Raw genomic sequence first — 72,089 nt, 5'->3', positions numbered from 1 at the left:
TCCTCAGACAACGGTTCGTACTGTATTATATCTCACGAAAAGTTATTCCTCATTTTTCATGCGTTCTCCCACGAATGTCCAGCACTTTACATGCATACAGTCTTTTCAAAATAAACTTCCGTCTTCATAGGAAACTTCTTGGTGAGGTTTAGGAAAAAGAACTAGGAGAACTCCGTCTTGAAACAATTCCAGCTTCAATGATGCATTCATGTACTGGACGTGATGCAGAAGACCAAAGCCAACAGATATTTGATCCTGAGTTTAGTATCACTGTGTTGGACATCATTGTTGACTGTCTTCATTAGCCATTTTTTTATTCAAACAATGTTACCTGATGAATCCTCTCAGGCTAACGGTGCTGCTAACAGATCCATGACCAGGACAGAAATCTCATCAACTATAAAGAGAACAACCTGCCTTATCTCAGCTATTGTTGGCCACGTCTCCCTTAACACGCTATAATTAGACTGCGAGTGGTGAAAGGTTGTTTTTTTAAATGCCATTTACTGAAGTAATTGTGTAAAATGCAGTATATACTGCATATTCAATGCTGTCACGTTAGCTTCTGATGAAAAGCACCATGAAACATTTAAACCTCAGCATATGATTTCAAAGATGCGGTTGCCAAATCTAAAAATAGCAGTTTAACCTAATTTCCGGAATTGATTCGTAAAGATGTGTTTTTTCATCTGACAGCTGTAATATGGATGCTGATGATTCAAGTATATGAGATAATGAGGTGATTTTCAAGCCTGTGTATTGTCCTGTTTGTATAATTGGTATCACGCCGTGCTGCTTTTGAACAATTGTCTCTCTGCGGTTTCTTTTATACCCGAGGGGTTTCCCTCATGAAACGCTAGAGATGTAACGTTAGCCGAGAGGATAAAGAAGTAAGCTTTGGACTGGGAGGTTGCAGGTTTGAATCTGGATAAGATGATCCTACTGGGAGGAATCCCCCCCACCTTAAAGCTCTGTCATGGAGTTGCTCAAAGCACACGCTAGAAGACTGTGGTTGTACAAATGAAAAAAAGTAAAAGTAAGTTAAAGTGTGAATCTCTGTGAAAATATTATGTTTGAGAAAAAGAGCGGTCCTCCCCGGCGAAAGTGATAAAATGACAGCGTGACACTAAAATCCTCCACAGAAACAAATTCTTTGAAACAGCATTTGCGGCTCGTGCCTCTAAAACTCTTCTTCGAAAGCTAAAGTCATGAAATTCTGTCAGAAGTATAGGAGCTCTTCTGGTGCAGCGGTTGTCACTCACTTGCTCTCACTGTCTCTTTTTCCCCTTTCTATTCAATTTCTCTTGTCACTTTTTAGAATACATGATCTAATAAAAACAGACACCACAATATAATATTAATCTCACCATGTCTTTTATATTATACTTCTAAGAGTAGGAAAAACCTTTGATGTAGTGTAATTGTCCTTCCCACATTCTCTGCACTTTGAAATATTACGTGGACTTAAAATAGCACCATCCCTTCATAATTCATAATATTCACAGGTAATTTAATGAGCCATATGTACTTAGATGTTTTACAATAATGATTACATGTGTTAGGGCGTATTCACACCTGCCTTGTTTGGTTGGGTTGAATGGAACCCTGGAGCGTTTAACCTCTCGGTCTGGTTTGTTTGGGGAGGTGTGAACACAGCAATCGCTCTCTGGTGCAGCACCAAAACAAACAAACCAAGACCTCCTTGACGGGGTGGTCGCGGTTTGCATCCAAACGAACTGCGGTACGGTTCGGTACGCTTTGTTTGTGGTGAGAACATGATCCGACCTCGATCCGGCCCAACTGGAGAAAGCATTGCGCTTTGTTTTGGATGAAACCAGCTCCGGTAGCGAGCTGCGTTGTACACGTCAACACCAGACAATATTACTACAAAAGAGCCTGCGCTCGCCCTCGCTATTCACATCAGTACTAAACAGGTGTAACGTCAGGTTGTGTTGAAAACCACGGGCATACCTGACGGATCTTCAGAAATGTTTTCGTCCGATGAGTACGTCACAGTTTAGGAGGGTTAATGCACGCCTCCTCCTCCGTCCTCCGTACGTCTTGATATGCTCCTTCGGCGACTCCAGTGCATCAATACATTGTTTTCCAGTTGCAGCCGCGCCTCATTTTCAAACTTTATCGTTTGCCTTGAGTGAAAAATTGTTATGAGATAAAAAAACAGATGCCCAGGGCCATGATCAAGCCGCGTAGTTGTCCATCCATTGTGGCGTTCTTGAAGTCTGCTCTTCTTTGTTGACTTCTGGGAGTTTTATAGCATGGAAAATCTGACCAATTAGAGAGCAGTTTTTTTGCGCACCAAAATGTTGGTCCACTTGCAAATGTTTAGTGGTTTTGTTGCCTAATCCTAACCAAGTTGTTTCCTATGAAGACGGAAATTCAATTTGAAAAGACTGCAGCGGAAATAGACGCTGGATATTTGTTGGAAAAATGAGGAATACTTTTTGGTAAGATATCATATGAACCGTTGTATGAGAACACGTTGTTGTGGGTGGAATCTTCAGACGTGAATCACCAACACTTCTGGCTGGGACTCTTTCAGAAGCCGGTGGCGGAGGGCAAGCAGCAGAAGCAGCAAACACATTTTCTTCAGGAAATGCAAAAAATATTCTTGTTCATTTTGGACTTGATAAATTTGTATTTGCAATGAGAGATGCATGGCCACTGTGCTATAAGCTCCATTTCTGCAGGATGATTACAGATTTTACTGTACCCTTTTACTTATATACTCGCAGGACGCACATCTTTCGGGATTTCCTTCAGGAACAAAAAGACCTTCTCGCTACTCAATAGTAAGTCTTGGCTCTGCCCTCCATGGTGCAAAGCACTCGCCTTTCTGTGCCTCCATTCCTGCCTAGGGGAGGATTTCTGCCCCTGTGCTTTCAGACCTCTTTATAATCAGCTCAACCTTGAAAACGCCGGGCATGATGGATTGAGACATGAGCGATGCCTGCGTTTTCGCGACTGGTTTTTAACAATTTAACTCTCCAAACAAACCAAAGTGTTAGTCACTCCAGACTTCGCATTCCCGTGAAATATATTTCAAGAGGATCATAATGGAATATGTAATGGCTACAGATGCATTGAGATTTAGGTATCTAGAGTCAATGTACAATTAATAATTCATTCCCGCTTTAGACGGATGTAGTGCAAATTGTTTAACTTGTCATTATAGGATCCTTACAGACACACACAAGCCAATTTGTGGCCATAGTATAAAGCATTTCTGAATGTGTTCTAGTGAATCAGCATACTGACTGGCAGCTACTACAGTGCAACTAGACCTGCAGGGTTCAGCACAGCAGAACAGCCTAGAGATCAACAGTAAGTGGGGCCGTTGTGAAGCATTTCCAAATCACATGAGCTGTTTTTTTTTTCTTCTCCCTTTCAGGGTGAGAAGGGTAAATGAAAGAAGGAAAGAAATATAATTGAAATATATAAGGGAGAGCAGATGACAGCAAAATAATGGAGAGAAATGGGAGGAGAGAAGTGGAAAGGGAGAGGAAGGGTGAAGAAAATGGGAGCTTGACAGATTGAGGCACAAAGGAGGAAAATGGGAAAAGAAATAAATGAGGTTGTCACAGTTTTATTGTATTCATGACAACCACTTGATTGGTAGATTGACAAAAAACGTTGTAATCCTTAAGAAACTACCGGAAATCCTCCATCAACCCGACTAAGCAGATTCTCGGGTTACGTTTTGATTTATGCAAAAGTGTTGTTGTGGTTGGGCCTCGAACATAAAGGCCACGCCGCTGCTTGTCTACCAAATGTGCATCAGCTTGAGGGCTCTTTCATGTCAGTCCAGCAGTTGCTGACTTCACACAGGCTGCTGGAACTAGATAGATATTCCCTTTAAATGTGACCCTGCATGCTTCAGTATATGCAGGAGTTTCTGAATGGTTGTGCAGGCAGCTGAATTTGTGACACGCGCTAGACTTTTTGACATGACTTGCAAATATTCAAAGCCTGATGCACTAATTTTTATGGCATAAAGTTAAAAACCCCAAGTGACTGTGGGTAACTGTAAAACACTGATTAGAGAACACATATCTTACAAGTTTGCAATTAATTTTACAACCTCAAGCATTTAATATTAGAAGTGATTCTGGCAGGTTTATCGTGCCCACAGTTTGTTACAGTTTGTTATATTACAAAGTTGGCTCTGGCTTGGCTAACAAACTTTACAAATGCCAATCAAATGTATTAAGTTAAAGTAAATATAATGGTTGACAGCGATGTAGAAGGTGTTTGTAACATAATGGACATATGGATAAGTGAAGGTCCGTCTTTATTATGACTCATATTTACATTTATTGTTAGGCGTTGACCTCTAGTGGCCGTAATGATTATGACGAGAGAAAATCAGGTGACTTGGTATAAAGAGTGACCGAGTCGGTGAAATGGGCCAAGCAAACACAGGACTTTGACCCAGCAGACCGCCGTTCGTGTCCAGTGTGAAACGAAAAGTCAACCTTGAGTTGTAAATTAACTTACTTACCTTACATCACGTACATAACGTACTTAATTTTCATCACATGTAATGTAGTTTAAGTTACATAACAAACTTACTTATTTGTACCCAAACCATGATCGTCTCCTAAACCTAACCAAGTAGTTTTTTTTTTTGCCTAAACCTAAACATACTGCGAGCCTTTCACAATATTACCACGTGTTTAAAACTATGACCGTTACGTTAAGATATGAGGACGCGTTGATCTCCTGCCACCAGTAGGGGTTGCTAATTTAGGAAGGGGGTTGGAACAAACCACCTATGTGGTCGTATGTGTAGGAGGACTTGTTGTAACTAAGAGACTGTGGAAACCCAACCCGATCTCATGGGAAGGCGTATAAATGGCACGACATTTTAAGGACATTTATACACCATGGGGTTGCTGTGAAGTGGTTGCAGTTATGTTTAGGTAACAAAACCACTTGGTTAGGTTTATGGAAACTAAGTATAATATTTATGGAAGCGAACGAACACCGGTCTCCTGGTTGAAAGTCCTGCGTTTGTTGGCGGCACTTCGCCGCAGAATCAAACGGCTGCAGCTCGCTGAGCTTGGGCGTGGCCGTCCAGCTTTTCGTAGACATTGCATGGCAGCTCGCCGCAAGCCACTGCTCTGGTGTGAATTTGGTGTGAGCGTAGCATATTCACGCAGATGTGTTTGCATTGCAGTCAGTACAGACTACATGGCGTACACATGACACCCCAAAAGCAACAACATTGAGTTGGCCTTGTTTATTCATATTTCTCCCCTCCCATCTCTCAGGTGCAGCCAGATGCATTAACCAGCCACTCAATGAGACAGCAGCACTTCTTTTAACAATGCTTATCTCATTGTTTTTATTACTAGTTTTGTTTTGATGCTAAATGTCTGTTTATCCTGAAGAAATCTGAAACTAAAAGGAAACATCGATGTGTAATGTAATCACAGCTCTGGTCCCTTCAGTCTGAGAATAAAGTACAAAGAGAAGGCTACACAAGGAGAACTGAATTATTTAGCTTTAAGGGATATTTGGCCATTCTGAATGACAAACTATGTTTTGTAGATGTAACTTGCAGATGCCTGCAGGTAGAACTGAGGACTTCTAACAACGCTGTTTTAATCAAACTATTTCATCCCTTTTTGTTTTGCATGAAAGTATCAAAAGCAGCAGCAGCTAAGATACAATCCATTAACTGAAATAGACCAAGGCAGAGGAGAGAAAGGGGGAGGATGGAACAGGAAGCAGCAGTTAAAGCCATTCAGGATCCCTCTTTAATGCCAGTGGAAGTCAGACCCTCCTGTTAGACGAGTCCTCAGAGTACAGCATGTGAAAAGCACAGAGAACATTTTGTACTGTAACCACTGCGAGCCGCCTTCTATCAGCATAATGCGTTATTTCCTAACTCGGCTCCCTCTGATGTGTAACTTACCGGCCAAACAGAAAGAGCGTCTATGGGGTGTTTTCCACACACAAAGGACTCATCCATAACCGGCTGACTTTCTACTACTATGTGGAAGTGTGAAGTAGATCTAAGAGGCACATTTCTGCGGTGACACATCCATTCTTCAGCTTGTATGAAGACCTGTCATTACAGCTGCTGAGTTACAGGACAACAATACAAATAGGCATCATTATAACAGCTGATTCTTCTGCTGCTCTGTTAACAAGCGGCCTAGCCCTTTGTTGGATATGTGGCGATAAACAAGATGTGTCCAAACTAACATAATCCTACGGAGGTGCAGGTATAGCAGCGATGGATGCGTATCAACAAACTTTAACAACACAACAGAGCTCTTTCATCTGTTGGAATATTTATTTTGAAATATTGAGAGAGCACTCAGGCAAACTAGAAGAAATGTTTTCCCCCATTTCAACATGTACTCACCTGTACATCTCTGCAAGCTAGAATAACTTCAGCTTCACTGGCTTTGTTCAGGTGATCAAAAACACCAAACAAATCAGAAATTTACCCAAACTCCAACTGCCCCTCTAATGTTCCCCAAAGCTCTATGTAGCATCTACACACCTGGCCAGCAACACAAACGGGTTTCCCTTTATTTGTTAATTTGTGTGAGATAAACCAGGAAATATAAAGAGCAGCAAACGCCACACAGGGAGGAGGTCGGGGTGGATGGGTGGGTCAAAGAATACCAGACTTTCAGGAGACCGGCGTTCAAGACCCGTGTGAAAGCATAAGTCAACGTTGATTTATTTGTCATTTAAATTAAAAACACCACTTCCAGGGTTATTTTAAGCCAAACCACAGTCTTTTCCTAAACCTAAAGAAGTTGTTTCCTGTGAAGACAAAAGTTTATTTTGAAAAGACGATGCAAGTAACGAGTAGGGATGCACCGATCCAACTTTTTCTGTCCCGATAGCGATACCTGGGCTTTGGGTATCTGCCTATGCCGAGTACCGATCCGATACCAGTGTTTAATTAATAAGCTGTATGCCTCTTAAGCAGGAATCAAAAAAAAGAAGAAGAAACTTAAGCAGGAATTAAAATTTCAATATATAATGTATACGGTATATAAGCATAGAATTGAATAGATCTACCCCATAGTCACCGATACCCAATCCACCTATTTTAATTAGTATCGGCCTGATATCCGATCCAGTATCGGTATCGGTGCATCCCTAGGAACGAACGGAAATTGACACCTGTTGCTGGACATTCGTATGAAAACAGAACGGTAAAAGAAGAAATAACTTTTTCATGAAATATTATATGAACTGTTGTTGTTCAGTTGCAGGTTTGTCTCTGCTCTCCTCTGATTGGACAGCAGAAAAGAAAGACACAATGGTTTAAAGTGTTTACCTGCACAAGGTTGATTTTTTTATTTATTTATTTTTTCAACTCAAGGAGCTCAGATTGCACATTAGTGGACGGATAAAATGGCAACCAAGACCAACCAAGGCAACCAGAGAGTATGAGTAATATAATATAATAAATATTTCAAACCCATTGACATTAAACCTGAAACCTTGACTGCTATAGTGCGTACAGTGTGACTGCCATCAGGCTTTTATGTCTCATGAAAAGCACTTTGAATTGCCTTTGTGATGAAATATACTACATAAAGTCAAAGAAAACCTTGCCTTCCCTTACTGCGGGACACGGAATAGATAGAGAGACAAGGGGCCAATCATAAAAGACGGCAGTATTTCATTATTATTTTAGAATTAAATGAAGACTGGATGGAGGGGGTGGGTTAAAGAGAGGCAGAGAGACATGTATTGAGACTTAATGTGGAGAGGAAGGGAGGTACAAATACAGACACAGTTTCTCCCTCTGCCCATCATCTAACTCCCTGCTTGAGTAGATAATCAACTTCAATTTAATCCCAATGTGTGTGTGTGTGTGTGTGTGTGTGTGCGTGCGTGTGTGCGTGCGTGTGCAAACCAGTGTAGAACTGCAGAGGCCATGGGGAGATAAGGAGGTCTACAAGCGCAAGAGAGGCTAGGAGAGGAGACGGAGACGGAGAGTGAGAGTTCAAGAGAGCCAGGACGGAGGGAGAGATAAGAGAGAAGGGAAGGATGAAGTGATGGAGGGAGAGAGAGGGCACAGGAAGGGTAAGGAAGGAAGGAAGGAGGGAGAGGAGAAGAAGGGAATGAAGAGGGGAGAAGGTGCCAGGAAGGGATGAAACTGAGAAAACGAGGACGGGCAGACAGGAAGAAGAGTGAGGAACCTTGTTTTCACTGATAAGCACATATCAAAGCTGTCTTGGCTGTCAGATCAAAGACTCGGCATCACCACGGAGTCGACCTTTTTAGGTATCGCATGTCCATTTTGGGCCACTGGGATCAGCAATCAGTGATAAGGGATGAGCTAAACCGACTCGGGTGTAACACCGAGTTCTTTTGGCCTCTCTGGGATCCCCGAGATACGGGAGGACGGGTCAGGAGCTGATAAATGATGTTGATGCAGTACGACATGTTTTTTGCTCCTTTTCTAACCTCTTAAGTAACCGAACCATTACAGGAACATCCCATGTGAAAACCCACATGTACTCAGAGCTCATACTGGTTCTCATTTAAACTTCTTTGCATTTTAATTACATGTCATGCTGGGCAGTTTTCTCCTCAGGTGTGAAAATGTCACCTCATGTGTGTTGTGTTGTTTGCTCTACCTCACATATGTTGACATTTACTCTACATCTAAACATTTTAATTAATATGAAACCCAACATGTGTCCAAAAAATCATCTGTGCTTTGAATTTTAATGGATGCTGGCTAAATATATAATTATAAAGACCTACAGTTTTTCCATGAAAATGTCTGTATTTCTTTGCATTTCAATTGTTAAACCATCATTTACGGAGCTGTAGCTGTTTACACTTTTCAGCAATAACTTACACTGTTGTTTAAGATGTAAGATATTGTAAGTGGTGCTCCTTTCTTGATCTGTTCAATAACGTTGGGTGTTGCTGCTAACAATCAACGAATCAATCAGTTCATTAGTCAATCAATAAACCAATGCCTGAGGGCAACAGCCTCATTCTCCAATACCCAATAACTGATTTGATGGAAATACAAAATGAATTAGATTGATTTAAATGATTAATGTCATTGATCAACATTTCGACTGACTTCAAATTAGGTGTTAGGATCATTTGTGTGAGTGAGTGAGAGAGAAAGAGAGAAAGAGAGAGAGAGACAGAGAGAGAGAGAAGAAATGAAAGAGGCCTCTAACCAAACCCCAGCTATGTGATGCTTTAGAAATGTTGTCAGAGTGATTAGCAAAAACACTTCTCTGCCCGTCTGAAGCTTGTCTTTGGATGTGATGGGAGGATTTAACTACAAAAGACCAGCGGACGGGACCAGTTAAAAGAGCGGTCCTCGGCTCAAATAAGCCGCTTTCACACGACACCACATTTATTACATTTCTAAAATAAACTGAACTAGAAATGGAGCTCAGATGGTGTTATTGGAAATGATAGAGGTCAGAAAGAGAAATGGAAGGCAAGGCGGAGAAACTCTGGTGGAGAAGGATTTAAAGAAATAAACGGTAGCTCTCCATGTTTCATAAGGGAGGAGGAGACTGAAATGATGTTCTCATCATCATGGAAAATACTGAGAACCGTTTTTTGGTTAAAGTCCAGTGACATCTCAATCGGACATGAGGTTGGGTTCAAGGTTTTAAACCATCATAGACAGTTCCAAATGGTTTACATTTCCTGTTCAGCCAGACGGTGTCAGGGCCACCAGGCGAGTCCAGTGACCATCAGGTAGCAATAACAGTAATGGACCATGATAATATGGACAAATTACGTCAGTGGCAGTCAACAACAAGATTTTTTACAGCTTCAGGTGAAGGGACGGTGAAAGCAGCAGGGATAGTAGGATAGGAACAAAGTAATCCCATAAGAATGAGCAGTGAAGTGTACTCAAAATAAAAACAACCACATCTCTGATAACCCATCAATCCACCAAACACTCAGGGTTTCTGGATCCACTCAGGGTTGAACCCACTGACAGACAAGCACCCCATGGTATTGTTTAAAGCCCCTGTTTCTATAGAATTATGTGATTACATTTATTCAGATTTAAAACATTCTGTCTGCTGTAACATCTTTTTGTTTGAGGTCCGAAATGTTCAAATTCTTCTGAAGATATTTCCTTCTGGTGGTTTTGCATAAATGGTGTGGCAAGTTGCAATACCCCCTCTCATCAAATAGTTTTTTAAGAGGAAATAACCAACAACTGCCGGTTTAGTTCGTTATGAATAAATGGAAATTAGGACTACTAATTTTAACTGTTGCCAACTTGGTCAAATTACACTTAGGAAGAAGTTTCATGCTGCTTTAATAAGACAAATAGTTATTAAACTTTGCTAACTGATGGTAAATGCTGTGAATCAATTAGACTGAATTTAAAGCGATCAGAAAAGTATTGCATTAGAACTCACCCCAGTAATGGAAGCCACTATTCATTCAATATCACTGTTGGTAGGTTCACCTAATCTTTCAAATAAAAGTACTGCCGATAGCTTCAAAGCTGTGAATTGCTGAAATCGTGTTCATTAATCACTCAGTAGGAAAACAAGGTAGCATAGAAATGTGACAAGACGGCTGTGAAATGTTGAACAGCAGCCGACTTTTCTTGGCTGACGTTAACCTTGGTGTGTTTAGCGTCCAGACATTGAGAGGGTTTCTCAGTTAGCCCAGTTACACAGGAATGAATTGACCTTGACTGACTTGTTGATTGTGTTGCTCACAGTATGAAAATAACTATACAGGCTCTGTCTGTTCTGTAGAGCGAATGCATCCTGTAACCGTGCTGTATGCTTTTAAAGGAACAGTGTGTCAGGCGGTGTATAGCGGTGAGGTTGCAGATTACAATTTATCCCGTGTGCCAAGCGTGTAGGATTGCTTTGGTGGCCGACACAAAACTGTGAATGGGTCTATCTAGAGCCAGTTGTTGTAGCGTGTGTGTGTAGGAGGGAAGTGAGTGGTGAAGCAAGAAAGAGAGAGCAGTGGCGACGCGAGTTATTAACGTTATCGACTTCGGCCTAGAGTTTGGTTTGTCCGTTCTGGGCTACTGTAGAAACATGACGGCCGGCTGCGTGAAGAGGACCTGCTCCCTATGTGGATACATATGAAGGTAGCTAAAACACAAGGACTATTTTCAGGTGATTATACACAAAGGAAAACATACAGATTAATATTAATTCCATTTCCGCCAATAAATCCCCTTAAATGTTACACATTAGTACTTTTAAGGCAGCTGAACAGACTTGTTTAGGTCAGACTTTCTCAAAGAGTGATCTTGAAGTAGATTTAGTAACATATCATATATCTGATTTACAAATCAAATAAGATTTTTCTCAAACTGTGTGCAAGCCAGTTGCGAGTAGCAATAAAACCAACTTGTATGTAAATTCAAATTCATTCTTATTGAAATCGTCTCTTTTGCTGTGTTGTCGGATTTCAGTGTTTTGCGACACTACCTGGATTTACGTCAACAATGATCAGTGTGACATTTGAAAGGAAATATGTAATAAAGCATACGGTTAGTAGCCTCTTTTCCAAACTTGTTGGTCTGAAAACAAAGACGCACAACCAGATCAATGTGGACTAAAACTCTCCAGTTTAGAAACAAACTTTTGCTTTGCAAAAGCATCACTATTCTACCCGTTAAGATGTCAACAGAGACAATGAGTGAGTAAGCTAGGGCTGTACCTACCCAACGTCATTGTTTTACATTTAAAGAGGTTTTTGAATTAAGCTTATAATGTATGTTAACACAGGTACAAGCCTCCCTTTGTGTGTGGCAAGAAGGAGAGCAAACAGTTTTTTGACCACAGTAAAAATGTTGTTTTTTGAAAAAGCTAAATGCCAACAAATATGGATTGAAGCAGAATATTTTCGTTAGATACCAACATGAAGAACTGCAGAAAAATAACATGCAGAAATAATGGAAGCCAAAAAAACAGTATGGCCCCAGTAGAGGGAGCGTGATTGTGAATGATCAAGTGATGGGGAGCAACAGCCGCTGAATAGAAATGGTAATTGCCTCAGGACCCTTTACAATATTAATCTTCTAATAATCTGACTATACAATGACCGATCTCTTGACAATTACAGTACGGCGTGTGAATCATTATTATAAGATGAAACCAATTTTAGCATTTAGATTGAGTTTTTGAGAAAAACTACCACAGTGGAGCTCGTTTTTCAGCTGGGGATTTGTGTAAGTCAGTGGATCAGATGCTGCTGCCTGCAGGTCTGGTGTAGGTCAGCTGTGCAGAGGAGCAGTCACAGGGCTGCTGGGAATCCAGTGTTTTGCTTAAGGATACTTCAGTAGTGTGACAAGATTGAAGTACCATCTCCCTGTTGACTAGAACATAAGAGCTGTGCCCTTCTGTTGTGCATCTTGTTAAAACAGATTTGAAGCTTCAAATCTGTTTTAAAGAACACGACTGATGCTTCTATGTAGCACTGCCAGTGAATAAGAAAGCGAGCCAGAGGGCAAGACAATGTATGTGTGTGTGAAAGATAGAAACATGGCCAAATGTTATGTGTATGAGTAAGCCAACTGATTTAAAGAGAGGGCACGACGGGGCCACATCCATAAATGAGTGAAATGGAGAGGCATAAACAACGAATACAAGACAATGTGGCTCTGTCTTTAAGTGTGTGTATGTGTGTGTGTTTCTGCCTGTATAAAAGTGATGTGTGAAAGCATGTGTGTAAATGGTAAAATTGGGGAACATAAACAACACAACGTGGCTCTGTGTGTGTGGCTGTGTGTGTGTAAATCATCAATTCAGGGTAGTGAAAGTCTGTTTATTCATGCAGTGACCCACATATGCTCCCCAGAAAGGCCTCATCAAAAGCCTCATTGTCCTCCTCCTCTCGTTCCCTTCACCTCCTTCTCCCCGTCCCTCTGTCCTCCCTCCCCTCTTTCTCTCTTTCCCTCCCTCGCTCAATCACTCTCTCCGTCTCTCTCGGGGTCTTTTTATAAGCCGGTCTTGACAGTCTCAGACAGTCCCCCCCCCCTTTCTCGACTTCCTGAACCCCATGGTAAAATGAAACCCTCGCTCCGACACATGCACAGTAACGCACAGCAGCAGCAGGAAAGTGAGAGCTTGACGTCTACGGTCACTCAGCATAGGGACTCTACTCCATCTTAATCAACCTGCTCAGACCCGAGAGGTCCCTCTAGAGCCGTGGTTCAGGAACAGTTCGCTATGTTTTACTTACAAACTAACGGTGTGAAAACTAACCAACTAACCGTGGCTTGTATTATTGTCTGTTTTCAAATTTGGAACTCGAGCATTGTCGCAGAATGCTTTACAAACATATTGGTCCATTCATACAAATTGGGAACATTTAACAAGGCAATGTACAATTATGATCTATAACAATATAACCAGGGCAGATTTATGTACCTCCAATATTGACAACATTCTGCACCAGACACCAACTAAGTGGATCAATAACGCATTGATTTGATTTGGAGGTCAAACGATGTTTAGATCAGGCAGCAACCTCCGGTTCTGAAAAGTGAAGCCAAGCCTGGCCAGCAGGGGGCGACTCCTCTGGTTGCTAAAAGAAGTCTACGAGAAAATGAGCCTACTTCTCTCTTGATTTATTACATCAGTAAACATTGTAAACATGAGTTTATGGTCTCAATCGCTAGTTTCAAGTCTTCTTCAATACAGCATGATGTTCATTTAGTAAATGATGGTCCCATTTAGAGTCAGATAGACCATAAAGCAGGGGATGCTTTAGGGCGGGGCTACCTTGTGATTGGCAGGTCGCTACCACGGCGTTGTCCGGTCTGGGAGTTGTCCGTGTTTTCTTCTTAGAACGTTAACCCTTTCAAAGTGTGTTTTCACTTCAGGAAAGTTAATTGTGACATTTTGGTCCCCTAATAGTGTCTTATTCAGCGTTCGGTTGTACTTAGCTCCACCCTCGTGTGTCACTTCTGATTCCAAAAACGAAGATGGTGACGGCCAAAATGCCAAACTCGAGGCTTCAAAACCAAGCTATACTTAGCATGGACCGAAGTTTGCAGGGTTTATCCTGTCATACTGGTAGTCAAACGGTTTCATTATGTATAGTTCCCTAATTAGATTGCCATGGTGAAATGAGTCTGAAAGAACTCAGAATTAATATGGATTTCTTTTGACTCTATCTAGCTTCCTCACAAATATGTCAATTTCAAAAGAAGAAAACAAAAAACAAGTTTGGAACATTTGTCTGCCTGATGTGATATATTATTTCCTCACTTGATTATGTTGCCAAGGAAACTTGGCCAAAGCCACCGGGTCAGCTCGATCAAAAGGTCTGATGTATTAATACAAAATAATAAAAGGCCCCTTCAGTGCCAATAGTCTGCTTCCTGGCTGTGATCGTATTTGTTGCTGAGCAACATCTGGTTTGAAAAGTTGTGAAAATTACAAATGTCAGTGACAAACTGGGCTCTGGGATAAATCTGGCATCTATGTGAGTCTAAGTATGTAGAATTTCCAAAATATGAATCATACTCAATACGTTGAATACATAAGCTGCAGTGAATGGAACAGCGTTGACAGGACGGATGCCGGCCTGAGGATTTTTCTGTTTTTTGGGGCCTCCATCGTCTTCAGTTGCTCTACACTTTGAGACGAAGGGTTAACCCGACCCGCTCTACGACTCGCTACCTGACAATATGGGATTGTCTCGGTTTCCAGTTTTCCCTAATGGAAGTCAGCTGTGGGGGTTTTTCCTGTCAGGAGCGCCATCAGAATGTTGTCCCACCGGGAAGCAGTCCAGGGAAAACAGAATGACAGAGTGAGCTGGGGAGGGATGGAAAAAGAGAAAGAGGAGGAAGGAGAAGCAGAGGGAGAAATTATGAAGATGGAGTCCAACAGAAATACTGCAGAATTCCTGAGAAGTGAAGGGAGGGAGGAGAGACACACGGGTCATTCTCAGGACTTCTGACTGTTGAAAGAAAATACTTGGCTTTGCTTTTCATGAATAACATTCTCAGCTTCATGTGAGCACTTCTTTTCTTTTCTTTTGTTTTTTTAGTTTTCCATTTCAAGCAACCCGATAACACAACCCGATTCATTCATATTCGTTTTTGGTAATTTTACAGATCAGAATCAACAGACCATTAATATTCTGTGACAACCATGCTCAGTATTATGAAGGAACATTAGAAATCTGGGATAAGATAAATAAACAATCATTTTGAAAATCACCACTAAAACATGACAGCAGTGTGATCTTGTGAGGAACTCTATTAATTCACTGGGTGGTGGGTCATATTATATTTTGTGCTTTTGTAGCTACACACCTAATAAAAGGAGAAAATTAAGGCACTCTGAGCTTCAAAATCCATACATTAGAAGTGAAATTAATCATTGAACTGTAATTTTTCAGTAGGAGAAAAATGACTATTTCATTTATCAACTTCAGTGCAGTCTGAGTTTTTATGGAGTCAGCATCTAGCTGCCATTAGAGGAACTGTATCTCCAGCTCGTTCTCATTCCCAGGGGGTAAAAGACCGCCGCTTTGTCACAGCCCTCAGCGTGTGACACCAATGCACAAGGCAACCTTTACGTCTGTTTGTGACGCACCTGGCTTTCAATAAACTACAATGTAAACCCATATTAAACACTCAGAGAGTGTGTCCCATGTGTTAAGTTTCACTTTCACTTCACAATCAGCTGTTCATTTGTGTCTTGTGTTCACAACGTTTAGTTTAATTTTCACTTTACAAATGTAATAGTTTTAAGCCCAACCATGATGATTTTTACGAAACCTAACTAAGTGGTTGTGTTGCCTAAACCTAAGCAAGTACAACGTAAAACACATGTTTACTGTGACTGTAAAGTGACCCTAACGGATCTGACAAAGCCTCAGCATGTGACGAGTTTGGATGAGAACGTGTTTGTATAAGAGGTACTTCCGTACTGGCATCAACAGTTGTACCAGCAGCGGCGGATTCAGTAGAACCAGCATTCCCTGGATCCTTCAGGAGGGGAAGTCGGCCTGAGAGAAAGTACAGTAAAGTTGTGGATGCTGTAGCAGTTTGTTCACATTCTTCCTCGTGGCACACTCACATCTAGCATCCTTCATGATGACTTAGCGGACGCAGCGGGGAGACGCAGCGGGGAGACGCAGCGGTAACAGATGACATGCTGGCTGGGATGCCAGCCTTTGTGTATTGTCAAAGGGAGCAGCTTCAGCGCGGTGCTCGTCTTCAGGAGAGCTTGATAGAGAGTCCATTCATGTGATAGGTCACGGCACTGACTCACCAACGGATCAGCCTGTCTTTTTAACAACCCCACTCCTACGCCATCAGGTGCTGCCTCGCCACGGCTCGCCTCCAAAGAAATTTCATGTACCTGAAAGCTTCTATTACTCAACCCACTGAACAACAAGAAGAAATTACCTCTCTGCCTGTACTGAGTACATGGTCCATCACTAAAGAGGTGGATCACTGACACATCTGGATGATTGCTCCGCACATATCGCTGCAGCACTGAGTCGAGGTGCTGCCAGATGGCTGCACAGCCTTTTTTTTTGTTTTGATGTGAGGTGGTCCACTCAACATAACAACTCTGCACTACCTTCTGTTAGTTAGACACTGATGGAAAAAGTTTAGTCTTCTTTTCCCAACCTGCAGGTATAGTCTGCAACATAACCTCAACACAACTGTAATTCAATACTAAGTAAACAAAGCACATAACTTAATACTTAAAGGAATACTTCACCCTCCAAATGATCATTCGTATATCAGTCACTCACCCTGTATTACCTTGAATTCTTGAAGAAAACGTTTTCTTGCATACCCGGTGAACGAAGAATCCAAAAACGGAGAAAAGTCTTGATGAAGTAAATGGGGACCGCGTTTAACAACAGCAAAACATTATCAAAACATCCGCTTACAAATTCTTATACAATTCGCGCAGTTTAATCCAAGTCTTTTTCGTCCAGTCGTATGCTCACTACTTCCCAAACACAAGTATCTTCGCTAAAACCTGACTATTTAAAACACTTGTTCGGAATTGGCTTGAGACTGTTTATCTGCAACGTCTTTAGCATAACGTCAACACTGTAACCTCTTCACATTCTGTTGATAATGTTAGTTCATTTTTTTTATGTATTCAACTAAAGTTCTGGTCAGATCTTACACATTGCACCTTTTAAAGAAATACTCCACCACTAGTGTGACTCACTCAACCCCCTCTAGGCTTGAAAGTCGGCCCCGGAGAGTTTGAACTTTTCTATAGTCGGCTTGAAAAAAAAAAACAGCTGTGACAAAAGATATACATAGGCAGCCTAGTTTCATAGGAACAAATCTATAATAATGTTCATAGCAACGCCACATGCTGCAGGAATGGTCTGAGAGGTACTTTTCTCCACAGTGAAACTTGGATGGTTTCCAGTGGAATCCATTGTTAACAATTGTGAATCCGAGCTGACTTCAACTGCTCCAACACGAGAGCTACAAAGTGTTTGATACGCAAAAGAATCGTTTTAAAGAGAACAGTTGCACGTGTCTTAGATGTGTCGCTTTCATGACTTCCACTTTAAGCTTGTCTGCTTTCTTACTTTACCTTTTTACATACATACAATCGCTGCTTTTGATGTTGAAAGGAAACCTCTCTGCTGAGCTTTGTGGTTTGGAGCAGCGGCTAGCATTTACGCCCAGGTTTTCATGGAGCTTGTTAATGCAGTCATCTCTATGGGGGATTGTTGGCTGCACCAGCATTTTCAGTCAATACCCCTTTGGTGAAGATTCTTCTTTATGTCATAAATATTTCATGTATTTTAGCTTTAGATCAATTTTAGTCCATTTTCTTTAAATGCCAATACGATTGTTCCCGAGTCTTCTCTTTATATTGTATCTATCCTTTCTGATGTGTGGTAAGTCCAAAGAGAACCAGTCATGTGGTCAACAGTTCACTCTGTAAAGTCAGTATGTGGATGAAAGTATGTTCTCTTGTACCTCACATCATTTGTTTTCTCATTCTGTTCCTGATTTTCTTCATTCTTCACACCACTGCTCAGAATTCCTCCAACACACATTCACACACAGAATAACGATTAGACAATAGTCCACCAAACACACACGCACACACACGCCCACACAACAGTCTGAATTCATGCAGCTTAACACTAATTGCTGAGCACATTAACCTCAGCAATTTGCAGTCACTTGTAGCATGACCCAGACCTTTCACTCAGTAAGTTAACCCTGAGGCCAAGCTTGTTGGACCTGAACTTGGAGGTGGTGAACAGTATGTGTTGTTCTATTGCTTCTGCTCCCAGCTCCCCTCTCTGCTATCTGCTCTCTCATTACAGCCCGGTCGCATTAAAGGGTGCATGAATGGTGATCGCAAGGCATTTCATGTACAATGAGAACGCCTGTGGCATGTCATGTGCACGCCATGTAGTCTGTATCGATTGCATTGTCAGTGCATTCATGTGAATATGCTACGTTCAGAACTAATGACGTAGAATAAGAAGTGAGAGAGACTACTCTGAGCTGCGACTCCGTATGCAGCAGATGCATTCACTTTCAGTTTGTAGCGTCCGTCGTCCGACTTTCTATTGATAACACAGCGCTGATACGCGAAAATTAACTAAACAGGTTTTATTTCTGTAAAAAAAAGCAAAAAGACAGTGGGGGGGGGCGGTGGGTACGTGATATAATCGGTGTCTTCGCGACCACCGTGTAACACCGGTAACATAGACTACTGCGGCAAGCCATACATTAGTGACGTTAGTTACATTTTCCGTACATTTTATACTTAGTTTACATACTTTATTTTAAGCCCAACTATGATGTTTTACTGTATGTTAACTGTAGAAATATTCTTCTTTAAGGAGATATTAATATCAAATCATATGGCTGAACACTGCTGCTGCAAAACTCTGTACGGGTTGAGGCATTTTCAGCATCTGCATCACATTGAAGTACTTTGCAGAGCATTTATTGGTACAGAAGTGTTTTAAAAGAGGCTATTGGTAAAGATAATGCACAAGCAAAATCATTAGACAAACCCCAGCAAGTTTACACAGTGAATATACAGTATGTTTAACTTTTCTTGCCTTAAATTTACATTTTGCGAGGAAATGACAGTTGGGAGTTAATTGTTGGTTGCAGTTTTAAACTGTACTCAAAGTGACACAAGCAGCAGTGAAACATTATGCAACTTATTTTACATCGAAGTGTTTTCAGTCAGTACAAGAGGTTTTTTTTGCACAAAAAAAGCAATTCAACAGTATAGAGTGACCCATCGGAGACAGATTAAGGGAGGGACAAGAGCGGTAAGAAAGGACAGATGAGAGCTGACAAGGAGAAGTAGTGGGAGAGAGAGGGGTCAGGAAGAGGTTAGCGAGGTAGGGAGGTAAAGTCAAGAAGCAGAGACTAAGATAAGTGATGCGAAAAAGGAATAACAACAAGATATATAAAGAGCTGAACACCAGAGCGACTGAAATGGAAGGTGAGGGAAGAAAAAAATGAAGCAAAATGTGATCCGGCATGGACGCCGTCCAAAGAAAATGCTCCAGATTGATGAAAAAGCAAAGGAGAGACTGGAAAAGGGCGAAGGGAAGTCCAAAGAAAACAGACTTGGGGATGTTAGAGAGCTGGGGAGTGATGGGAAATGACTTTAAGAAAAAGAACTGAGGAAGAGAGGACTGGGAGTGAAAGGAAAGAAGACAATATGTAGAGACTGGAAAAAAAAAAAAAGTGTTATAAATCAGACTGGGAGGGGAATCATTGAGACGGGAGTAATTAACCTCAGATAATAGATACACAGACTGCACTGATAAAAATAAAACTGCCAATAATGCATAACCAGAGAAAAACACACCACAAATAGAAGAGAAGTTCACCAGAACACAAACACATTTCCCCTCCAGTCGAGGTTTTCCTCTCAGTCTTCCAAAACAGGCCAAATGTTCAGGTTTTTCTGCCAGCAACCATTAAAACTCCCGCTGAGAGTTGCCAGTTTCTAACCTAACGATACGTCCAATTTGTCCAAATTAGCTTGCGGTTTCCCTGTTATTAGTGGGACAACGTAGTACAGCAGGTAACAATAACAGAAACCACAGCAAAGCACTATTTGCTTGTAAAGGTCTTCTCTGTGGAGAACTCCAGCGCAATGTTAACAATGAAAGAGAAAGCCTGGGTTAGGTTTGAATCAATACTGACACTGTGCTCTCACTGAGGAATGGGAAAAACAAAACAAGCAACCAGCTATAAAAAAAACAATATGATAAAGTCAAGACCCGGCTCTGTGGCAAGGCCTTACATATTCATGTCCACTCTTTCCAGAATACAGGGGCAGGACATTTTGGTCTTGTGACCCTCATCAAATAATTCAAGTTTTTCTCATACAACCGTTCGTATGATATCTTAGGAAAACATGATTCCTCATTTATCGTATGTTTTACTACAAATGTCATATTAATGGTACTCTCTTTGCACTTGGAATAATGATGGATGTGCCTGAAACGTATGCGGTCAAAGCAACTTCACAACTCACAAACACAAATGACACAAATCACATTTAGACCATTAACAGAGGTTCCTTCATTAATCCATCAACCTTGTAAACCCGTTCGATCATGTGTGTAAGGACGGCTGACCCTGACGGAGGGGTTGTCACAATATATTGCAGAATTACCACATAATGTACTGACACTAACAGTCACGCGACTAGTAGATGTTAATTATGACTGTATTATTCTGAGTGTACCTGACTAGAGTACTGAAACGATCTAACTGATTAGTCGATCGATGGAAAATGTTCTTATGATGGCTTAATCACTTAAGTCATTTATCAAGGAAATACAGTATGTCTCACTTTCTGCTGCAGTTTATCAATTGTAAGGATTTGCCAATTAAAAAAATGTTAAACTTAAAAACTTTATAATCATCATATGCATACAGACATACATTAAATGTAACATCTGCATTTAGCCCATCCTAAACATTTAGGAGCAGAGGGCTGCTGTGAAGCGCCTGGGAGCATCTCTGGGTTCTGTGTTTTGCTCAAGGACACTTTGACATGCAGACAGTAGGAGCCGTGGATCAAACTGCCAACCTTGTGGTTAAAGGATGACTCGCTCAACCCACTGACCAGTAGCCGCACCGCCCCTTACCCCTCAATTTGAGGAGAGCATCTTTCGCATGCCTTTCTTCTCATGCAGTGTGTGCACCGTACAAATGGACAGAACTAAAACATATAGGTCCAGGTCAAGTTGTTGAGGTTAAGGCTTAAAGTCAATGCAAATACAGCCGAGACACCCAGACAGAAACATTTCCAGACCTATAGTCCGTGCACTATGAGAGCCTTTCAGTGTAAATGCACTGAAGGCTGTAACAAAGCAATTTATAGGTAGATTAAGTTTCACCCATAAAAATGATTATTCAGCCGCAGCAGTAGCTAAAGTGAAAGACTCAGTGTTCAGCGCTGCTTTATTAAAGCATTAAAGTCCGTTACCTGTCGTACATGGAACAAATTATGTTCTGTTAGGAATGCATTAACCTTGATGTATGGCTCTGTGTGTGTGTGTGTGTGTGTGTGTGTGTGTAGATTTTAGCACTGATTACACTTCCATCTAACCACATAATGCCGTGTTCTTTCATCAATATTTCCACGTCTTTCTCAGCTCTGTCTCGTCTCACATATCAACGTCTCCCTGTGCCCTTTTTCACATTTTATTATATTCATGTTTTCACAATGTTCTCTCTCCCTCTCTCCTCCACACTCACACCGTTTAACACATTCACATGTTTAACACAAAGTACAACAACGAGCTCATGTGTTGGCCAACTCCAGTGGAGCCGTTGGGAGAGTGCTGCATGTACGCCATGCTGGCAGAACAGTGAGCCGTTGTTCCACGTTGGGAACATTCAGGCTTTATTAAAACATGGTCAGCCCATCGGAAGCCTCATGGTTATATTACATAAATGGAAATTAAGTTAAATGAGCTATTTTTGATTATACTCTGTATTTGTGGTGCTTTTTCAAGTGAAACTATACAAACAAATGGTTTGGCTGAATGCATTCTGTTAGTGTTAGTATTGGACTTTATTACAATTTAACTGCCAGAGATGTCCGTCTATTTCTTCCCATGATTGAGACGGGAAAATAAACCGACATCATTAAACACTAAGTGTGACGATATCGCGCTGTGGCGTTGGCGCTCCGTCTCTGTCCTTCTCGTCAGTGATCAGTCCTGTCAGTTGTGCTACGTTAATGCATAACGTTGAGGTTTGCAGGTCCAGTGGTTGATTAACACATATTTTTGGCGCGGATTGCTTCTCATAACGGACCGCGTGATTGCGACTGAACCACGCTGCAAAGCTGCATTATTAATCATTCAACCTACAGTTTGTTTTTCATCAGATAATGATCATAATAAATCTTACAGTATGTGAAATATGTTCGACTAAAATGACAAAAGGATTGGTTTTGGCTAGACTAGATTGACTGAAATGTTTAGTATATGACTAAGAAAGGACATTTTTAATAACTTTTCTACGACTTAAACTGGACTAAAACATTTAGAGTTGTCGTGGACTAACACTAGAGTAAACTGTGGCTAAAACTAATATGCATTAAGACAAAATAGCTGCCAGAATGAACACTGCGATGGATCTTTTCAGTCACATTGGCACAAGTCTGTTGACACATCTGTTGTTCTGTTAACCTAGTAAGAGATATCGTTAGTGCTTATTACATTTTTACAATCCCCGGTTTGGAATTCCAACGAAGCGGCTGACATGAACGAGTTTCCCCGCTCTGCTGTTTATAATAATTACGCTCGGTTTGATATGATGTGAATGTGACATGAGTGCCTTGCTCAAGGGCGCCTCGCAGGCGCTCTTTTGCAAGATCTGACTTCTGGCTATGAGCCTGATATCACAAATGTGAACACATGCATGTGCAAACACACAGACACACACACACATGCACCATTGCTTTGTTATGTCCGAATAGAGACAGGATTACACACACACACACGCACGCACGCACATGCACACACACACACACACCGTGGCCCTTAACAACAAGGAAACAATTAATCTCCGATTAGCCGGGCCAAGCAGCACCAGGTGTTCAATTAGTTACCTGTGTGTGTGTGTGTGTGTGTGTGTGTGTGTGTGTGGAAATGGGTTGAAACTGATTCATTGGCACATCAAGTCGAGGGTGGGTGGCACCTGTATGTGTGTGTATGTGTGTGTGTGTGTGTGTGTGTGTGTGTGTGTGTGTGTGTGTGTGTGTGTGTGTGTGTGTGTGACAGAGAGACAGAGAGAGAGGAATTGAGAGGCTCTGCATGTTAATTGGGTTGAAATTGACTCATTGGCTCACTGGGGTAAGAGAGGTTGGCACCACGGTGTGTGTGTGTGTGTCTGTGTGTCTTTGTGTGTGTGTGACAGCTAATAGGGTCTAAATTGATTCGCTGGCAGGGCCGGGCAGCACCAGGGGCGAGTCTGCACGTCTGCTGGGAAAGAGACAGACAGATGGACTCAGGAAGAGAGAGAGAGAGATTGACTAGGTGGGTCTCACTTGACACCTCAGAGGTCGGTTTAAGTCAAACCACCACAGCTGCTTTGTGTGACAACCTGTGTGTGTGTGTGTGTGTGTGTGTGTGTGTGTGTGTTGACGGAGCATCTGGAGTCTTTCTGACATTTTCAACTCCCGTCAGCTCTGGCTTGACATCTTACAGCTCAGTGATTTTTAACTCTCACACACACTTACACACATAATATTGATAATACTAGTTGAAAAAACATTTTGGTGAGAACATGCACGGCGTTGGCGTTTTGTCACCCAGCAAAGAAAAATGTTATTGGGGAAATACTAAAAATGTGTATGTTTTGGCTGGACCACTGAGGGCCAGCCCTACAAACACTAAAGTCTGTCACTGAGTGACTGACTGATGAAATTATGGTACGTGTCCAGGTACCGCCCTTTCCACACTTCCCATTCAATGTCTATGTAAGCAGCCGTGCATTCTGGTAGCGTGGCGGTGCGATTCGAGAGACGGCCGTTCCTCCTTTGCATAATGTTGAGGGCTAGTCTACTTTATGCAAATCAAGGGCGTCCGACGCGACTCGCCACCTCTCCAAACTCCCGAGAATCTTTTAAAATAAACGTTGCCAATCAGAGATAAGGACAGATTCATCAACTGCATGGCTTATTTCTCGCTTAAACTGTTTTTCAGAAGTAGATTTCGTTGGATTGTTAAGATGGAATAACAGAAAGTGTACAAGCAGGCCGCCACGTTGTTTCCTGTTGGAGACGGTGAGCAGAAAACCAGGAACAAATCGGGTTCATTCCACGATAGGTTACGTCACCGCTTGAACGGCCAGTTGAGTGGAGCAGCGCGTCCTCACCGGACCTGGTCGACATGTACCGCTAGATTTAACATTATAGACATGACCACTGACTATTAGTGGAACAATTTAGCCACAAATACACCGATGGACCGTACACGGTCCAGACATGTACTCGGTTTGGACCGAGTCTTGTTTTTCAATCATCTGTATATCTGTAACTGGAATTAGCACATCAGCATTGGTATCTGCCCTCCAACTTGTTGAACTACAGCACACACTTACACCAAGAAATCTCCAGGTCCATTTTACGCTTTCATGATATTCCGTGATGTTGTTTTAGTCATATTAAAGAGAGGTAAGAACAGAGAGGTAAGAACAGAGACAAAGACAGTACAGTGAGAGGAAAGATATGCAGCGATGGAGTTACAAATTTACTTTTATTAACAGAGAGAAGCAGGGGAATTAAAGCAATTTGTTTATTGGGAAAAAAAAACTGAACAAAATTAGCTTTGTATGATCCACAATAAATTCAGCTTTGAATGTGACACGACCCCAAACTAATACTTAGTGAATTCAGTGAGTTTTCAACCCCGAAGTTGCTCCTCTCCCAGCACTTTGCTGAGTGCCTAAATGTGACCATTTATAAAAAAAATAAAAAAATAAAAAAATCTAAAATTGATGATGGTTATATTTCTTGCTGTGCTTCAGGGTATCACATCAACATATCATCCAGCAAACACAGCATTCCCTTAAACACTGTAATGACGTTCCAATGGAAAACACTGAGACGGACAGAAACAGAGAGCAGGCTGTACACTGTTGCATTAATGTGCGTCCAGGACAACCGGGCTGTAATCACATGGATTGTATCTGTCCACTAGAACAATACTGCCTAAATGCAGATTTCTCCAAACCACAATTACAAGTTGTAAAACTTGATATAAACATTTTCATGTGGAACCTGAGTGCAAAACAATCAAGAGACAACGCTGTCTGGATAGCTACTTATAAAAACCCAGTCAGAGTTAGAACAGTAGTTCTTACAAGTACTGGCTTAAATATTTGTTAAACCCACAGACAGACGTAAAGGGTGATGGTGGTCGGCGTGGTCCCAGTTTGGAGAAGCAGACAGGAGTAGCGGTATGGAAGCTAAGCGATGTTCTGCTGTGGACGCCACGTTAGTTCAGATCACAAAGTCACAAAATAACACAAAGAAACTAACCGATCAATGCAGCGGTAGACCAGCAACTCCCCTGTTCTGAGAGGTAAAACTACTATGTTTGTGAATAGAGTCTGGTCTGGTGGCTTTGAAGACAGCGATATAACAGCTTCAGTTCCCCGTCTGAAAGGGCTGTCTGATGGGATGTGTGAACGTGACGGAGACAGAGTTATTAGTGTTTCAAACAACCGTTGTTTATTTTTAACTAATAGATAAAATGTGGAGGATTGTGTGATGGCGAGCCCGGCCTGTGGACGGTAGTGGACGTGGTGTGGCATCAAGGGGCTTTATAATCTGTACAGCACACGACACCCTCTATATCCTTACACCCTCGACAGGTGGTAAATGTGCTCAAACTGTGCTGTTGCTTTGCCCAAACCTTCGTTTTCCAGCCCATCTGTTTTTTAACATTATATCAACCAGATTCAGAGTTTAAAAACTCATTTAACTTTGACGACCGTGGAACATTTGACCTTTATTTAACCCTATTTGAATGTATTGGTTTACTGCCACCACTTAGTCATTCCTTACAGGTAAGGTGTAAACAAATATAATATTTATGATATATAATATATACCGAATACACTTTATGCGATATGCCTGCCCTGCAGTGGCAAATCTCTCCCATCTGGAGATTCAACAGACGGTGACCAATTCTGGGGTCTTGACCTCAAATTGAGTAGGAGGGATTCACAGGTGTAGAGTAGCCAGACATAATATGCCTGTAATGTTTTTAAATGGTTTAGATTTCCCAGTGAACTTCCGTAACCCGGGGCTCACAAACACCGCAGTCATGCACACAGCAAACACACACACACACACACGGTATCCACGGACAGCTGATACCTATTTGTCGTGACAGACGTCATGTGGTTCTTATTCAGTCGTGTGTAATGAAGTTAGCTGAGGCCGGAGCAGGACCGTATCACATGTACGATGTGAGTGTACGTTGGAGAGGGAGAGGGTGAGTGACGGCTGGAGCCGTGGCAATAATATGAAGTGACCTGATTGAGAACATGAGGGTTGCATCTGCCCTCCAAATAAAACTGCTGAACTCTCAGTGTCACATTTCAGCCTTTTTTTCTTTTCTTTTTTATTCTGCAGAAACAAAACAGAGGATAGATTATGGGTTTGGAGAGATTAGGAAAGAGAACAAAGGTAGAACAGACAAAAGTGGAGAGATAAAGACTATCACCACATTAAGGCAGATAAATGTGAAAACATACTATTGTTTCAGGTTTTTTTTTTGTTGTAGACAATTTATCTCTACGCTGAAACACCAGCTCCATAGGCGACAAAACCGCTTAGGTTTAGAAAATACATCATGGTTAGGCTTAAAATAAGTACGTAAGCTACCTAAAATACATAAGGAAGACGTCACAAATGTCACTAACGTAACTTCCAAATAAAGCTGGGCATACACTGTACCATTTTAGAAAGGTTGGGGTGTACTTCCTACTCCTACTGTACAGAGTAGATCGTTTGCGATGTAAAGCCAAAGCTCACGATTTATATGCTCACACTGTACGGTCCGGTGCTCAGACTGTACGTGCGAAATAGAAAAAAAACACGGCCTGTCAACTTCCGAGAGCCGTTCAGGCTGTTGATAGTTGTCAATAAAAAATTGTTTGAAAGCTCTGAGGCCGGTAAAGTTTGTTTGCTATTAGAGGTCTGTACGGGTCACAATACTAACAAGGCGTGTTGCCTTGATCATCTGTTCCATCCTGTCTGCTGAAACGTCTAAATAAAAAAGAAGAGGCAGCAGCGTAACGTCATATGGACTTGCATCTGGCTAGGAAGACATGGATAGTATGGCTTGTCCATTTTGCAGAGAGAATTGGAGGTAAGCTACGTTTAACTATATCTGTAGTACATTGTTATCTTGATAGATACGCTCTGATTACTGTAGTAATAGTAGAAATAAGGCACTAAATAATCGGCTCATGGCTCCGCTTCAACTGTGCAAGAGCCTGTGGTCGGCCGATCAAAATTCAGAGTCAGCAAGTCAGAAATTCATCCAACCGTCCGACGGTTGATCGGGAGGAGTTAATCGGTACACTGCATGGGAAAAGACCCCTGACAAAGCTGAAATTCGGTCCGACTCTAAACTGAGTTGTGCGGCTCAAGATTCGGGCCAGAAGCGGGCTAAGATCGTATAGTGTAAGCCCCACTTCACTCAACAACATTTTGGGACTCGAATACCGGTCTCCTGGTTGAATGTTCTATGTTTGTTGGACCCATCCACCGTAAGCGTAGCATTTTGACTCGGAGGCGTTTACATTGTAGTGAGTACAGACTACATGGCGTACAAATGACACGCCGAAAGCAAGAAAGACTTTCTTATTTCATGCAAAATTACTTGCGATTTCCGTGTCATTCATACATCCATTTAGTGTGACCGGGCTGTCTAATCACAGGGAATGGGGAGGATGTGGGTGATTGGGGCGATGCAGGTGACGAGGTCGGCGGGGAAGGCCAGGCAGAAGGGATGAAGGAAGTGGAAGCTTGGGTGGAAAAAAAGGTAAAGTCTGAGGACATCTGGTGGATGGAAGGAAACAGGATGGGCCTGGGGAACTGAGAATGTGGCTGTAGAGGAGAGACAGAGGAGCAGACTGTGACAGGATGCCCTCATTCTTCACTGTACAGTGAGATTTATCTGGCTCAGTGTGACCATGGTCAAAGACTGATGTCCTTTCACTAAATGGGCATTTGTAATAATGGGTTCAAATAGGAAATGCCTGAACTTTGTAGAACCCCAGTCTTACATTCAGAAAACTTTGGGTCCTTGGAAAAGGTTTTACAGCCTGAAATGGTAATGTTTCATCTAGAGTCTGAGCTTTATTGGATTTAAATGACTGCCATTAAAATCTGCCATGACTACAAACCTCCTGAAGAACTCTTGAGCCACATTAACGCCTTGGCCACAACTCAACTTCTGTGACAAAACTGTAAATAGGATTTTTAGCCTCGCTCTTGTTTTGGGACCGCTAAATTGGTACTAAATCTTCAAAACCTGCACAAGCTCACCTTGAATTTAAACTTGGAAAATGCATTTGATGATTTGTGGCATAAAAAAACCCACTGTGTCCTCTCAATTACTCAAACTGCTCCGAGCTATAAGACACAGAGGAACAGAGCTACTTCAGACACGCGAAACTTTGAAAGTCTGTCTGTCTCCATCAAAAAAGAAAATCTCCCTCCAACCAGAGCTGGGCATTCAGACTCCAGTCAAAGCACCATACACCTTTTTTGTCTACCCTTTCTGTCTTCACTCCATCGGGGAAGGCCAGGTAGAGATAGTAGCCCTGGATGCCCTGTCATATTCTGCACCCCTACCCATCCATCCACCCCGACTCCCATTTTCTGTAATCTGCCGGCCCAGTAGGGATTGAACGTTCCCCTCCTTCTGAGGAAACCTCCCCTCCGACAGATGCTCTCTATCTCTGCAGCCCAGCCCCGGCACCGCCGTCCTCTCTTCCCTTCCGTCTTGTAGTTGTAAGCTGTGATCTATTGTCAACTCCCATCAGGCAGGTCAGGTGGAAGACAAGAGGAGTGGAGGGAACACTGCTACTGACCTCTTCCTCTTTCTCTATCTTCTCACAATGTAACCGACAGACTTTATCTGACAGTATATTCCAGCTGCCATTGTAGGTGCTAATGTAAAGGGTAATCATCAAATCCTAAAAATGCAAAGGCAACATTTCTGCTTTGAAAAAAGTAAGCTTTTCTTTTCAATCAAACTTGTGAAAGTAAAGTGTTTCCTTCCAGTGTGAGATGGACTGCATGCTTGACATTGTGTTGAAAACCCACTCCGTCAGAGTGTTATTCTTCCCAGCTGTTCCCACCGCCTCTGGTTCTATCTGTGAGACGTGGGTTCAGCTTGCCTGTGTTCTTTGCAATTGGGTTTTTTCAGTGTAAAGCACTATTGAGTTTTATCAAGAGGAAACAGAGCCGTGTCTTCTTCAGCTCGAGATAGAATAAAGGTTGGGTGAGGTGTGTTATAACCCGAGTTGGTCTGAATTCCAAGGATTCATTTTCACTGGCCAGTTCAGGGCCATCACCCAGACTGCCCCCTGTAAAAAGGTAAATTGTTATAATGATGACCTTTTTAATAGGGATGTGCATTCCAAGCAAAAATACTATTTGATAATCACTGGAAACTAGTCGATGATTGTTCATAAATAACTGTATTTATTATAATATGAATAAACAATTGGTCCCTGATAAGATAAGATAAAATAAGATAAGATAAAATAAGCTGAGATTTAACTTTATTAATCCCGAAGGAAATTATTGTGCCAGAGATTGCTCAAAATTACAAGAAGTTCAAGTTTATAAAATAAAAAGTACTATTTCTATCACCAGTGCCTAATAGAATAACAGTAAAGTAAGCTGCATTTAGTAAAATGAGTAAATAAGATAAGTAAAATAAAAAAGGTAAAGTAAACTAAAAAACAGAAAAGGAAGTAATATTGCATATAATGAGAAAATAAGTAATATTGCACATGTTGGACATTAATATTGCACACAATGAACAGTGATATGGCACATGAGAATGGAAAAAGTAGTATTGCACATGATATTGATATTATATTTGTGTCCGGTGTTTCCAGCTGTCCTTCCTGCAGAAGGGGGAGGAGTTATATAATCTGATGGCCGCTGGTAGGAAAGACGTTCCTGTGGCGTTCTATAGTGCACCTCGGTGGTCTCGGTCTACGGCTGAAGGTGCTCGGGTTTGACTCCAGTGTGGCGTGCAGGAGGATGAGTTGGCCCTAACACTGAGTAGTTTCCTCAGCATCCTCCTCTCCGACACCTCCACCAGAGACTCCAGCTCAACTCCCAGGACAGAACCTGCTTTCCTGATGAGCTTGTTGAGTCTGTTAGCGCCTGCTGCCTTCACCCTGCTGCCCCGGCACATTGCAGCGTAGAAGATGATGCTGGCCACCACTGAGTGATAGAACATCTGCAGCGTGGTTCTGCAGACGTTGAAGGATCTGAGTCTCCTTAGGAAAAGCAGGCGGCTATGACCCTTCTTGTACAGAGTCTGTGTGTTCTTAGACCAGTCCATTTTATTGTCTAAGTGGACGCCCAGGTACTTGTAGTCCTCTACAATGTTCACTTCTTTACCCCTGATGCTGACTGGTTTAGGATGAGTCCTTTGTTTCCTAAAGTCCACCACCAGCTCCTTGGACTTTTTGAAAACTGATATTGGTGGCTTTGAAGTGTCAGTTTCACTACAATTTACACTTTCAGCTGCTCCGTGGGGATAGTCCGTCTGTCTCCTCAGATTCTGGTGAACTTCTACCGCTGCACTGTCGAGAGCATCCTCACCAACTGCATCCCCACAAGTAACTGCATCATGGCCCAACGCATCACCGGTCCACCCACAAACCCACAAAATCATGTATTATTACATTTAATGAGAACAGTACTCAGTAAAATAGCGTGGCAGAGAGGCATTTCCTGAAAGTATGAGTCCATTAAGATCACTGAGGGAGAAATTGTTGAAAACAATAATTGAGAAATACCTGTCCTCTATGGAGCTGCTGTCCTTGGTTTTTGTAGGTGGGTAACTTGTTACTTCCCCAAAGTGGCTTTCACACCCACACGGATTGTACTCAACCATCAAACAACAGGCTTTAAAACGCCTTAACACCCCCCAAAAGTCTCCTTAAAGCTGCTTGTAAACCTCACAAGTCCTGTCTTTTAAAACCTTCATTCACGTTACTGCTCCCTGTCTCTCCCCTCTGATCCGTTCCCGTCCTCCCCCCCCTTCACGCTGTCGCTCTTCCTCTTTCCTTTTATTTCACACTCTCTTAATCTTTCCCTCTGTCTTATTATCCTTGTTAGTTATCTTCTCATCAAGCCTTTCTCTACACCCATTTCTCACATCTGTCCCCTCTCTTTCTCTTTGCGTGACCCTGAAACCGGTGCCTAATGAGCTCCGTCTGAGTGTGTGCGTGCATTTGAGATTGTATCTGTTTTATAGTGTGTTGTGAAGTGGAAGCTAGTGATCGGGTAATTAGTGACGATGTCTTGGCCATTATAACACACTCGTCTTTCAGATGACACATTCAGCATTTTCTTTCAGTTCAGCGTCACAATTTATTACAGTTCAATGATAATCTGACAGTATTGTATCAATTCCCCGTTTCCTCCTGAAACCTAGAGGTGACTTCTCTTACTGTGAAAAAATGAAACAATAAAGCTTTGATCAATATCTACAAACCCGTGATTATAGCTATAAAATAGTCACTTACAGCAAATAGCCGTAGATTGCCAGGTGCAATCATTTGCACAGACCGTTTAAGTAGAGCCGTAATGTCATCATTGTTACATCAATGACCATTTCCAGATCCAATATCTTGTATAACCTTTACCGATGTATAATAATATTCCATAACAACCACTACATGAGAAGGCAAGGTAAAAAAATGGTAATGTAAACTTAATAATGTAACAACATGGAGACTGATTGACATAGCAGCGAGTTTACAGGATAGAAAACCGTGCTGGGTTGTGAGGTCATTTTAATGTAGTGGCCAGACTTGGTAATGCAGGATTTGATCCATTAGGTCCAATACAATTTGAAAAGTCTCTAGTTTTATGCCATTCATGTGTGCAGGAAGTGAGCAGGAAGTGGCCTGCTCAGAAGAGAAGGCGCCAGAGAAGAACGCACGCTCTGTAGGCCTCACAATGTGGAGGCCTGAAGAAGCCGGAAAACTTCTTTTGGCATATGTTCATAGTGAGCAACTTTCATTCTATACATCAATGATCAGCCTCTATTGTGTAGGAAGAATAGTACCCAGTTGCAGAGGGAGGTGTTGATGCCCAGGTCACCGAGTTTGGGAATCAGTTTGGTGGTGAATGACGACATGCAGTGGACGAACAGCATTGTCACAGACCGATCACTGTTGTTGTCCTGGTGGGAGATGACATCTTTTCTTAACATTGTTCTCCATACAGCTCTTCATCTATATCAAGGCTGCTGCCAATTAATTTTAAGTGCCTTTAAATACTAATGTAGCTTCTGTATTTTATCGTTCAGTTGGCAAATAAAGACGTGAGCAGACGACAACAGAGAGAGAGAGAGATAACTAAGAGTATTTCTTCTGGATCAAAAGCTTTTAGTGTGGTTATCATAAGAGGTGGCGACTAAATGCCTTTCTACTCTTCTCTAATAGGGGCAGATAGAGACAGTAAATGAACTGTGGCTGTATTACAAGTACCCTGGGAACTGGACAATTAGACGACCGTGTGCACACACACTTACACTCACACACACAAACACACAGAAGCAGTCCTTTCCATGTCTGAGAGGGTGAGAGAAACAGCCAGCAGCTCACGTATATCTGCACACACAAAGTGACAGTCAGCTACAGGTGAAGGATCCATCCATCTTCAACCGCTTATCCGGGATCGGGTCGCAGGGGCAACAGCTCCAGCAGGGGACCCCAAACTTCCCTTTCCCGGGCCACATTAACCAGCTCTGACTGGGGGATCCCGAGGCGTTCCCAGGCCAGAGTAGAGATATAATCTCTCCACCTAGTCCTGGGTCTTCCCCGTGGTCTCCTCCCAGCTGGTCGTGCCTGGAACACCTCCCAAGGGAGGCGCCCAGGAGGCATACAGGTGAAGGATGCTTAAATTAATTGTGAATTATACGCACACACAGACACACACACACACACACACACACACACACACACATACAGTGGTAGCTATAAGCCAGAATCAAATCCCAAGAAGAGCACATAGACACACACTCACAAACACCTGGAACCTGATGTTAGCCGTACAGCAGGGCCTTGTTTATGTGATGTGCCGGACAGTGGAGCTGGTTAAACCGGCCTTAATGAAATTGCCCATTAGATGCCCACAAGGCAGGTTGTGTCAACCTGCACTGAACCTCCAAATAACCTGTCAAACCGCCCACGCCGTTACACTGTTGAATTATTCCCACCATGTGCTCAATATTTTGTTTGCAGTGTTTCTATTTGGTTGTTTTCTTTTTTTCTGTCACAGGTGAGATTGTTCAACATGTTTTCTTCAGAGACAAAAAAAACAAATCATGAACTCAAGCGAATGCCGGTGTTTTAGCTAATCGAAACCACAGCTATGATAACATTGTCCCCTAAACTTAACATGTTTTCAAGAGAAAATATTACTTTAAATGCCAGGAGCCAATGTTGTAGGGTGCGAAAACGTTGAATATGAACATTTTGTTTCGGCAACGAACATTTCGCAAAGAAGTTCAATATTAAAGTTACATTGTTGCATTGATAAAATAAAACATACCACATTTTCTCCTACACGTATTAGGCAATACATATGAAATACACTTTTTACCTGTATATATGATTATACTGTAATTAGGAGACAGGGTTACAAGTCCGGGCTTGCAGAGGACGATAAACCCTCAACACCTCAGTTTACCTTATTTCTTCTTTCATACAGCAAAAGGCCACAGGTCAGATGACGTGCTGACGTGCTTACGGTAAGCGTATTGCCTCATTTCCGGTTGCCTCATTTCCGGTTGCCTGTCTTTCTGTGTGCTGCTGTGTTCTGTAGCTGCTCTAGCACATCCAGGGCAATATAGTTATATACTCTTCATTACAGCGGATAATTACCCACTACATTTATATCTACACTAGTTCTGCTTAAGCACTCACACCTCACGTCTCACCTTAAGTCTTTAGAGACTTAACCACACATTTTCAGCTCGGCTAACGCTAGCTGGGCTATCGTACCGTAGCATAACAGTAGCTTAGCCGTTAGCGATGGCTTCTCCTCTCCCCTGCTCTCCTGTTCTCTCTCCTTCTCCTGTTCTCTCTCCTTCTCCTGTTCTCTCTCCTTCTCCTGCTCTCCCCTGCTCTGTGTGTCTTATGTTTAGTTATTCCTCTGCCTCCTTTAGAGCTAATGGTACATGTATTAGGTGTAGTGCATTCGCTGCATTGGAGGCGAGGGTTAGCGAGTTAGAAGCCCGGTTCTGCACTTTAGCTTCAGCTTCTTCTGTAGTTAGCCAGCCCCTAGCCGGTGCAGACCGGCCAAGCTTAGCTTCTGCTAGCCGTCCCCCGGCAACCCCCGAGCAGCCGGGAGGTTGGGTGACTGTCCGAAGGACGCATAGTCGTACCCTGAAGCCCACGGTTAACCACCAACCACTTCACGTTTCTAACAGATATTCCCCTCTCAGCGACACACCCGCTGAGAAACCAACTCTGGTTATCGGCAGCTCCATTTTGCGGAACGTGAAGTTAGCGAAGTCAGCTGCCATAGTTAATTGCATCCCGGGGGCCAGAGCGGGCGACATTGAATCCGTTTTGAACGCTAAGGATAAACGTAAATACAGTAAGATTGTTATTCACGTCGGCGGTAATGACACCCGGTTACGTCGATCGGAGGTCACTAAAGTTAATGTCCAATCGGTGTGTGCATATGCAAAAACAATGTCGGACTCCGTAGTTTTCTCTGGTCCCCTCCCCAACTTGACCAGTGACGACATGTATAGCCGCATGAAGTCATTCCACAGCTGGCTGTCGTGGTGGTGTCCAGCAAACCATGTGGGCTTCATTGACAATTGGAACCCTTTCTGGGGAATTCCTGGTCTGATTAGGAGAGACGGCATTCATCCTACTTTGGATGGTGCGGCTCTCTTATCCAGAAATCTGACCAAGATTGTTGGTGGAACAAATCCATGACAAACCAGAGGTCATTCCAGGACAAACCAGAGGTCATTCCAGGACGCAGAGCTGTAGTCTTACACACTTCTCTGCGCTTCCATTAGAGCAGTTACCCACCCATAGCTTAACCCCAAACCTAACTGAGACTGTGTCTGCCCCACCTAAATTAATTAAATCAAAAGTAAACAGAAGAGGAGCTAAACATAATAATCTAATAAAATCTAACACTAGCACTGCAATAAAGCAACAAAACAGGAGAATTAAATGTGGACTCTTAAATATCAGATCGCTGTCATCTAAAGCTCTACTAGTAAATGATTTAATATCAGATAATCACATTGATTTATTTTGTCTTACTGAAACCTGGCTGTGTCAGGAAGAATATGTCAGCCTAAACGAATCCACTCCCCCGAGTCATATTAATACTCACATTCCTCGAGACACCGGCCGAGGAGGTGGAGTTGCAGCCATCTTCGACTCGAGCCTATTAATAAACCCTAAAACTAAACTAAATTATAACTCATTTGAAAGCCTTGTTCTTAGTCTTTCACACCCAACCTGGAAAGCACTACAGCCAATTTTATTTGTTATAGTGTACCGCGCTCCAGGCCCATATTCTGAATTTCTATCTGAATTCTCAGAGTTTCTATCAAGCTTAGTCCTGAAAACAGATAAAGTCATTATAGTAGGTGATTTTAATATTCATGTGGACGTTGATAATGATAGCCTCAGTACTGCGTTTATCTCTTTATTAGATTCAATTGGTTTCTCGCAGAACGTGCATAAACCCACTCACCGCTTTAACCACACCCTCGACCTTGTTATGTCATATGGCGTTGAAATTGAACATTTAATTGTTTTTCCACAGAACTCTCTTTTATCAGACCATTATTTAATCACTTTTGAATTCTTATTACTAGACTATACACCATCAGATAAAAGTGTGTACACTAGATGTCTATCCGATAGTGTTGTAGCTAAATTTAAGGAAGCGATTCCATCAGCATTAAATTCAATACCATGTCTCAATATAACAGAGGACTCGTATGTTAATTTTAGCCCTACCCAAATTGATCATCTTGTAGATAGTGCTACAGACTCACTGCGAATCACACTTGATTCTGTTGCCCCTCTAAAAAAGAAGTTAGTAAAACAAAGGAAGTCAGCTCCGTGGTATAACCCTCAAACACGCAAATTAAAGCAAGCATCGAGGAAACTGGAAAGGATATGGCGTTCCACCAAACAGGAAGAATCTCATTTAGTCTGGCAAGATAGTCTTAAAACATATAGGAAGGCTCTCTGTGATGCCAGAGCAGCCCATTACTCATCATTAATAGAGAAAAATAAGAACAACCCTAGGTTTCTATTCAGCACTGTAGCCAGGCTGACAGAAAGTCACAGCTCTATTGAGCCATGTATTCCTACAACCCTCAGTAGTAGTGACTTCATGAGTTTCTTTAATGATAAAATCATAACTATTAGAGACAAAATTAATCACCTCCTACCGTCAACTGGTACCAATTTATCCTCAAACTTAGGAACCTTAGAAACAGCTGTACAACCTGATATATATTTAGACTGCTTTTCTCCTATCGATCTCCACAAATTAACCTCACTGATCTCCTCATCTAAATCATCTACCTGTCTCCTAGACCCCATCCCAACTAAACTACTTAAAGAAGTTTTACCTCTAGTTAGCACCTCTTTACTGGATATGATCAATGTGTCTCTACTAACAGGCTATGTACCACAGTCCTTTAAAGTAGCTGTAATTAAACCTCTTCTTAAAAAGCCCACTCTTGATCCAGAGGTCCTAGCCAACTATAGACCTATATCTAACCTTCCCTTTACCTCCAAAATACTCGAGAAAGTAGTTGCCAGTCAGCTGTGTGACTTTCTACAGAACAATCATTTATTCGAAGATTATCAGTCAGGATTTAGAGTGCACCATAGCACAGAGACAGCACTAGTGAAAATTACAAATGACCTTCTAATGGCATCGGACAAAGGACTTGTCTCTGTACTTGTCTTGCTAGATCTCAGTGCTGCTTTCGACACCATTGACCATGACATCCTATTACAAAGACTGGAACATTTAATTGGCATTAAAGGAACTGCACTAAGTTGGTTTAAGTCCTATTTATCAGATCGATCTCAGTTTGTACATATCAACGATGAGTCCTCCATGTACGCCAAAGTTAGTCACGGAGTTCCACAGGGTTCTGTACTTGGACCAATTCTATTTACCTTATATATGCTTCCCTTAGGCAATGTTATTAGAAAACACTCCATAAACTTTCATTGTTATGCAGATGATACTCAATTATATCTATCAATCAAGCCAGACGAAACAAACCAGTTAACTAAACTTCAAGCATGCCTTAAGGACATAAAAACCTGGATGACCTGCAATTTCCTGATGTTAAACTCAGACAAAACTGAAGTTATTGTACTAGGCCCTGAGCACCTCCGAAACAAATTATCTAATGATATAGTTACTTTAGATGGCATTGCCCTGGCCTCCAGCACCACCGTAAGGAACCTGGGAGTTGTCTTCGACCAGGATATGTCCTTTAACTCTCACATAAAACAAACCTCACGGACTGCCTTCTTTCATCTACGTAACATTGCGAAGATCAGGCACATCCTGTGTCAAAATGATGCAGAAAAATTAGTCCATGCATTTGTTACCTCTAGACTCGATTACTGCAATTCCTTATTATCAGGCTGCTCCAATAAGTCTCTTAAGACTCTCCAGTTGATCCAGAATGCTGCAGCACGTGTACTGACTAGAACTAGAAAAAGAGATCATATTACGCCTGTATTAGCTTCTCTGCACTGGCTGCCTGTAAAATCCAGAATAGATTTTAAAATCGTCCTCCTCACCTACAAAGCGCTAAACGGTCAGGCCCCATCATATCTTAAAGAGCTCATAGTACCCTACTACCCCACTAGAGCACTGCGCTCACAGAATGCAGGGTTACTTGAGGTTCCTAGAGTCTCCAAACGTAGAATGGGAGCCAGAGCCTTCAGCTATCAAGCTCCTCTTCTCTGGAACCAGCTCCCAGTTTCAGTCCGGGAGGCAGACACCGTCTCTACATTTAAGAGTAGGCTAAAGACTTTCCTCTTTGATAACGCTTATACTTAAGCTGCTATAGGCATAGACTGCCGGGGGACTTCCTATGACACACTGTCATAAGGAACTTCCTATGACACACTGAGCTCCCCTCTCCTTCTGTATATACTCATGTCCCATGTCCATGTTGTTACTAACTTCATTCCTTCCCGGGAGTCCTTGTGCCTCCTTGTCTCGCAGCTAACTGTGGAGCGGGGTCACACCTGGAGTGAGGTCATACCTGGAGCGGGATCACACCAGGGAGCGAGGTTATACCTGGAGCATGGGTACACTTGGAGCAGGGTTTCACCTGGATCTTGGTGGTCTCCGGTATTGTGGCTGCATCTGCTGCCGCGTCGGTGCCTGCTTGACACCAACTGCTACCATCCCTAATTAACTACGTCTGTACGAGGGACTACCAATGCTAACGAGGGATTTCCAACACCTAATGACAATGTGGCAGCCTGGAGAATAACACTTCTCAATCACTGCCAAAGACATCAAGAGCTCCCAGCAAGCATGCTGATGCTGCAGGAACCAATGCACGGGCATCGATCGCAGGGACGTCCCACACCAATACACATGGACGTACTGAGGAGAGATGCTGGACAGTTCTGGCTTTCCGATAGTTGTATTATCACTCTTTCCATCCACCACTATTGGTTTTGTGTTATCAGCCCTACTTGTATTAGTTATTACAGCTGCTAGACTGCTATTGTGGCTGCTTCTATATCTCTCTCTCTCTATCTCTCTCTCTCTCTCTCTCTCTCACTCTATCTATCTATCCCCCCAGCCGGTCTCGGCAGATGGCCGCCCGCCCTGCGCCCGGTTCTGCTCCAGGTTTCTTCCCAGTAATCGGGGAGTTTTTCCTGGCCACAGTGCGCTTGGTGGATCCTGTTGGGTCTCAAAACTATGGTGTACGGTCATAGACCTGCTCTACATATAAAGCGTCTTGAGATAACTTCTGTTGTGATTTGACGCTATACAAAAATAAATTGATTTGATTTGATTTGATTTGATTCTTTTCCTTCTTTTCCTTACTTTTTTTTTGTGGGGTAGGCTTTTAAAATCTAAAACTTCCAACATAGGTTTACTTATGCAACAAAAGCACTTGATTAGGTTTAGGAAAAGGTTGTGGTCGGTGAAATAAGTGTCTGTAAAGTAAAATAAGTGTTTGTCATTAATAAAATATGGAAGTTCGGTAACAGAACTAAGGTAAAATAAGTCAACGTTTACTCGGCTTCACACGGGACATGACCAGCGGTCTCCTGGGTGAAAGTCCTGTGTGTGTTTGACCCATCCATCCATCCATCCATCCTCCCCTCCTGCCTGTGCTACTCAGACTTTCTCGCTCTTTATACGTGCGTTGCTCTGACCGTCTAATCCTGATGCAGATGGGTTTACATTGGAGTTAGTGGAAAGCCTGGTGCGTCCGATACAGACACTAGAGCATCGGTATCAGACGCCGAGGGCCACCGAGCATCTGTGTTTGACAAGTTGGGAGTGAGAACATGTTGGGTTGGTTGTCTGTAACAGTAAAACATTCTGTCTGTCTGTTTATAAATGAGAAATGTTGTGCAGCTGCATGCATGCATTACTCCGAAGTCATCACCAAAGGGCCAAACTGACTCAAAGTTGTCAAAATTGTTCTGGAAATCCAGATTCAGCCCACCTCTGCTGGTGCTTTGACAGCCCCCCTCTGTGTTTCTCTCTACCTCCATTTCCCTCGACCTGCCCCTCAGCCCCCGTTTCTCTGTATCCACCTGCCCCTCTTTCTTCATTTCCCGCTCCGTCTCTCCCGTTCCTTCTCTCAGTAGGCGGTGTCCATGAAAAGGTGGTCCACTTTTGAATCCGCTGCTTCTTTGAAGTCCAGCCATCTTTTCTCCTCTCCTACCTTTTTCCTCTCCCCTGTTTTCCTTCTCATCTGCTCACCTCCTTCCTCTCTTATCTCCTGGTCTATCTTCATCATCCTCCCCTCCGTTTCTCCCTTTGCTCTACTTCTTTCCTTACCAAACTTTGGGTCCTCGTTTTCTACAACTTTTCTTCTCTCCACCCTCTCTTCTTTTTCATCTTCCTCTGTTGTCTCCTCTTCCCTTTGATCCGGTAAGTTCCAAGTATTTCTCCATTGGCTAGGAGGCATTTCTCATTGACCTAACTTGACTTTGACATTGGACAACTTTTGTACACTTTATTAAAGCTTAGACTACCTGCACTGAGAAGAGGTCTTGAACTGGAAATGTTGAAGAACCCCTGCTATCTGTCACCCAGCAGGGGCAGGGGCAAGACATTATGTATGTATGTGCAATCTACACAGCTACAGTACAATGCTGGTTCATGATTTATTTATAAGATGCACATGTGAATAGTCTCTCCTCGTGTAGCCTACGTACCGTAAATACTGGATGGTTTAAGGAGGCTGGAACTAAGGTGGCAGTAAAAAGCTGGACATGTTGCACAATTGTCAATATTATCAGAATACTAGGACTCACATAGACGACTGTTTGATGTCAAGTTGTGGGGTTGTGTGTTCAGAAGAGGATGACATTGGATGTGTAATCCCATGGGCTCTGCAGGACTCCTGTGGGACAGCTGGACGAGTACATCATGTCTACTAGAGTCAGACAGGATGGGGAAATCAACCCCCAGGAGTGGACTGGGGATGGTTGGAATTTATATCTGGGATATTGTTATTGGTTTGTTTTTGTTATTTTCTAATCAGCAGCTGTTTCAATACATCTTGTATGATTATTTTTTAATAAAAAAAATCAGTTATACACACCAGACTTTTCACAAATTGGGGGTGGATCAGTAAAAGAGGCTGAGCAGGAGCCTCTTGAGGGGCCGCTAGGACCTGCAAAGTGAAGGTCACATGACAGACTGAGACAGCCGAAGGGATTAAAGGGCTGCCTGTCAGTGTTCACAATATCTGGCTCGAGAAAGACATAGCTGAAATGTATACATTTTAAAAAAATACATATGAGCCAGTGTGGTATTAATATCTCACACAGCCAATAGTGGTGCGTTGGCAGTCAGCGTGGTAGCATTAGCTTGTTAGCGGTAGTGCCTCGCCCTCACAGCTTAACAATATATATAACACAATCTTTTTTAGTGTATTAAAAAAGCTGCCTTCGACACAGTCTCCCACACCATCCTCCTCACCCGCCTATCTGACTACCTTGGCCTCACCGGTTCAGCTCTCTCTTGGTTTCAGTCCTACCTCACAAACAGAAAACAGTTTGTCACCATCAGAGACTCCAGTTCCACCCCGGCCCCAGTCAACCATGGCGTACCTCAAGGCTCTGTGCTGGGACCCCTCCTCTTCACCATCTGCATGCTCCCCCTTGGCCAGATCATCCGCCACCACGGTCTCAGCTTTCATTCATATGCTGACGACACACAACTATATCTCAGCACCAAACCATCCACCCAGCTACCCCCACAGTCACTTGTAAACTGCCTACATGCAATAAAAATCTGGATGTCATCTAACTTCTTAAAACTAAACAGCAACAAAACCGAGCTCATGGTTGTGGCTCCCAAGGCCCTGCTCCGGAAGGTTGGAGATCTCCACCTGGATGTTGATGGCTGTTCCTTCTCCCCATCCTCGGAAGTCCGCAACCTGGGTGTCATCCTGGACCCAACACTATCATTCCAATCTCATATCAGGTTCATCACCAAATCCGCCTTCTTCCACCTCAAAAACATCTCACGTCTCCGGCAATCACTCTCTGACTCTGTGGCAGAAACCCTCATCCACGCTTTCGTCACCTCCCGTTTGGACTACTGCAATGGAGTTCTGTCCGGGGTTCCCAGCAAAGCCCTGGACAGGCTCCAGTATGTGCAAAACTCGGCTGCCAGGGTTCTCACCCGCACCAAGCCCTGGCAGCACATCACCCCCACCCTCATCCACCTCCACTGGCTCCCGGTCAAGTCCCGCATCACCTACAAAATCCTCCTCCTCACCTACAAATCCCTCAACGCCCTGGCTCCTCAGTACCTATCTGACCTCCTCCACCCTTACACACAGCCCCGGAACCTTAGATCCTCAGGCACGGGTCAGCTCTCCGTCCCTCACACAAGAATGAGAACTTTTGGGGACAGAGCCTTCAGTGTGACAGCCCCCACACTTTGGAACTCTCTCCCTATAGAGCTCCGCAACGCACCATCTCTGGACACCTTCAAAAGACTCCTCAAAACCCACCTCTTCACCAAGGCCTATGGCCTCTAGCTACTGTTACATTTGTTGTATTTATTTATGTCTTTGTTAAGCGTCCTTGGGTTTCATGAAAGGCGCTATATAAATCCAAGATATTATTATTATTATTATTATTATTAACGCAACTTGCGATGTTTAGGTTGTAGTGGACTCAGTTTAGAAGCTACAGTGGAGATACTGGTATCATATGAATCTACACAATTTAGGAAATCCAGTGGTACCAACCATGTCATACTAGCTTGTACTGAAGGAGGTTAAATAATGCTCAAAACTTACGCAAAATTTTGGCGAAGAAAAACTGTCATGTCCATTTTCAAAGGGGTCCCTTGACCTCTGACCTCCAGATATGTGAATGTAAATGGGTTCTATGGGTACCCACGAGTCTCCCCTTTACAGACATGCCCACTTTATGATAATCACATGCAGTTTGGGGCAAGTCATAGTCAAGTCAGCACACTGACACACTGACAGCTGTTGTTGTCTGTTGGGCTGCAATTTGACATGTTATGATTGGAGCATATACCTGTGAGGGTTTCTGGATCAATATCTGTCATTGTTTTGTGTTGTTAATTGATTTCCAATAATAAATATATACATATATTTGCATAAAGCAGCATATTTGCCCACTCCCATGTTAATAAGAGTATTAAATACTTGATAAATCTCCCTTTAAGGTACATTTTGAACAGAAAAATAATGTGATTAATTTGCGATAAATTGGGATTAAATATTTTATTCGATTGACAGCCCTAATATATATGAACTTTTTTTACAACAAATACTTCTACCACAGCTCTTGTGTGTGAAACATGTCTTTTCAGGTGTAAATTGCTGAACAGGTTTGACTTTTGATCCATTTTATCAATGCGTCTTACCACCAAACCAGCATGCTGCCAAGTTTTGGTCAAAAAAGGCGTCACTAAAACGGAACGTACTGCTCAACTCGTTATACTCATCTCACCGATTTCATTTAAATAACTATGTAAGGGACTCATGTCATGATGTTTGACATGTAAATGTAGTTTTGTGTGCATCGTTAGGGTGATTTCTTTCCTTTAGACTTTAGTCTACTATAAATCTGAATTTAAATATGTTTTAATATTATTATGAATTATAATATTATTACTTATATATTCCATATTTCAGGTTCTTTAACCAAAGACTTGCAGAGTTCTCAGCAAACTTGGTACATTGCAACTTTTTTTTAATATATTAATAATTGGAGAAAAACCAAAAGAAACTGTGCAGTGCAGCAGAAGCAGGCGCTGTGGGAGCAGGTGGCTTTTGTGCCGTTGGGTGGACTTAAATATGTGCTTCACAAAAATTCTTTCAACCTGTGTATTTACATGCAGCGGTAAATATGCAATCTTTGCATGCTATACATCTTGTTACTGTGAGCAGACAACTCTAATTTTAATTCATTAGACTCAGCTCATTTGGCTCACAGCAAAATCCAGCATTAGTGAGACAGCAGCATGTGTTAGAGAGGCTGAGAATAACACGCAGAGATGCTGCCTCAGCATCCAGAGCACCGCCGCGCTGCTTGTTAGACTCTATGGACGTGGGCCACGAGCTCTTTATGGAACAGTATGGAACATATGTACATGTGCATGCAAGAACTCACATCCACTTGGATCCTTTTGTTGCTTTTTTAATGACTGCTCTAATCAAATGAGCAGAAGCTTCCCTTACAACAAAGACGTTTATTAAAGTGTGTTATTAGTTTACTTCTTTAAACTTAAAATTTGAGAGTATGGTTTCAGTTTTCAGTTCACTTTTTATGTACTTATCAGAGATACACTTAACACAATTATACTTAAGTATACTTGGCTTATACCGACAAGTATACAGAGAAGTCCACGTATTCTTGGCTTGTACTGAAAAGTTTACAGAATATTATACTTGGCTAAGTACTATAAGGAAAAAAAAACTATTAAACTAGTAGTTTACTGAGAGTAAACTTTAAAGTGTACTTTCATAAACTAAAAGGTGGGCTACAAGTATATAACGGTATACCTAAAAGTTCACTTGTAGTATAGTTCATACTATAGTTGCAGTACAAAATACAACATGGATGTAAACTAGTTGTGTACTCAAAGTGTACGTCCCAAGAAGTATTCAAGTAGTACACTCACAAGTATACTACTAGTGCATTGTTATTAGTATACTTATTACATAAAGTATACTTGGGATTATACTTGAACTATAATTGGGTTTACTTCATAAAATAAACTTGAAGTATACGTATTTTTTTGTCCGGGTTTCAATGCTCCATTTTAAGCATAACATTGTTAACTTTAATACGTCTCGCCCACACTTCTCCAATCCTCACAAACCGAAGACACCATCATCCTCGGCCTCCATTAACTATTGGAATAAACATGAACCTGAAAAAAATCCAGGGTGACATCAACAACCTGGTCTTCACATCTCTCTCACTGGAGTTTAACTGAGGATATTCACAGTAACGACCAACTTGACTGCAGGTGTTTTCTATTTCTTCTCTCTTTCTTGTGCTTTCCCAGCATCTCTGCCTTCCACTCCTTTGTGATTCTTTTCTCAGTTTGATACAATTACTCACAAGCTACAGTGAACAGTTCACAAAAGCACATTTATATACATTCGGACATAATAGAATATGCATTGGATTCTTTGCTTCTGCACAAAACTCAGTATCTGGTCACTTCCAGCTGTTAAGGAGGGAGGGGGGGTGGGGGGGGTGGACTTGTTTTTCCATTACTCCCTCTGCACTCTTCTCCTTTCTTCTCAAAGGAGCCCTCCACTCGCAGGTGAGCTCTCCCAGGAATAGTTTAACAGCGGGTGCAGGCAGGGTGGTCACGGTGATGCATGGGCACACGGCGTAGCGGCGAGCTGGGACGGCTACATGCGGCGAGGAGGAGATGAGAGGAGAAGTAGAAAGGAGGGCATGAGAAGGCAAGTCTGAGAGGTGATAAGAGCAGAGGAGAGGAAGAAAAGAGGAGAGGGTGGAGGATGAGAGGAAAGGGGCAGAGAAGAAAAGAGAGGTGAGGAGTGAGAGGGAGAGGATGGGAAGTGGAGGAAATGTGGAGTGAGGAGGGGAACAGAGCAGGAAAGTTGGGCAGACTTCAAAGAAAAGCAGGAGATTAAACACAGGACCACCTCAGCATGGGGGGATCCCACTGGGGAGGGAGGGAGGGAGGGAGGGAGTCAGACAGAGAGAGAGACAGTGGAGAACAAAAAACAGAGATGCAGCAAAAGGTGTGATTCATTTTTTGTTCTAACTGCTGCTACACACAATGCAAGTTGATGGTTTGCACCATTCATTTCCATCTTAATGGTTTCTGTATATTTCCCGCTGCATTTGTTTGTTTGCTTGCTTATCATAATGAAACATTGTTTTAATGAGTTAATTGCATGTGTTGATTTATTTGGGTGGATTTAATATAATATAGACAGAAAACAGTAATCAACTTGTGCTTTTGGCAGTTACTGTTTTTCAACTACTGAACAAAGAAATTAATAAATCTGACTGGCTGCTGATGGTCAATGCCAACTTTTGTTGGCCTCTTGTTGACTGTTGACATTGGTTCTACAGCTCTACAGCAAAACATTAATAGATATGTGTAATAATTCACCATGTTTCTAAATTACAGATAACACAAACATTGAACATTGAACATCGTAGTTTCTCATTTCGGCCAATCCTGTATTTCCAACCATATAAATAGCACAACATTTCCATGAGTCGTTTTAGGCTTTTTTCGTGTGTCATTTAACGCCACGTCGTTACTTTGAAACGGTCGCGGTTATAGGTTTATGAAAAACATCATGGTTGAGCTTCAAATACGTACGTAAACCAAGTAAATACGTACGGAAAAACACGTCACAAACACTTTGGGACATGAACAGCAGTTTCCTGGTTGAAAGTCCTGTGTTTATTGGACCCACCTCCCCATCCGCCCGCTATAAGCAGTTTTTCTCACTTTGTATTCTCTCTTTATCCACTAGCTCTGAGCGTAGCATATTTACGTGGATGCATTTGCACTGCAGCCACTACAGACTGCATTGCGTACAAATGACACGCCAAAAGCAACGAAGGCGTTGTTGTTGCACACAAAATGACTTACTAAATACCGTGTCATTCAAGCACCATTTGGCAGACTCTGTGGCCGACATGCCTTAACTGAAACATAAAGGACCGTAACAGTGATTTTGCATGTTTTACCGCATTTTCAGCAAACAAGACTAAACTTTACATCGCAGCTAACTATTTGGAAAATAATGTTTTCTGTTTTTTTCTAACTCTTCAGGAAGCCATTGGTTTCCTTTTTGTCCCTGTAACAGTGACATTATCCTTATGGATTTGAAGCAAATTTCAAGAGTCTGCTAAATTGTTTTCATATTATATAGATATTAATGGATATCAGTGGCAGCATGGAAGACAGGAAAAATAAATGTTCAGTTTACAGCCTTAATGTGAAGTACACATGATTTGTAGTTCAGGAGAACGTACACTGGTATGGTCCCTTTTAACAACTGGATAATCCCACTCATACAACAACATATCTGTGTTACACACATGTATTTTATGACACAGACATTATTATCACCGAAGCGAAGTTTCAGCATCAACACGCACACAAAAACACACTTTGCAGGGATCAATCCTGCAGTTTTATAAAAACACACATACATGAACTTCTATGTACATACCCCATGCAAAACCCCACAAACACACACAAACAGGAGCTTAACCTCGTTACTGCGACGCACCCACTCACTCAGAGCCATAATCAGGTTTCGGCCCGCTCGCTCCGTCTCCCGGCCGGTGACATCCATCACGTCCGCCAGTTTTGAGCAACTCTGTGATGAAGAAGCACAAATCTGATAGCTGCATTGATTCATGCCATTATGAGATTACTGGCAGGCTTCAATCCTGTAATGTAGCGTTCATATTCTGTCAGTGGTGGCATGGTGTTATAGAATATGGCCATTCACCTTCATACGGTCCTTTATTAAATCGATGGCTGGAAACACAGTCTGAGCTCTCATCGATAATTGCTAAGAAGGATGTAAACTCAGGGGCAATCAATAACAAGTCATTTAATGAGATAAGTAAGTACTGCAAAGAAAGCAGTGTCAGGCAGAGTGTTGAAATTTTAATTTTGATATGCAGTCTATTACGTCCATATAGTGAGCCAACATTATCAGCATTTTGGTTAACAATTTAAGGGAGGATTTAAATGTTTGTTATAGTTAGGTTGGATCTTAAGTTATTCTGATCACGTCCTTGAAAGACACAAGACCTTTTCTTGAATGGACCCCCGACTCATTTCAACCCACTGGGAGGTCAAACATATTGAGTAAACTCTTAATTTACAGCCGGTATAAGTGCCTTGCTTAAGGGCCAGTTTCCAGTGTTGTTGGGCACTGAAGAATTGCTGCAAGCAACTTCTGGAAAAAATACTGCTGATGTCCTGCTACAACTACAGCTATTATTCCATAATGTGAGTGTGAAAACAGCCTATTAGCCGGTGAGGCTGCACTCTGTAGGGCTGATGTGCTCCTAATGGTCCCTGTGGGTGCACTGGAGAGTCCCGATATATCAGTCCGGCTCCCTCCTCGCCCGTCTGTCTTCGTTTTCAGACCCTTTTTTCTGTGGCAAGGACAGCAGAATGACAGAGCCCCCGCTGCAATGATCATCTGGTTAGAGAAAAGCTGCCTTCAAATTTACCACAATATTGCTGTAGGTCAGAGGAGCATTCTGCATTTGGAAACTTTTGCTAAAAAAAAAAGTTCCCATTGTTGACAAGCAGCTGCCTCCGCTTCAAAAATGCTCACAGAATAAACTAAAGACAAATTATAACATTTATATCATAATAAGAATAGTGCTAAATGTGCCCTCATTTGATAAAATCACATTCAAATTATACGAGGTTGCCTTGTGCGGAGGTATCGAACGCCAACGGGCGTGACAAAGGGCCGGTATTTGACGCCCTGGGAGTGAGAACAGGTTGAGCTAAGACGTGCTCTATAATCCAGACCCAGGCTTCTGCATGCATTAAGAGCAGCTAACAGCTGGGATCTGTGTGCATTTACTTCTTTTCAATTAGATATTTCCCATGGAGAGGTGTGCTGTAGGCAGGAGGCCTAAAACTCACTGTAGTCAAGGTAACGGTCGAACACAATAACAGCGTGAATATCTCTGAGTGGTGCTTGACAGAACACTGACGGATACACACACACAAGAAGTACACTCAAACACCGTACAGTTTAGTAAATATGCAGATGTGTATTAATGGACAGTCACAACACCACAGAATAGAGACACGTGATTTACAGATGTGCTTGTTAAATATAGTTTTATTAAGAAACCAACCTGTCTGTGTGTGTTTCTGAGGATCAGAGAGTTTTTTTATGCATCAGAAAACAAGTAAACAAGTGCAGGTTTCTAAAAGAACAAGTTTATTGATTACGTCTTTGAAAAGATTCCCCAAAGCAACGAGCCAAAAAATCAAACGGCTCTGACCTGAAGTTTATTTACGCTAAAACTTTACTATTCAACACACTTCCGCATAAACAGTCTCATGTTGTGGAGGCATGCAAGACAAACAAAGTTTTCTTCAAGAATTCAAGGTAACACGGGGTGAGCAATGGATATGCAATTTATTATTTTGGTGGTGAAGTATTTCTTTAATGCACAGAGGTGTTGTGTTGCTCAAATCGAATTGACAATGCAGTTTTGTTGGATGGGTATGTACGTTTAAGGAAACCAGGCTGCACCTCTGTGCTGTCGTCTATCCAATAGACAAACACTCTCAAAACATACTTTTAAAGCAAATCACTGAATCAGTATTTGTATTCTTGGAATATGAAATTTACATAAACAATGTCTAAGCTTTTATTAAAGAAAGAAGATTTGCACCACAAATTGGATAGTACCCATATGGATAATAAACAAAAAGTCATGCAAGTCATGGCAACAAGTTCTTAGACAGCTTTACTCCAACCTTGTCCCCTACAAAATGATGTTTCCATACAACTAAACTGCATTTTCAATTACGATTTGAGGGAAACATATTGTCTCGGGATTACAGTCGCGTGGTTAACGTTGTAAATTGAAACAAAACGAAACAAAAAATGCAACAAAAATACTTGATTAGGTTTAGGCAACAAGAGGTTTAGTAACTTTTAGTTTCACATGGGACACAGACAGCAGTCTCCTGGGCGAAAGTCCGGTGTTGACCCATCCATCCTCCCTACACGCAGACTAACAAACTAGGGCTGTCAATCGATTAAAATATTTAATTATTATTTATTTATTTATTTTGCAAGGAATCCGGTGGATTGCCTACTCCGGGTAGGGAATGAGTCCTTACCCCTAGTGAAGGAGTTCAAGTACCTCGGGGTCTTGTTCGCGAGTGAGGGGACTATGGAACGTGAGATTGTCCGAAGAATCGGAGCAGCGCGGGCGGTATTGCATTCACTTTACTGCACCGTTGTGACGAAGTGCAAGTCCATTTACCATTTAATCACAAATTAAAAAAACAATAAAACAAAACATGTTTTATCTGTTCAAAATGTACCTTAAAGGGAGATTTGTCAAGTATTTAATAATCTTATCAACATGGGAGTGGACAAATATGCTGCTTTATGCAAATTAATGTATATATTTAATTATTTAAATCAATTAACAACACAAAACAATGACAGATATTGATCCAGAAACCCTCACAGGTACTGCATCTAGCATAAAACAATATGCTCCAATCATAACATGGCAAACTGCAGCAACAGCTGTCAGTGTGTCAGTGTGCTGACTTGACTATGACTTGCCCCAAACTGCATGTGATGATCATAAAGTGGGCATGTCTGTAAAGGGGAGACTCGTGGGTACCCATAGAACCCATTTACATTCACATATCCTGAGGTCAGAGGTCAAGGGACCCCTTTGAAAGCGGCCAGTTTGGAGCGTTATTTAACATCTTTCCTGGCTAGCTAGTATGACATAGTTGGTACCAATGGATTCATTAGACTGTTTAGTTTGATATGGTGCCAGCATTGTCACTCTAGCTGAGCCTGCTACAACCTAAAAATTGCAATTGTGTTAATATGTTAAAGAAATTGGTGGCGTTAAAACAAATTAGTGTTAGTGCGTTATTATTGCGTTACCTTCGACAGCCATATTACAAATGTATTTGTGATACGTCAAAACAATTCATAATCAAACAAAATTCACGATGCAGTTTCATTGTATGGGAACGTCATTTTTAGGAGACAGGCTGCTTTCCTCCCACACACTTGATGATTTAATTTGCAGGCCAGCAGCATCAGTGTGAGTCTCCAAACTGGTCCGAATCAATAATCTCAAGTGAGTCTCTCTGAGGTTTTTCTGCTAGAACCTGCATCAGGTGTCAGTACCAGCTGGTCCGCAACCTCTCAACACTGTATCCTAGCAACGCCACCTGCATTTATCTCTGAAAACTCTTGTTTAATGAAAGCAGTGTGTGCTCTTGTGTTCACGGTGTTAACTTCTAATTTCAACCAAAACACAAAAGCAGTCGAGTGGCCACTTCTGAGCGCACAATCTAAGTGGCCACTTGACAGACTGTCGACTGGACGAGTGGCTGGCTGGAGTTTAGGCGGGACATTAGCTCATTGTGTGGTAACACAGATTCTCTCAGACTTCACTGCATGAGCAAATCACACTTTTCATTTTCCTCCTCGCCTCTGGGTTTCTCATTTATTCAGTGAGACATTTATGCAAATTAAATTATGGCACATCCTTGCCAAAAGAGTCCCACAGGTATTTATAGTGAATGTATTAAGAAAAAGATGAGCAACGATGCCAAGAACTGAAAGTTGTTGGCTGTAACAACTTCCATCCTGGCGCACGATTAACCCAAAGTCATTTGCACGTCGTTGTTAACAGGAAGTGTCTCAGCATTCACTCAGCTTCTGAAGGTTGGAAGGGAAGTATTCTTGGAGACAATACTCCATCTGTTAATCACCTGACGTGTTGGCCGTGAACTGTTAGCAGCTATTCTGATTACCCAACTCTGCAGCCAAATCTCCCAGGATGAGGGACGCTCACTCACCGCTGTGTTGGGACGCTTCCCTCTTTCTAAGAAAAGATGGAAAACAATGGCACACAGTGATGTTACCGCTCATCACGTGTCGTAGTCAGCTTAAACTTTATCGTACATGGTTCTGTGGAAAAATGTGAGGGAGAATAATTAAAAACACAAAAAACGTTGGTTTATCCACTGAGAGATTGTAGACGGGGCGTTCAATGACGGATGATTCAAATCATCAAAATGTCTCATAGACAGAGGATCCTGCTTTAATTGGTCTCCTCCCCATTCAGTATACCCTTCCTGATTCACTGATTAGTCTATTTCACATTAAAAACAACACTCTAAGACAGAAATGCGTAGAAGAACAGACAATGTCCTGGCAGAAAATAACCAGGACATTTTCCGTCAAGTTTACGGACATTTTGTTCAACCATAAAACGGAAATTTCTGTTGATTTACAGTATATCCTCCGTACCTAGCCTAACAGCAGGCCCAACCTGCTAACACTAGCATTTGTGCGTTACCTATTGGTCTTTGCGGACCACCTGAGGCTAAAACTGGGACTAACTCTACCTGACGTCCACTGAAGTCTTAAATATAATGGTAAAACAATAAATTACAAAACCAAACTCGCCTTAGTCTCAAAATAAGTCAGCAAAATATTCCTGGCGTATCTGGTAACGTTAACGGTCGACAACAGCTGAACTAAACCAAACAGCTTTCCAACTAAACAACACTGAGCTAACGTTAAGTCCTCAACATAAATCATTTTGTTTAGACATTAATTGTTGATTTTTTGCAGCCCAACTTCTTGTTTCTCCCGATTAGCCACTCAATCCCCGGTTTGGAAGAAAAAGATCCAATTAAAAACATTGAAGCAAATAACTTAAATTATCACTGTTTATTATAGTAAATCATGATCTGAAATATGTAAAATATAATGCCATATATAAAATATGTTATGATAATGCAGATGGCTGATGGAGGTGGGTGATGTAATGATATGCTCTGGCCAGATAACAGCAGTTATGGGACAGTGCTTAGCCAGATGTGCACACATCATTACTCAATAATAAGAACTGCTAAACATTTCTAACAAAGTCACTGTCACTGGCAAATGTTCTTTAAATCCCTTCCACACTCCCCTCCAGCCTGCTCCTGTTTCCCACAGTAACCCCCCCCCCCTCTATTAAGCTTTGATTCAATTTAATCTCAAGAGTTGAGGTCAGGGCTGCCGCTGCAATTGTGTTACCTTAGGCGTATTGCAGGGGGCACCTTCCACTTATCTTTAAGGGCACTTTGAATCAAAGCATCCATCATATTCTACAAATTATGACTCATTTCATATTCATCAGATGCTTAGATCCTTCATCAGGTCGCACATGCCTGTTTCTTGTGTCAAAAGGCTGAATTTCAATATGCATGCCAATACCTGTGAGCTTTGATTGAATATGCAGAGTATCACTCCTCTTTCCCTTTTTGTGTCCCCCTCTGCCGTTTAGCATAAAAAGACCCTCTGTTTTAATTACTTCCTTGTTTTGCATGTAATTATGTGTGAGTTTTGGGTGTTAAAGACTGTTTATCGGTTTGGATATCTAAATATCTTCCAGCGAGGGGTGGCTGCTGGATTATTTGTGTATGACGTGAAGCCACCTGAGTAAAAGACCTGCAGTGAAAGCGTACGCAGGGTGAGGGGGTTCAATCCCCCAACGTGGTCGAAACAACAAAAAAAACACATCCACTCAAGGTACGATGAGGTCCTTTTGGATCAAAACAACCATCCCTGATTTATATTCAGCTGATGCTTTAATAGGTCCTTAAAGTCTCTTCCTTCTGTGAGAAGCTGAATAGTAAGTATGCCAGTGCCAGTAGTTGTGATTATCACCCATGAGCAGCCGCTGAATATGGATCATTAATGTTTCCCTCTATCTGCTTTCTCTTTGTTTCTAGTGGGGGCCTGAACCCTGCCAACACCACTGGCTAAAATACTACATTACACAAAATACTAACAAGTACATTGTGAGAGCACAAACTGTTCTGATCACAATCTGACGCTGTTCTCGCCAAGAGAATGGACTCACAGGTGTTTGAAAAATGGATTGATCATGGTTATGTTGTGGTTAACGTGTGGTTAAGTGTAAAAGGTTATAATCAGCATTAGGCAACCAAAACGCTTGGTTCAGGCTCGGCATAGATTGTGGTTACAATAGAAAACATGAATTGCTGGTCTGTGTTCAACCTGGGAAGGCGTATAGATAACATATTTCATATATCACAATGCATTTTAGGCTATTGTCATTTAACACCATGTCGGTTATGTTTAGGCAACAAAACCACTTAGTTAGGTTTAGGAAAACATTATAGTTGTGTTAAAAAATGAGTGCGTAAACTAAGTAAAACACGCCACAAACATCACTACAACACTTTGGGACAGGAACACCGGTCCCTAGTTGAAAGTCCTGTGTTTGTTGGACCCATAAACCTCCCCTCCCGCCCACCATAAGTAGTCTCTCTCTCTCTTTATTCTACATCACTAGCTCTAAACTTAGCATATTTACGCAGATGTGTTTGCATTGCAGTCAGTACAGACTACATGACAAACATCACACGACTAAAGCAACGAAGGCGTTGTTATTGCAGGTGACGTGACTTACAAATTACCGTGTCATTCTTACTCCATTTGGTGCGAATGGGCCGCTGTGACGTGACAAGAACAAATGTGTAGACTGTGCAGAATTGTCCAGTATGAACTCAATTCCTACGATACCGAGCTGCTTCATGTGTATAGTCATGTTTCAAATTGATACAGATCCACCGACAAAAGACATTGAAAACCGCTGTTCACCAATAAAAGTGAAGCATTCCAACAGAAAGCCATTTCAGATTTGTAAAGAATGATGGATTATCCCACAAATGGTGACAACAGATAGTGCCGAGCTGTCATAAATTGACAGGACCACGGGACAGCCAGCTAATCTAAATGTTACAGGACTGAGTGTATGAATTCACATCTTTCACTGAAGGGTTATCAAGGTGCCGCCTTCCATCACATGGCTTTTAATTAAGCTAAACCTATTCTTATCTGAGAGAAGACCCAAAGCAAGGTGTTGGATTGGTGTGGAAAGGAAAGGCTCTAATAACACTCATCCGGAGTATTCTCACTGGTCTGTCAAGCTGTCAATCAAAATGTCAATAATGTGCAACATTTAGCATCCTAATACTAATCCAAGAAAATCTCTCTTCACCCTTGTTTGATAACAGACTCGTGCTAACGGCTAACTGAAACATCTCAGTCAGTAAATCAGAAGCTGATTTTTACAAACATCATATAGTAACAGGGATCAAACCATTTGTTTTTGTGTGGTCAGAAATGGAAAAAAAAATACAAAATGAATAGTACTTAGATGCTTGAAATGTGGCATTGATCTACACAATTGTTCAATATTGCAATTCCCAATAGGAATGGAAAAGTTTTTCATATACTGTAGATTTCAAAAAGTAAAACTGTACCACATTTTTTTTAATACATACAGTAATAATGAAAATGACGTTCTGATTTCCACCAAAGGCATTTATTTCTTCCCCTGCTGAGGGTCATGTGATAAACAGTGCTGAGGTATGTGGTTAACATTTACTGAGGCAGGCTGCTCTCATACGCTGCTCTTAGCTATACCTATGAAAAGTAATGCACTTTAATTCCTGTATATCCCATACAAATCATTTTGTGCGCAATTAATGTAATCGTGAAACAGGAAATATAAAGAAATTGACAATGTGTTGCTGGATATTAGTAAGAAAACGAAAGAAAAAGGAGGAATATTTTTTTTGTAAGAAATCATACAAACCGCTGTATGAGAATACGTTGACTGAGGTAAAAATCTGAGCCCCTGTTTTATGTTTTGCAGCTCCTGTAGTTTCATCTGCAGGATCAAATGTTAAACATCTGATGTGACAGCACAGACTTACAGTATATTGATACAGAGCAGAACTGATGACGGGCCGGGACACTTTCACAGTGTCCCACATCAAATGAACACTTGATGACAACTCCTGGAGAAGAGGTACTTTAATATCTAAATCCAACATCCCCTGAAGCACATAGTTGACTCTCTGAAAGTCGAGTACAACCATATGCAACAAGTTCTCTGAGTCAATGGGTTTTCTGATGGTCTCTGTCAAGAAAACAATGAGTGGGTGGAACATCCATTCCCAAAAGCTTAGAGCCTCTACAACATACATTTTGTAAACATATTGGCTCATATAGCCACAGGTTTGACGTATCCTTCCCACTTCTGTGACTAAATTAACTGCCCGTCTGAGTAGCAGCAAAAACGGCATCTTACTCTGTCCGTCTATCCTCTTCCTCCTCTCCTCATCTGCCCTCCGTCGCTGATGTTCCTAAATGAGCAGACCATTGCAGTAGCAGCAAATCATTAAGACAGAGCAGAGAAGGTCAAGTGCTTTATAAAGACGAGGGACAATTAGAAACCCACCGAGACAATGTAGCTCTGAAAAGGTTGGCGTACCCTTCTAGCATACACACACACACAAAGAGACGTGGAGGAGGCATTCACAGGCCGGCTCTAATGCACTCATGCCGATAAAGGAGAGAGAAAATACACAAAAGTAGAGATAAAAAGACCAACGTGAACACAAAAGAGTGTACTGAATCTGACAACCACATTCACAGTCATCCACACACCCCGGAGAACAGGCCCAGGAGCATAGCGGGACGCTGTGGTAGTGTGAAGCTTCTTTGAAGAGCATTTAAAAAGACATAACAAAATCTGATCTTAATGAGCACAGAGGACAACGTTCCCATCTGGCCAATTCACAAAATTACTGGAACGCTACAAACAATTTCCCCAACAACAATTTTGTATCTGTTGTTTTTTGTGACGCCGCTAAAAAGTCATAACCATTAACTGTCTGCAAGTCATGCCTCTTTTGAGGGTGAGACATTTTGCATTTGTTGTGAATGCTTCAATAAATAACGTCATGTAAAGTTATTAGCTAGATTTGTCCTAATTATAATGCCTAGAAATCAAAACTAGGCTCTTCAAATGCAAACTTTGAATGCATGGCACACCGCATTGGCATTTCTTTTTTTTTTTATAAATTTGTTTATAAGGTATCTTCACTCTTCATTAGTGAGCTGAGAATGCAATACACTTCCCTAATGCCAATGTGCTTTTACACAAAGTACAAACATGTTATCTGACTGAAATAGCAGAAAATTAGTATAGGTGGTAGGGCTGGAAGATGCAGCCAAAAAACTTCTATCACAATATCTAGGTCATTTCATATCTGGATAACGATATATATCACGATACAGCACGTTTTCTGTTAATTCCATAAATAAATAGTCTATATGAAATAACCACATGGTAAAGCCTATTTTTGTACACTCTTGTGCATAAAAAAAATGAACATGAAAGTTTTAAAGGTACTATATGTAACTTTCAGAAGATCCTTGTTATTAATGACATCTGTGACTGCTGCACTGCAGTTAGCTGCACTCTGTTGGCGGTTTAGGGGAGCTGAAGAGGCAAGGCACACATGAGCGCGCATAAACGGCATGTTCTTTGGATTTTCCCGGCAGAACTGTCCCGAGTCCTTTACATAGAATAGATCAGTCCACATGCTGTTATAGGCAACCGAGAAAGTCGGGGAAGGTCTCAGTTTTTAAGTTACGTTACAATCCGTACACCCATTAGCAATATAAAGCGATTAAAACATGTAAATTGTTACATATAGTACCTTTAAGTGAAATTATAGAGAGAAAATAAATAACTATAGGCCTAGCCTATATCGCGATAGAAACGACAGATCTGATAGATATTTGTATCAAGTTTTGATGATATATATATCATCATATTGCCCAGCCCTAATAGGTGGCAATAAGCAGAGCGTGCAGACTCGGCACAGTTCTTATGCATGGTTTGGTATCTTGTGTCTGTTTTAAAAACAACTATTTATTTGAACCGTCTATATGGTCAAAAAAAGACATAAATAAAAACATGCATTCAGCACAGTGAGGGCAGCCATCTGGGTTTGTAACCTGCTTTCTTTCATGTGATGGATGTTACATACTTCTGCTGCCAATGAACGAGAAGAAGACATCTCAGTCTGGAGGTAATTGTTTTTCAAATAAATACTTGAATTACCACGTTTACTCCATAAATCTACAGAGCATGAAAGTACCAATGAACCTGCAGAGGGGTCAAGCCCATAATTACTTCCTTGGGACCGATGCATGTTATTTTTAATTTAGCTAAATACTATACACACGGTTAAGACGCTTGTTGTTTTGGTTTTATGGAACGTTAACTACACGGTTCAATCTCTCCTCTCCCATTAGCAGCAGGCTGTTTTCAGCAAAAAGAACACAAACAAAACAAAAGACCTGTCCTCACACAGTCTTCCCTCCTCTTCACACCTGCTTACTCATCTTCCTCCCCGTCTACTTATCAACTCCCGTTATTTGCATTCGGACCAGATACCCTGTATCCATGAACCTGCAAAAAGGATAAGCCCAGAATGATTTCCTATGAACTGTTATGCGTGTTCTCACTCTGAAGTGATAGCACTACTTTAATATTGAGCTCACAGCGATGTGAAAGTTCAGACAAACATCACAGATTAGAGTTTTGGTTCTCTGATGTCTAGCTTTAGGGAAGTACAGCTCATGTTCAGGAATACTGATCAGGCTGTGACTGATGTGTGGGTTGAAATGTCACATGTGCAGGCATTACTAATTTCATATATACCTTGGGAATAGATCACAGTGTGGAGGTTGCTATTGGCCATACGTTTAAAATGCAATACTATCAAGTTGCTAGCAAAACAATATTATACTTTTCACATATTTTCAGCCTTTCCAGGAAAATATCCAATGTGCTGTATGTCTGAGAGCAAATATGTGTGTTGGCAACTTTAAAAGCTTCGTCTTGGGGACGTTTAATGGGCCAGTTAGATAATGATTATGTCTATAACACACAGTGCCTGCAGCTATTCATAGAGGAATTTACACAATACACAGAAAAAAATAACTTACAAGACTGCTGTGCAAGGTGTCCTGCAAACCATCATGTACCCGCCTACACTGAAAGCTGTGCTTGCAAGGCCATACAACTGAATCTTTCCTCACTGAAGTACATATCTATACAGAGGAAATGATGTTGACTCAGGTTGTTTTTCTCTCTCTACATGAGAACAAGTAGGTCTGGCATTATAAGACTCATTGTTCATGAATGTAACATGTGTGTCTCAGCAGCCTAATGAATATGTAAGGAATGTTTGTTAGTATATTCTATAAAAGGACCCGCCAATTAGACTGTCGTCAGGCTATTAAATAGGCATTATCAGTCGCTATAAGCACCATAGATGTGGGTCAGTAGGGGCCTACTACACCCAATAGGTTTATCATCTATTCACATGGTAAATCAGCAGAAGTCTGTTATTTTCTTTATAGCGAACATAGCAGCTATATTTAACAAACTGTTGCTGTGGACAAAGTTCTGATGTCGGACTCTGGAGGACCATTTTTGTGTCAAATTATTGATTTCTAAAGTAAGTAGCTGTGTAATAAGATGGATAATGTACAGCTAGCGGATCATTTGCAAGACCGATTTGCATCGGGGGTGCCGCATCGGGGTTTATTTCACAACATTGACTGGCTTGCTGAACATTATACCTTTCTTAAAGGGACAGTGAGTGGGATTTGGTGGTATCTAGTGGTGTGGTTGCAGATTGCAACCAGCTGAGTACCCCTCCGGTCACTCCTCCCTTTCCAAGACTGCAGTAACGTGAGCCGCCGAGAGCAAAACCGTGGTTAACGCCGTCATCCTCGCTCAGAGGCCATCCATACCATAATAACACTACTTTAGGAGCAGCGTAAGTCAGACGGCGGCTGGCGGTATCACGGTTTTACACTCTGCGGCTCACGTAACCGCAGTTTCACAAGCGTGTCGGAGAACTACGGTGGCCTTCAGGCTCTTGCTAGAGCCAGTGTCTGGTTTGTCCGTTCTGGGCTACTGTAGAAACATGGCGGAGCAACATGGAGGACTCCGTGAAGAGGACCCGCTCCCTATGTAGATATGATGACTCATTCTAAGATAACTTAAACACAACAATTCTTATGTTCAGGTGATTATACACTAATGAAAACATAAATATGAATATTATAGTTCCCCCATAATGCAACACACTGGTCCTTTAATGGAGCACACTATTTAATAATATATGACTTCTATAAGGCTGTGCGTCTGAAAGCATGTCGTTAAGTTCTACTACCAACAAATCAGTTAACAAAAAGTTTTAGGTTAAGAGTTAAAGTAGGAGTTGATGTAGTCGATACAGTTTCATAAATATACTGTAGTATAATATGAATGCATCTGAAACAAACAATGACAGCGACAATACTCACACACACAAACAGCTCCGGCCCCTCCAGGCTGCATGTTCATAATGTTTACACCGCTCTGTTACTCGTGGATGAAATGTAAAATCATCTATCAGATCTTGGGATCTGTTCCTCGTCTCTCCTCCTCCTCCTCCGTCTTTCTCCTCCCTCTCCTCAGCTGTTAGTTTTCCCGTCACGTGTCTTTACCTTTTCACTTCTGATTGTTCCATCTCTGTCTTTCAGGGTCATGGTATATTTCCCTCGGTGTTCGCTCACAAGATTATCTCATGTTGGCGAGTTGGCCCCGCGGTAGAATTAATTGCATCAAACACTGATAACGGAGACAAGGGGAAGGGGAGGGGAAGCACTGATTACATTTGGCTTCAGTCAGATAAATAGCCTCAACTAACAACAAACACCATCGCTAATATCCTTCCAGCTTACTTTCTTTTCTTTTTCCCCCTTTTGTATCCAGCCCACCTCTTTCTTCTTTCTTTCTTTCTCTGCTGTGAAGAAATATTAGTTCTCTCTGACTCACTTCTTTCTCTTAACCTCGAGCAATGTTTGCTTAATTATGTGTCAAAATCTAGTGACAGTATCTTCTGCGTACACACACACACACACACACACACACACACTAATACCCAGTTTCAGCGCTTCTTGAATACACAGAAATATTAGAAGGCAAATAGACATAAACGTAAAACCGTATTCATATCCAGTCCCCGTCACTCTGTCTCCAAACATGCAAACTCACAAAAACCATCACAGTATCTCATTATATGCATATCATACCGTGGTGCTTGCATAGATGCACACACACACACACACACACGCACACACACACACACACACACACACACACACACACACACACACACACACACACACACACACGCACACGCACATGCACATGCACACGCACACACACACACACACACACACACACACACACACACACACACACACACACACACGCACATGCACATGCACACGCACACACACGCACACACACACACACACACACACACACACTAGTTCTTGCTAACATTTTAATGCAGTGTCCTTTTCATTCTCACACACCGTGCAACGTAACATTGTATTTAAGCACTTTAGTTCTTTGTGTCAGTGGGAGAAAGACAGCAGATAGCTCTCCAGATGAAGTGAAATGCCGTTCATAGCAACACACTGCTGGAGACGTAATGGCACCGGGAGAAAATGCAGCATCGCGATTGTCTCGCAGAAGAATTGATCTACACACTGCTCCGCTACGGCTTCCAGATATGACTGTCTCATACGTCTAAGCTCGTGCAACATAGTTCACGATTAACAAACCAAGTCATTCACTCTTTAAGACGCCTCATTTACACACTTTTGTTTCATATCCAGATACATTTCAGATACAATCTATGCACTCAATTATAGCGCTTATACCGATACTGGATGGGATATCGTGACAATGGGGACGATCTATTCAATTCAATTGTATGTTCATATACAACACACTTTATATACTGGGATTTTAATTCCTGTTTAAGTTTTGACCAATTTGTTGCTGCATTAAGAAGGTTCAATTGTAATTCCTGTTACTTTTGAAGATTGTTTACCAAGTCACTGGTGTACCATTTATCATTTTAATAATAAAGAACAATTAAATACATATATATCTATGTAGTTAGTGGTCACATTTTGTTAGGAAAGCAATGTTTAAGTCCAGTCTGATGTTGCCTTATATATAATAGAATGATCCCAGTCACTTCCAAACAGTGAGGCACACAGCTTAATAATTAGACACTGGTATCGGATTGGTATTCGGTATCAGCCGATACCCAAAGCCCAGGTATCACTATCGCTATCGCTATCGGGACTGAAAAAGTTGGATCAGCGCATCCCTACTCAATAACCACATATATGAATCTCCATTAACATCATTATGTTTTTCCATGCTAGACTGAAATGTTGGTTGTCAGTCTGTTCTCATTCACTGTTCATAGCTACTGTATACCAAGTAATGCACTGTAACTTGTATAATGAGCATGTGATCCACGTAAACGTGAACCAGGAAGTTTAAAAAGTGACAAACTCTGCGTAGGATGGAGGTCGGGGATGGATGGATGGGTCCAAAAACATCTGACTTTCACCAGGAGACCGGTGTTTGTGGCCCGTGTGAAAACAGAAGTCAACGTTGATTTAATTATCACATAACTTCGGTACTTAAGTAACACCACTTCCATAGTTATTTTAACCCAAACGATCTTTTCCCAAACCTAACCCGAGTTGTTTACTGTGAAGTTGGAAGTTCATTTTGAAAAGTCTGTATGCATGAAGCAAATGGAAATTGACATGTGTTGCTGGATATTTGTAGGAAAACACACGAAAAATGAGGAATAACTTAAGATATCATAAGAACCGTTGGATGAGGATATATTCAACACACTGTAGTCCAGGAGGGGTTTAATGCACCAAAGCTGCAGTTGAGGTGGGAAAACATTACACAATAACACAACATTACATTTGTGTCTTTTTCTTAAATCTGACGAGAATGTTTCAAATAAGAGCCTGGTGTAGTTTGAGCAACTGAATATTACTACTAGTTTCTTGGTTGCTTTTCCACTGGGCTGTTTGGTATTGAGTACCTACCAAACCTTCCCAAGATATTATCACAGTGCTCAAGTAGAAAAGTGGTAAAACTCCCCCCCAGAGAGACTTTTTGTGGGTTTTTATGTTCACATTTGCAGCCCAATCTCCCACAGCATCTCGTAATACAGGACTGACATCACTGCGGTAATTTCCTCAGACTTTCCACAGTTCCCCGTGGAGCCATGGAGGGCTTGATGAAAATGCTATTTGGTAATCCCCCTGATAAGAAAACAAATTCTGATTTCTAAAATCAGTGCCGTTTAAGCACCGTTTTTCATCATGTAGCTCATAATCCGTTATCATTGATTTGGCTTGGTGAGACATGTCCTCTCCACGGGACCAATAGACCTGATAATTATACATCCTATCATGTCTGACCAGTAAACAGGTTTTTGAAGTGCTTCAGCTTCAATATGAAGCTGTCTTTGTGCCCCAGCAGACAGATAGTCAGTAATTACTTGATATTAAAACCCCTCTCATAAGCTGTAGTGATTACAGTTGCATATCTGGAAACTGCTTTAGTGATACTGTCAAAGAGGGTCGAGGTTTTAAATGTGTAAACAGGAGTATTAAAGAGTGTGTGCTGCTGGTGCTTGAAGAGAGAATAACCATAAAAACAAAGTGGTTGAAGGGCTGATTGCATGCATGTGCAGCATGTGGACTCCAGTTTGACTTTGGTGTGGCATTGTACGCTTTAGCCATTCATACCCTTGATTATAGGACTACTGTGAGGATGGACGGACATACTACACTATGTAGTGTGCAACCGGACAATGATGTCCACTTTTCTGTCACATTTTAACACATTCTCACTCCCAACTCATCAAATACTGACGCTTGGTCGGTGGCCCTACGCTTCAAACTATGACGCTCTAGTGTCAGTGGATGCCGTTTAATTTTATACTCCTTATACGTGTAGTGTCTTTTCAAAATAAACTTCTGTGTTCACAGGAAATGTCAACACAGTCTCACTCCCAACTTGTCAAAAATACCACCGCTTGATCAGTGTCCCTCGGCATCAGAGACTGACGCATGGGGTACCCCTTATTTTTGTTCGAACCAGGGACGGGTTGTCATATATGCTCATTACATGCATTGTGTCCTTTCAAAATAAACTTTTGTTTTCACAAGAAGTTAGGTTTAGGCAACACAAACTAACAAGTTAGTGTTAAGAAACGGTCATATTTGACGTTAACTTCACTGACTAGCGACTCACGTGACTCACGGGGCTGACGATAACGATATGGATCGATGGGTAAAGTCCTGTGTTCCTGTGACCTCCCTTTCCACCTCCCCTAAGCAGAGTTTCACGGTCTTTATACTACGTCAGTTGCTTTGACCGTCTAATAATGATGCAGATGGGTTTACATTGGAGTTAGTTGAAAGCCTGGTGCGTCCCATACAGATGCTAAAGGGGGAGTATCCGACACCAAGGCTCACTGACCTAGCGACGGTATTTGACGAGTTTGGAGTGAGAACGGGTTGACGGGTTGACGGGTTGACGGGTTGACGGGTTGACGGGTTGACGGGTTGAAGTACAGCTCTGTCCAGGGATAAGCCAAGGTCAATGACCTTGTGCGTTCCTGTGAAAACATCAGTTATGTGTCCATATTCATCTACCGCTTTGCCAGTTTTCATTATCAAGATCTTTTTTCTACTCTCCAACCCCAAAAGCAACAGCAGCTGGCCTGCAGGCCATTCAACCCAGCAAGATGTCATCACATGAGTACAGATTTGTTCAATAAATAACCAGTAAAACTTTAAAAATGATGACTATTGGAGTTAATACAGTTATGAATTTGCAAGGACTTTCATTGTTACTCATCTTAAATCAGAAAGTACAAAAGTAAACTGCAAAAGCCTCACAGACTGAGGAGATGAAGCTGTATCAAAGGTATAGATTTTAATTTTCAAAGCTGAAAGAAAATGTTATAATATAAAATTAGTATTAATTCTAATTGAAATTTTTCTGTGAAGAAGTTTCTTCACAGCGTTGTTGAGAACCGTTCATCTCTCGTTGACTCCAGGGAAGTGAAGAAGACTTTGACTGTAATGTTAGTATATCCAGCAGCAAAAAGTGAACTGCAGTCAATGAACTGCAGTCTGTAAAGGATCGCTGTGGACAACATGCTCGTGTGCAGAGCCCTGAATCCCCGCCCCCGCTGCTGCACAGAGCACTGTTTGCTTATTTATTCAAAGTCTATCCAAATTGCACACCAACTTTGACAGTGCACGTCCTTGTGTCCCCGGCAATACACCCGCCAAGTGTGAAGTATATCGGATGAACGGTTCTCGAGATATGCAAAGGACACACACACTCATACACATACAGACAGACAGAGATTTCTTGCTTTATAGTTAGATTTGGAACAACATTTCACAAGCTAATCTAATTTATTTGAGCCGTTACTTCACTTATGCTTCTGTAAATATGTTTCTGAAATATTACTATTCATATACTTTGAATTTCGTCCAAAATTAATCCCATCAAACAATTATTCCACATTTAGTATGCATGCAACAAAACTGTAATTTGGCGTGCAGGTAGAGAAAACATAATGATTTAACAATCACATAACAGCAAATGTCTTGCATCAGAAAAGAAGTGAGAAAAAATAAATAATAATGTATATACAGTAAAAGGCTTTAAGATATACAAGAATGGGTTTTACAGGAGTTTCTAGTTTTTTTTCCAGAAGAGTTACGTTTTTCTTTTTACTTTTTGCATTGCCATTTCCTGTTACTGTTCCTCCACTGTGGAACAACACATACCCAAACTGCTGCAGAGGTTACTGTATGTGCTGCAGGCTGCTGTCAGCACTAACGTGTGCTGGAGTTCACAGCTACAGAGGTGAGGTGTTTCTTTAGTGAATGTGCTTGAAGCTTATATGAACTGCTTGTGTGAAGTGGCAATAATTGGCTCCACGCTGAGAATCCATTTCAGCACAGTTTTGGTATGATGTTGAGTTACAGTTACTGTGTGTTTATCCAACATGTTCTCATGCCAACTCGTCACATCCTGAGGCTTTCTCAGACCCTTCGGCGTCACTTTATGGTCGCAGTAAACATGTGGTTAACGCTGTGAATCCAAACAAAAACACTTGCTTATGTTTAGGCAACAAAACCACTTAGTTAGGTTTAGGAAAAACATCATGGTTGGGCTTAAAATTACTACGTTTGTGAAGTAAAAAGAAACTTAATATTGCAAACAAGGGACACAAATGAACAGCTGATTGAAAGTGAAACTTAACATGTGGGACTTAACCAGCGGTCTATCCAGCTCCCCTCCAACCCGCCCTATACTGTATGTCTTCTTGCTCTTTTAACTGCATCACCAAATCCCTTTCCCTGAGCATTTACTGTTGCCGTGGATGGGTTTGCACTGTAGTTACTTGAAAGTCTGGTGTGTCTCATACAGTTGATAAACAGTGTCTTGTGCGGCGGTATCACACGCGTGAACAAAGCATCAGTATTTTACGCCATGGGAATTAGAACAGGATGGTTTATCTTGCATCTGTCCTGCATTAGTGCTGCAGTTACTGTATGTGTTGCTCATAGCACACAACATATCCCACAAAACAGCAAGCTTGATTGTGCCCCATCTCCTCCTCTAGGGGCTGGAACAGAAGTACAGCAGCACACAGTATTGTGGAGCTCTAACATGGGCTGTATCTGTTGATGGCACTGGGTCGTGATTTCTGAAACTGAATTGTAAAAAAGTCCCAATTTCAGGCTTTTCTTAAATGACGTATCCCATGAGACAGTTGGATTCTGTCAGCTACGGTCCCTATTGAAACAACAACTTTGCCTCATTCTCTGCTAGGTCTTCAGTGTTGCTGTTGCTGGTTAAATAACACTCACTGGAAACCTTTAGCCTTCATCAGTGCTGCACTATTCCTGTATTGAAACAGAGATTTCAGGTCCCAGCATTTGTAGCAAAATTGTCATTATTCATATATTATTTATTTATATATTTAAAAATGTAGATAACGTCTACATGTGCCGAGCTCTTACGGGTATGCAGAATGCAAACCTGTATGAGCAATTATAGTACAAATATGAATCAAAAGCTTGACGGACTCAAACACTAATCATAGCTCCGGTGAGATCTCACGTTATTTTTCCTCTTTTGTTGCAGCAGAGTTGCAGGAGAGAGAGAGAGAGAGAGAGAGAGAGAGAGAGAGAGAGAGAGAGGCTGACTTGATGATGCCGAACGCCAATAAATCACTACAACCAGACGGTGCTGTAAAGAATGCGTTGGCAACAGCAAGAGGGAGTTATGGAGAGTTAAGGAGAGTGAGTCATAACTATTTGTCAAAATTTAATGCAAGTCTTTTTTAGCCCTTCACACCAGACACCCAAAATGGGAAATTTAGCTAGCGTCCTGGGAACCAGCCTTATTAAAACACACAAGTATTCTTGTGGGGACGCACTAGCCAAAGGCCTGAGACCCATTATAAATCTCACTCCAACTTTAACAGGCCTTTGTCTACTATAGCACCACAGAGGGTGGTTTTTCTAATGTAAATATGGGTACAATAATGATGTAACGAGTGGGAGGAGAGGATCGTTGGCTTCACTTTCAATAACCAAACATATTCAAGTTTGCTGCAGCTGTGTTACCGCGGTAACCAGTACAGAAATATATTGTTCAATCTGTCAATAACCATCATTAACTTGCTCTGGAGTTGTTTTCATCACTCACTCCCCGTTGTGTTGAACTTGGTGTTTCCTCGTGGGGAGTTATGAGATCAAAGCCTAGATGCAAAAATATCAACACCGTGTTTATTCTATATTTACACAATAATCCATTCAATGTGAGTCTGACTGACGGAGCTGACGGAATGTGACAAGCCATCAGTAGTAGAACAAGAAGTCTAATTATTTATTTAAAGGTCCCATATCACGCTCATGTTCAGGTTCATACTAGTATTTTGTGTTTCTACTAGAACATGTTAATATGCTGTAATGTTCAAAAACGACTTTATTATCAATGTGTATCATTTAGGGGGATCTATTGGCAGAAATCAATTATATTTATTTATATGTATAGTTATTAATAAGTATACTTTCAGTTGTGTATAATCACCTGAAAATAAGAATCGTTGTGTTTTTGTTACCTGAGAATGAGTCGTTTATATCTACATAGAGAGCGGGTCCGCTTCATGGGCCAGCCACCATAATCTACGGTAGCCCAGAACGGACAAACCAAACTCTGGCTCTAGATCGGGCCTTTTCGTTTTCGCGTCAGCCTCCGTCATTCTCCATCACGTTTGGCACACAGGAGTAGTTTCAGTTCACAGCAAGATGCCACCAAACCCTACAGAGTAAAAATACCTGTACAACAATGTAAACATCCAGCAGCCCAGCTTATGTACTAAAGTAAATGTACTTTGCTTTCCATGACTGTAAGTTACTTATCATGGGACCTACCAGAATGGCTGGAACACATCTTTAACCAATAAGACTGTTAATCTAAAACTACTTGTATAACAGACAGTGGTGTGTATATCAGCGGTGCAGCTCATATAAGACAACTAATGTTATGCAGCGCGAGAGGCGGTGCTGTCCGTGGTGCTGATCAGAGGCTGGTTTGCAGGATGGGAGTAGCATGGTGACATAGCAATCGTCTGCTTTGCAGTTGTCTAGAGTGGTTGTGTGTGTGTGTGTGTGTGTGTGTGTGTGTGTGTGTGTGTGTGTGTGCACACATGATCGTGCGCTTAATTTTTGGGGGTGAGGGCCAAATTCACCGGTGCCAATCACAATCTGCTGATAACAAACCATGAATCTGAAATTTCAGCCCGGTTTCACCAAATGGCGACTAAATGACACAGCACTATGTAAGTCATTTTGCGTGCAATAACAACGCCAGTCTTGTTTTTGGCATTTGTCGCCATGTAGTATGGACTGACTGCGATGTAAACGTGTCCATGTGAATATGCTAAAGGGAAAAAGACTGCTCATTGTGGGAGGGAGGGGAGGTGGATAGCTCCAACAAAAACAGGACTTTCACCTGTTGTTGATTTATATTGATTGTGTTACGTTAGTGACGCGTTTTCCGTACTTGTTACATTGTATCGTATGCATTTTACTTAGTTAACGTAGTTATTCTATGACCGACCATGAGGTTTTTCCTTTAAAGAAACACAAAAAGTCTAAAATGTATTATTGTATTGAATGTCCTTAAAATGTCATGCTATTCATACGCCTTCCTCTGCCCATCTCATGGGCATCACAGTTGTTCAGACAAGCATGGAAATCATATATAGTTCCATGTTCCATGACATCATGCATGCCCATGACCTTCCTCTCACAATAAGCACTCCATATAACCATTTTGCACTCATTCAGTCTGAAGACAACAACACTGAGCATCCTCGCTGCTACGCTGCTGCCTGCTCTCACAAATTGTACTGGTTTGCCTCCCCAGCCTCCTGCTGTCTTTGCATTCAGTTGAATGTTTTTAAAAGGTTTTTCAAGTGTTGTGTATTTCAGGCTCAGCCAGCGAGGGTTGTGAGCTTCAAGGACGTGTCTCTTAAGCTTCTTCAGATTTGTTCCAGACCATCACACGAGCCGAGCCACGCTGCCAAACTACAACACTCATTCTAACAATAAACGGTTAAAACCTTGACACGAGTGTCCTCGCCGAACAACTATGAAGCTTATATTCTAGTTAATGATCTCATTTAGATAAGTGGAGGGACAGGACGGGGGGAAAAAGAACTGTGGAGTTCACATTCTACTGCTGCTCGTTATCTTAAAGGCTATTAGCTTAATTGAGAAACAACTTGTAAGAGTCTGATAACTATAACAGAAGTACAATGTTCGGTGCAGGTTTTTTAAGTGACCTACCACAGGTAGCTGATTCACGGAAGCTTTCCGAAGGGATGTGCATGTGTGGGTGTTTCTTTTACAATATCATTTGAAAAACAGAAACAATGCTAAGTAGAAGACATTTGTAACATCTTCAGTACTGATGCAGATCAAATAAAAGAAGGTTTGTACAAATGCGGAATGGTTTGCAGAAAGGTAATATGGGAGAGGAAGGAGCTATTAGACAAAGTAAGTGATGGAGCTCATTACCATAAATCTGTACTGTACATTTAACATGGCAAATATTAAAGAACGGACGACAGTGACCTGCATGACAGATTATTCAAGGATCTTAAATTGAACAGCTGTGACCTAGAACAGGTCCAAATCCAGTTGTTATAAATTGTCCTCTTCATCAATGACGAGTCAAAAGTGTTAGAAATGTTTAACGTTGGCGTTGAGGTCAACCCAAAGAGCAGTGACACACGTACAATTTTGTCTTTGCCCTTTAAAATCACGAGTGCACCCACTCTCACACACTCTTTGAGTAATCCGCACAGAGCCCTTTATAACAGAGCTCCATTTCAACATGAATCTGACGTGTGTAGCTCTTTATGAGCGGAAATTCTCCAGAATGTAGATCCAGCAGCGTGATGCACACTCCACTCATGAAGCCATAACGCTTTAATGGCCTGACAGAGGAAATTTGTGCCGAAGCAATATACCCAGGCGGTGTGGAAATGTTGTGTAACTTCTGCACATTGGAAAACACTTGCTATTTCTGTAATACCGCATGCCATTTGTTCTGCAGCCGTGCCATCCGCTGAGTTGGTATATCAGTTTTAGTGCTGCATTTAAGATTATTACATCATCTCCAAACACAAGTGCACGATTGGTTCCCTTAAAAAAGCATCTAACGCGTGCATGTCTCTGTGATTTGTCCACTTCTTATCTTGTATTGTCAGCGTGCATTTTCACAGTGCCATGTATTCCTCTGTGAGCACCCATATGCGCGCACGTCCCTGCTGTCTCACTTCGAATTTTTGGTTAATTAGCCACTCGGAGAGTTGTAAACGAGCGGGGACACACCGTTGATTAAAGTGTTATTTGGAGGATGAGAGCATCTTCAAAGCACTTTAAGCATTAGCAGAATAATTACCACCCTGCCGGAGTAATAGGCCCCACGGACAGACAGACAGGGAGAGGACACTCCGACACACAGAACTGCTGCACGTACATAAAGAAATGTACAAAGACGTAATCACAGTGGATAAACTGACCTCTCATTTCTATCTTCAAATGTAAGTTGACATTTTCAAAAAGATTTTCATCCATAAAAGCATCACTGGGCTGCACACAGACAAACACATGCTGTAAACACACACACACTGCAGAGGGTGTTGGTGGGAGACCGGAGAGTAATAAGACATTACTTCTTTATTTGGCGCCTGCAGGGACACCGGTCTCTCCCCCTCACTCGTCTCTCTTTTATTTCATCCATCACTCGTCACTGTTTGTCAAAGAATAGAAAAACAACTGAGAGCACTTAAAGGTCTCATTCATCTTCCTCTGTTCTGTCTTTGATCCGTTGGTCTTTTTCTCTTCTCTGTCCACTCTGAATCTGCCTCTTACTTCTTCTTCTTCTACTGTATTTTCCCTATTTACGAATATAAGGAAGATTAACAGATTGAGTAGTGAAGGTGAAATGGGAGTGCTCGTGTCATGTTGCTGGCTGATCTGTTTATACAGATGTCTGTTTATCTGGCATGGTTGTTCTGATTACTTTTTGCCAACTGTATTTAGAAACAAAAGTAATGAACAGTCCGTGACCTGGCTAACATGGCTCCCTGTTGAAAAACCTTCCTGTATCTTCACCAGGGATGCTCATTTTAAAAAAATGGCTTAACCGAAAACCAACCCTCGTTAACCGATTATTAACCGTTAACCGACAAGATTTGTGCCTCGCATGCAGCGGTGCACCAGCTGCAGGAGCACAACAGATATTGATTGACGGGAGTCTCCAGTTCACCGTCCGGGAGCGTTAACTTAGGAGCTATGATTCTGCGTGTAGTGTCGCGGACATGCAGCCACTTTCCCAGTAAAAGTCTCCACCGCATATTTAGTTTAGTTTAGCAGGTTGTCCGCTGTGTGTCTGCCCGGCGTAACTTTAGCGAATGTTCATCAAACAGTGTGTGTGTTTGTGCTACACTAGCAGCTCTAGCGTTGCCGGAGGCTTCGTGCTCGCTGCCGCCACACGTAGTCTGTGTAACTTTAGTGAGTTTCTGACAGACTTATAAAGCCTCTTTTCTCTACAGGAGGTGGTGTACCTCTGCAGCCACCTTCAGTGTTTTTAATTTAGATTAAATACGTAAAAACAGTACGTTTGGCAAATCCATGACTCAGACAAGTCCTATATAAAACATATTTTATGACTTAAAAATATTTTTGCATTTCTTTCATGCCTTCTTCTTTTATATCCGCAAAAGAGCAAAGGCTTCTTATTTTTAGCCTTGCATCAGCTGCAGCTAATTAAGATTAATTTGGTTAAGTATATTGGCCAAAGCACTTAAGGGAACTCTTGCTGCTGTCTGGTTAATGTGCTCTCTGCAAGCCAGGAAATAAATGTTGAAAACTAA

This window comes from Sebastes fasciatus, chromosome 9 (genome assembly GCF_043250625.1).
Source record: "Sebastes fasciatus isolate fSebFas1 chromosome 9, fSebFas1.pri, whole genome shotgun sequence".
Lineage (NCBI taxonomy): Eukaryota > Metazoa > Chordata > Actinopteri > Perciformes > Sebastidae > Sebastes > Sebastes fasciatus.
The sequence above is the reverse complement of the archived record's forward strand: the minus strand, read 5'-3'. Positions refer to the sequence as shown.